Source organism: Camelus bactrianus, chromosome 28 (genome assembly GCF_048773025.1).
Source record: "Camelus bactrianus isolate YW-2024 breed Bactrian camel chromosome 28, ASM4877302v1, whole genome shotgun sequence".
Classification (NCBI taxonomy): Eukaryota; Metazoa; Chordata; class Mammalia; order Artiodactyla; family Camelidae; genus Camelus; species Camelus bactrianus.
This window is the reverse complement of record NC_133566.1, coordinates 401,624-462,571: the sequence shown is the minus strand read 5'-3', so window position 1 is coordinate 462,571 and position 60,948 is coordinate 401,624. Positions and strand designations below refer to the sequence as shown.

Below are 60,948 nucleotides of genomic sequence, written 5' to 3'. Positions count from 1 at the left end.
TAAAACAAAAACCTATCTGTTAATTTTCTTGAATAAATTTGCCTTACCAAAAACTTCTAAAAGTCCTTGAAAAGATATCAGTATGAAAATTTTAAATTGCAAATACGTGATCAAATTAAAATAGGCTGTGTTCACTGCTTTCCAATAGAAAATGAAATAGCATGTATTTTTTATCAGACTGTTAGGTCTGCTAAACCTAAATGTTAGTTTGAAGACACAGAAGCAACCAAACTGCAGTATAATTAGTTAACAATTCCAGTACCCTCCATGTGTTCAGATTCCACCTCCTGAGACCCCAAAATGCTCTTTGGTTTGTGAGTGCCAAGATAACTTTCTTTTGCCCCGGCTTTCTTAGTCAATAGCTTCACCCTTGAAGGAATACAAAATGGCAGACAACCGCACAAGTAACTGGGTCTGTGTGATTTAAGAATATAAGCCATGACATATCTGATGTTACTCTTAGTTCAAGTAGTGAAGGGGACACAGTTGTCACTGAGTGTACAGTTGAGTTATGGCACTTACACTTACTTACCCCTCTACTATATGTTAGAATTAAATTTACAATTCTTTGAAACTTGTTCTGTTTTTATTCATTTGGAAAGGTGTTCCAACATGTCCAGCCTAACATGAACATTCTTATTTTGAGAGTGATTTATTTCATTTTCAATGATTTAGATTTGCTGTTAAGATTTTTTTTTAAGACCATTCCTCTCCCCATTGCTGTTTCAGTCTTCTGAATCCTTAGAAGGAAGCACTAATATCAGTTAAAATGAAAAGTGCCCTAGTCAATATAACTGGAAAAAGATATCATGTCTTCCAAGGTTTTATTTTGTTTTTTAAAATTTATTTTTAGAGCAGTATTAGGCTCACAGCAAAATTGAGAGTAAGTGCCCAGTCTCCATATACCCCGTGCTCAACTCATGTACACTCTTCCCCATTATCAGCATCCCCCACCAGAGTAGTACATTTGATACAATCGATGAACATACATTGATGCATCATTCTCACCCACAGACCATAAGTAGCTTACATTAGGGTTCATTTGGTGTTTTTTACATTCTATGATACATCCACCATTATAGTATCATCAGAGTGTGATAATATATCATATTATCACTGACCTAAAAATCCTGTACTCCACCAAAATCCACTGTGCTCCACCTATTCATACCTCCTTCCCACCTTACCCTTGGCAACCACTCATATGTTTACAGTCTTCATAGTTTTGCCTTTTCCAAAATGTCATATCATTGGAATCAGTCTACAGCCTTTTTGTATTGGCTTCTTGCACTTAATATTATGCATTTAAGTTTCCCTCATGAATTTTTATGGCTTGACAGCTTATTTCTTTTCAGTGTTGAATAATATTCCATTATCCTTCCAAATTTTTTTAGACTGTGTGGGCATTTTCCTGCAGTGGCTTGAAATTAGTGATTTTTTTTTGTTTTGTTTTCTGGGGTCGAAGGGTGGAAATATTTTAATATGTAGAAGATTCTTGCTTAAGACAGTTTTTCAAATTTATAAACAAGGGGTTTTTTTATTTAAAAATTCTCTTGATGGTACTTGAGTATTTTTATATTCCTTTTTGATTTTTTACTGCTCATTCAAAAATAGCCTGTTTTGTCTAATCTCTGAAATTTATTTAGTGTCTCTCACATTGAAGTTCCAACTTTTTTTTTGTTTGTTTTTTCTCATTTCCAGCATCCATCTTGCATACACTGATAACATCAGGGAAAATATACACTTAAGATTGAACCCAAGACCTCATGCAAGCTAAGCACTCACTCTGCCACTGAGCTACCCTCTCCCCCAGCAGCATGAATTTCATTGTCTTCTATACAGCATATTCTTCTCTGCTTTCCTGACTTGGGGAGTACAGGATGCTCTGCAAACAATTCTGATCTGTGACCACTCAAAAGAAATTTGGTGGTCCAATTATAGCATAGAGTTTATTTAACTAGTTGTAGAATGCATTGTCATTTCTGTCATGTCTGCTTTCACCTTACTGCCTTTCCTTTTTTTGCTATTACCCACTTGTATTTTATTTCCCATCTATATTTTATAAATTTCCTGTATACATTTATTATGATTTAGTTGTGTTTTTTCCCCTTCTGCTGTTTAAAGTAGTGTCTTTGGCAGACATAACAACTTATCTTTCCCTTTCTGGACTATTAAGATTGATCTCAAATAAAATTAGGCCTGACTCCAATCACTGGATCTCTGCTAAGTTCTTATCAGTGCTATTCATTTAGAAACTGAACAAAGGGTAATAATAAACTCCCTGTTCTATGACTTCCCCTCATTTAGGATTCCACTCAATTGCAACACAATTTATATTCACTTCTTCAATGCTGTTGTGAATCTGTGTAAAGGAAATGAATAAAAATGAGTTGTCAGGGCTTAAACTTTAACCTTTCTTTCTGCCTTTTTGGGCTTTATGCTGTCTTTGATATGGGTCATGTGACGTGGCTTGTCTCTTTCCAGACTGTGCATCTTATCTCCTGCTTCTCTGATTTCAGGGTTCCTTGTAATTCTTCCTTATCTATTTCACCCTGTGGCCATTTCTAGGGCTCTGTTCCACACTGCCCCCTCCTCAGTCAGCAGTATCTTTCAGAGACATAGCATCTGATTCCTTTCTCTATCCAGATCCATGCAGGTGAAAGATCTTTCTCTGTCCATCTCTGATGGAGACTACATTCTTTACTGCCCAGTAGCATATTCCCTTTGATTGTCTCTTAGGTATGCAGAATTGTGAGCATATTCGAACATTCCTTCTTTTCTTCTGTCAAATTCTTGTCAGCAGTTTTACACACACACACCAATCTCTTGCCCCACCACCAATCTTTTGCAGATTATAAACAGGAGTTCTTCAGGCTTCTGCCTAAGAGTGTGGACTTTGCAGACTGCGGGCCTGGGTTTGAACCTTACATGATCACTTTGGATAAGTTTCTGGATTAGTTAAAATTAGTTGCCAGTTACAGAGACTGAAAAGAACTGTGTCATAAACAAAGTGATGTTTGTTTCTCTTTCACATTAAAAAAAGAAAAAAAGTTCTATAGAGACAATCCAGAACTGGTATTATGATTTCACAAGTCTCCTAAGACTTAGGCTGGTTCCACCTTTTAGGTTCAGTAAACATCAGATGAGGCCCTCAATCTCATGGTCCTAGATGGAGCTTTATCCATCACATGCAATGTAGAAAGGAGGAAGGAAGAAAGGGAAGGAGACAGAGGAAGGCAAGAATCTATGGTCTCTTAAGGAAATTTCCCAGAGGCTGTCATGCACTTCCTGTCACATCTCATTGAACAGAATTTAGTATTGTGACCTCACCTAGCTGGAATAGAGACTGGTGAATACTGTCCTTATTCCAGATAACCTTACGCTCAGCTGAAATGTGGGAGGTTCACAGCCTTAGAAAGAAAGGGGGAAAGGAACATTGGAGTAGCCAAATACCAGTTATTCTATATCTCTTTTTTCTTGACTGTTATTACCCATCTCACAGGAGTCTTAGGATTAAAAGAAATATTACTATGAAAGCATCTAATACAGTATCTAGCATAAAACAAGCTTTTGGTTAATGTTAGTTCATATCCCTCCTTATTCCTTTTTTGTGAATTTTCTCATTTCCCTGCTACCCCGTCATTGGCATCCAAACTCTAGTTTAAATACTTGCCCCAGTTGATGGTACTAAGCTGTGGTCTTGTACCTTTTCATGAGCGGGAGCAACAAACACATTATTATTCAATGTCAGCATTTATTTTTAGCTTAAAGTATGGCTTAGATTTAAGACATAGCTCTTGGAATCAAATAGACCTAGATGTGAATCCTGGCTCTGCCACTTAGTCAGTTTCTAACCCCAGTTTGTTGCTCCCTCCATTTCCTCATCTGTGACCCAGGGGTAAGATTCAGATATGAGGATTAAATGAAAATAATAGAGATAGAGTGCCTGACAAAGTAAGTGGTAGTTTTTTTCTTATCTTTTTAAATTTGGCCTAATCTGGCTGAACCATTTTGAAAATGAACTCTCATTCCATTAAAAAAAATTTTAAAATTGGTCATCTCCATACATATCCAAATGAGTGTTGTTAAATTGTTAGTCAAACCTTTTGATAATTGTCTCCAAAATCAGTTTAAACCCAAATAGCAGAAAAGTGTTTCTTGTATTTTTTTTAAGAAAAAAAAGCATAGCTGAGCCTTAACTTTATTTAGCCTTGATTTGAATGATTTTTGGTAGATCCACTCTTAGAAGCAGAATCATTTCCACTAATGAGTATATTTCATAGTATTTTTCCCCCAGTGGCTAGTTGTTAAGCACCTACTGTGTGCTAGAAGCTGTGCTAGTTTCTGGGGACATATTGGTAAGCAGAAATGCACATGGTCCCTGCTGTTGTGGAAGTTGCAGTTACTGAGGGAGACAGGTGAATCAATCACTGCAAATAAATGAAAAATTGCCATTATTAAAGTTGTTAGGAAGGAGATGTACAGGTGCTGTGAAAGTATGTGGAAACATCTTATGATCCAAAGTTGAATGGTGACTTTAGGAACAAAAAATTGGCCGGTGAGCTGAAGTAAAGAGATGTTATGAGCATATGGTTTGAAATGAGCTCAGACACAAGGTAAGGCTACACTCGGCATGGACCAGGACATGCCATAGTCTCCAGCACCACTCCAAAGAATGCATTCCATGGTTTGGGGCTGTCTTTAAAATAAATGCCCGTGATATATAAGTTCTCAATGTGATACTCTGAAAGGGGCTACATAATTTAGGAATAATTTAAATATTTCATAATTTATTCATGCTATATTGATAAATATTAAATTCACATATCTTTTTTTGTTTTCGATACACCAAGCAGAGGCATCTGAGAGAATTGGCTGTAAAGTAGGATTTTTTTCAGAGAGGGTCAGAGGGTTGATCTGCATTACCCATAGTGAGAATTTGAATTTGAAGCCATTTGGCCGAATAGGGTGGCATAAGAAACACTGCTGGCAGAAGAAGAGGTAGCCCACAAAGTAGCAGTGGAAAATGACCACAGGATGAGAGGTGTGAGCAGTGTGTTCCAGAGAGCAGGCAGGACTGTACTTGGGATGGCCCATCTCAGAGCCAGCAGGCAGCCTCAACGTCCCATCTCTCCAAGGCATTCCAGGTTCACATAGACAAGAGCCCAGCTTGGCACCTTGGCAGAGGGCACCATTTCTCCTTGTCCTGTCCAGCTGAGCTAATGGGGCATCTTTTGGGGGAAATGTTGCCTCTCTGGTCTTTTTTAGGGTTTTGGAAGTTGGCTGGGAGGCTCTGCTCCCATGTAACATGTTAGGGCATGACTGAGCCTCAGGGGCAGTACTGCCTGCCATTGGACTGTAGGTGGTTTCTTGTTCTGTGCTGATAAATTTAAGATGAATTCCATTCATCTAAATATTTTTAAGTTCATCTCTCTAGGCAAACCTAAATGAGTTTTAGTTAAATGAGTTATCAAAATAGACAACTGATAAAGGACTTGTCTTCCAAAAGCATTTGTGAGTCATGATGCAGTTTCTAGAGACAGTGTTGTGCATGGTGGGTAGGTTCCCAGCCCTTCCCAAGAGTATTTATGCTATGTATTTACCCTAAGGGGTCACAAGCCTTTCACCTTCACCTTCCCAGGAATGCCATTGGAACTAGGAATTTCCCCAGCTCTTCACTTGCTCTGTATTTGGAAGTCCTCCCTCAGGGTGCAGCAACCTTGTTTCAACCTCGGGGACTTCTCAATCGCTGTTCTCTGCCTGGAACATTCTTCCCTTAAGAATCTGAATGACTGCTTCCTTCTCAATGGAAGGTCAGCTCCAGTGTGACCTCAGGGATACTTTCCATAATATCTAGATAAATTACCATTGCCTGCCACCATCATAGTACTTCAGGCCTAGGTTCATTGTTTGCTGACTTGTTCATCTTCTGTCCCCCACAACACAGACACCAGAATTTAAGTTCTGTGAAAGCACGGATATTTTCTCCCTTGTTTACCTGTTCTTAAGCCTGGTAGAGAGTAAACTTCCCAACCTGCTGCATGTGATAGTGGGCAAAAGATTTACCCCTTTGACATAAAATGGGGATAACATCACATGTGCTACCTGTCTCATAGGAAAAATGAGGACCTGGAGTTAGGGTGCTGAAAATACTTTTTCTCCTTGAAATGTGATTAATTTTTTGATTATATATATATATATATATATATATATATATATACATATATATATATTTGCAAATATCAATACCACTTACTCAATTACATAACCCAAAAAAACTTAGAACAAATTTTGTGCTTCTCTTTGCTTTGCTCCCCACTAAACTACTCCTTAAACAATACTAATCAGTTTGTCCAGAGGCCATATCCTTAAGGTCCCTTCCTTCAGCACCCTTCCTTTACAGTATCTTGATTGCCTTGAGTCTTTCTAGGACCACTGCTAATTGTCTTCCAACCAGTAGTCCAGTTTGTATTCTTTCCCCTCTTCCACCTCCCAAATTTGTCACCCACACTGCAGGAAAATAATTGTTGTGAAAGGCAAATTCCACTCCACTACTGCTTAGTTTAATAATCATGTAATGACTTGCTTTCTCACAGGATCATGTCCAAATGCCTCGGAGAGCCATGTGAGACAGTCTTCCTCTGTGTGCTTCTGCAATTCTCCAGCTTCACCTATTTCCCCTCTGTCATTTCTAAATCATCAGTGCACACACCATGGACACATCGTGCACAGTCACATGCCATGCACCAGCCATCTCAAACTGTTTGCAATGCAGAGAGGAAGGTACTAGGTTGCCAGATGGCTTCACTCCCCTCTATTTGTGGTGTTCACCTTGCCTTGTCAAACACCTGCCCATCTTTCAAGAGTCAATTCAAGCATACCTATTCTGAAAGACCATTCCAAACTCTTGCCCTCTTCCCACCACTTCCAAGATCTCCTCATTTCTTTCTCTGCACTGCCTCTAAGCCTTGTACTACACCTATTATAATACCCATGCCAGAGATCATCTCTGCCTCCTCCTCAGTGTTATTTCATGATCAAGTAATTTTATTCATCTCCTGAGCTTCCTGGGCCAGGCATTATACTTGGCATGTAAATCAATATCTGGAAAAGAATGAAACAGTCAAATTCAGTGTACTTATTATCTAGTAGAGGGCTTCATTCAATAACATACTTTTGACTGATATTTGAAAAATTGAAAGATCTTCTTGAAGGCTAGAGGTAGGAAGGAGGGATATTGTATTTATGCTGTTAATAGATATCAGTTGAATGGCCAAAATATTTTGTCAATGACCTAGTGTTAACTGAACATTTACTGTGTTCAGAGTTCTGGATTTGGCCATTTGCAGGGGATGCTTGAAATAGCTTTTGGATATTTCTGAAATGACTCTGGCTTTATCTTTTTATTGGGTCAAAATGTTAAATGGTCAGCACAGGCTCTTGGCTTCCAGGCACTTTAGAATAAAGTGCCTGAATGTTTTTTCATCCACTACCCTCTAAAAGGATTTTGAAACACTGTGTCCTTTCCTCATCCATTTAAAAAGATAATATGTAAAAATTTTAACTTGACTTTAAATCATTATAAAAGAAGGTGCTTCTGACATTATAAATATTGATTTACAAAAACCACTCTTTTTAATGTACACAATGGAAGCTAAATTAAATACCAAAGTGATTTTGTATCTACCGTGTCATCCAAAAAAACAAACACATTATAAACAAACTCTTCTAGAAAAGCCAGGAATTTTACATAGTTGTTTCTCTTGTGGAACTCATTTCATTCCTCTTCTCCTATAAAACTTAATCCCTATATAACAGTCTCATGTTTGATATCTTTCATTGATTACAAGTGCATTCTTAGCTCACTCTCATCCATGTACACCCACCCCTTTTCTCAGGACACCTGCTGAACATTGGTTGAACATCTCTTACTTCAAGAGACAGAAAGGGTACTCACAAAATTGGGAAGGAGAAAAAAGAAAAGTAGAAAAGGAAATCAGTGCAGGACCTGACTTTTGGTGAAGGAGCCAAAAAGGGGAAAACACTCTTACCGGGACACACACAGAGAGGTCAGTTGGGATTGAAGTGGTTCCAATGAGGGTGAGAGGAGGGCACAGCAAGTTCTTGGCTGACAGAACTTAAAGAAACCAGCACAAAATATTTCTGTAATCAATCCTCAGACCTTAAGCTACTGATGCTGAGCTAGAAATGTCTGCTGAAGCTGAGGGAGAGGGTTGAGGCTGATGGCACAGACTGTGTCTCATGGGGTTGGAGTGTGTTGTTTGCTGTGATTGGTAGTGTCTACAGAACAGAACTTCCTGGGACCTGAATTCAAAAAGCAACATTGCTGATGCACATGGTGTGGATTATCTAGGTATCCCATGGACATAGTCACTATATCTGCAGATCCAGGGCACAATTTGGCATTTTCTCAATAGAGGAGAAGCAGGGCTCTATCAGAACCATCATAATTTTGGTTTGAGGGACCCAGGGGAAGTTGGGGTAGAAATCAGAATCCATGGCCAAAGGATCTGCACATTTTATAGGCCAAACTGTGATTTCTACTGGGTCCAAGGCAAAGGGTGTGGATATGCTCTGTGGTTGCCTTGGTGGTCCATGTCACAAGGAAGAGAGTGCCAAGAGCAGAGATCTGGGTGTACAGCTGGGGAATTTGAAACCTTTCCATCAGCCTTGTCTACCACATGCAAATGTGACAATAGGGATGGCACTGACCTGGTACTGCACTGAGGACCCAGCTGGGAGACTGAAGGATCATTGCAGCAGGCCCTAATGCATGACTTCTTTAGATTTGTTTCCACTGGTGTTTCTGTGTAGAATTTGGACATTCCCATGGCAATAGAAAGGACAAGGGAACTGTCATGAGTGTGTATTGGAAACATTCCAAAACCACATACCACAACCTGCACCCCAGAAATGGTTTGGAAGCTTCAATTCCAATAAAAGGAGGAGCCCTAGCCACTCTCCAATCTGTGATAAACACCTAATCAAAATGAGGCTCTGCTAAACAATGAGTAGGTTGTGTTCTCCACAACAAAATCCACATAAGCAATCACAGAAATAACAGGCAATGCACACACAAAAATGACGTGGCTTCACACCATACCAAAAACAGATCTCACAGCAATATCATGGAAATGTGCACAGCCAATATAAGAAACCTTCCACTTAAAAAAGTCCTTCAAGTCTACAATAGATAACTGATAATCTTTAACCCATAAAGATAGAGAGATATAATAAAATGAAAAAGAAGAACCATTCCCAGACCCAACCTCCATCACACTTGGAAACTGAACAAAAAATAATTAAAAAAGGAAGCATGTGAAACCCCTTATCTACAGATCAGACTGAAATAAAAATTAGATTATGACTTCTGTAAAAAAAATTGTTTTGCTTTTGTAAAAAGTCTGAATTTTCAAAGCCATATTTTATATTCTCCACCTTCTTTTTCTTGTTAGTGAGCCTGAAAAAGGTGTTTCCTCAATGACCAAGAAGATCTCAGGTGTTGTCAGCAGGACTTAAAGCAAGCTTCCTCTTACTTGCTTCACCAAAAGAATATCGACATACAGTTCCTGCCACTGAGCCTAGAAAGCAGGCAGTGAGACAACATTCAACATTGTTAATCATCAGAGAAATGCAAATTAAAACCACAGTGAGATATTTCCTCATACCTTTCAGGATGGCTATCATCAAAAAGACCACAATAACACAAACATTTGGCAACAATATGGAGAAAATGGAACCCATATATCCTGTTGATATACAGTTTATACAGAGACTAGTGTGTGAGAGCTGAGTCCTGGAGGCCTGTGACTTACCCAGGAGTTCAAGTCATTGCAGGCAGCAGGTGCTTCTTGAAATCAGTTTTCAGCCCTGGCTGTCCTTGGGCATCAGTCTCCCCAGGAGCTGAGTTCCCCAGCATCACACCCCCTCACCCAGAGATTCTGATACAATTGGCCCAGGCATCCAGATTTGAAAAGCTTCCCACTTAATTCAATGTGCAGTCACATTAAGAGACACTGTGAGCAACTAGTTCACTCTGTGTTTAGTCAGTATAGTTTATACACCAAAAGCAGGAACAGTAGGAACAATAGAAATGCAAACTATTACAACCACCATGGAAAACAGGATGGTGGCTTCTCAAAAAACTAAAAATAGAACTACTGTATGTTCTAGCAATTCCTCTTCTGGGTATTCATCCAAAGAAAATGAAAACATTAACCTAAAAAGATATATGCTCCCCAACGTTCATGGCACCCTTATTTACAATTGCCAAGATATGGAAGCAAACTAAGGGTCCATCAACAAACGACTGGATAAAGAAGTTGTGATATATATACAATGGAATATTACTGAGCCATAGAAAAGAATGAAATGTTGCCATCTGCAATAATATGGATGGACTTGGAGAGTATTATGCTGAGTGAAATAAGTCAGACAGGAAAAACAAATACTGTATAATATCACTTATATATGAACTCTAAAAAAGAAAACTAGTGAACATAACAACAACAACAACAATAACAACAACAACAAACAGACTCACAGGTACAGAGAACAAACTAATGGGTATCCATGGAGAGAGGGAAGAGGGGAGGGCAAGACTAGGGTAGGGGATTAAGACATACAAACTACTATGTATAAAATAAATAAGCTAAAAGATATATTGTACAGCACAGGGAATATAGTTGACATCTTATAATAACTATAAATGGAGTATAACCTTTAAAAACTGCAACCTGAAACATATAATATTGTACATCAACTCTACCTCAACTAGAAAAAAAGTCTAAGACCAGTTTGCCCCATGTGACCCAGGTCCCTCCAGTTTTGCCTTCTTTTCCTATCTGTAGGGCTCAGTGTCATCATCTGTTAAATAAGGTACTCAGGCTACAAGACCAGCCCGACTTCAAGAATTCCGTAAATCTACTGAACGTGAACTAAATGATCAAATGAGAAAACTCAACCCCAGCATGAGCAATCCTTACTGCTGGCAGAATTTTCATCTCCACCATGATGAAATGAGGACTAAATAGTGCACATTTGTTCCTTGCTTTCATGGACAGGAAGACACAGCTAATGTTATGTGAGATTAAAAAAGTAGGCAGAGCAAGACACATACTGCACTAAACTTTAATACTCCCATCTTCCTTTGCTTTCCCTTCCTTGCACATTTACTGGAGGAGAGAGGTGTTTAATTAAGATTATATATCAATAAAAACCAAATTATAATTTGTTTTTACCCATCATAGTTGTCTATATAGGAAAATGTTTTACAATAATAAAAATAACATTTGTTAACTATAAAATTTCAATTAATTTTAAAACACAAAGTGTAGAAAATAAGAGTTATCCATCTCTCATACCCAGAAATATTTTATTTCCTTTAAGGAGTTTAGCAAATATCATTCAAAACCTTTCCTTATATATATATGTATAAAGTATATTTTAACTAAAATGAAATAATACTATGTGTAAATTTTACAACTTGCTTTTCCATTTAACAATATATACTGTAGACATCTTTTCATTTGAATTTACATTGATTTATCTCATTATTTTTAAAGACTGAATAGTATTCTACTGTCCAGATGAAATAAACTATATTAAGCCCTCCCTACTTAGCCTGGCCCTCTCCTCCCTAAGGTTCAGGTCCCTGCATCTGAGAAGGGAAGACGTGGTCTGGGGGGAAGAGCAGGACATGCAGGCAGAGGTGAGCAGCCAGGGAAGCAGGGCTGGCTGACCACCACTTTCTGACCCTTCCCTCTGGCTGTCAGCAACTATCCCTTCATCTGACAGTTACATGAACTGCCTTTTTCTCCTTTCAAGTTTCAAAATTCCCTGCACTCAAAGAATTTTGGAGAAACATTACATGAGCATTTTCTGATTGTTCATTTCAGGTTCCTCCTTCTCTCTGACAACAACACATCTGGCACTAATCTAATACTCACGAAGCAAGACCAGCGAACTCACAGAAAGCATGAGGGGAAGGACCCCCTTGATCTTTCAGTCAACATGGAGGGTTAAAATTGTCCAGTTTAAAATACAGCTGGGCAGATAAGAATAAGAGATATTAGAATTTTTAAATCAAATACTTCTGGTTAACTGAGTCATATTGCCAAGTATTTAAGTCATCCAAACTCCAAGAAAAATATTTTACCAGGAATCTGGCCCTTAACAAATCCTATAAAACAGAAGTCAAATAGAACTGTCTGCAATCTGATGTTAAGAATCTATTTTTCTCAGAATGCTGGGCCTTTAATTCCAGAATGAAATCCAAGCACCTTACCCAAGCAGCTTACACCTTATACAGCAGATGGTGGACATCAATGGGACAGTTCTGTATTACTTTGTCAACAACATCTGAGATGGATTCCATAAAATCTGGGTTGGCAAACTGAATTTTATACAGATATAAAAGAAATATTACGCATTTCTCTCAACAACTTTTTTAAAAAGTAACTTTAACAAATACAGAATTCACTATGCCTTTAAAACCATCACATTGGAATGAATGTGTCAAATTAATCCAAGTGACTCTGTGCATGGAGTGATGATGACATGTCCCCTCAGGAGATGAAATGTGTGGCTTTAGTGAAGGAAAAACATCAAACAGTAACAAAGACAGACCAGCCCGGCGTTAGAATACACAGTGACTCACAATTTATGTGAGATTGTAAAAACAAGTGCACAGTATATGTGACGTGTAATGAAAAATATTGTGAGTAGATAATGAGCATATCATGTATAGACACTAATGTCATGAAAAAGTTAGCCAGGATATAAGAAAAAACCTAGTCAGTGACTCACACTGTAAATCTGAGCTAGAAGACTGGGAAGGGGGAATGGTGGTGGCTTCTAAGTGAAACAATCAATATGGTAACAATCATGTTATTGAGTAAAAAATCTTACATTCAATTCCATAAGTGAAATAAGCTAAAGTATAAGTAATTCAGCTACAAAATTCTGAAATATGCTTTAAAAATCATTGAAAGTGTTAATGTGCTCGAGGGAAGAAGGCACCATGTAGCTGTTCACTGGATGTTGTTGGTTTATGTGTATTTTAACTGAAGACTATCACAAACGATGAGTACAGTGATATTAGGTACAGTCAGACATACATTGTGTGCAATTTCCCTGAACAAATGATCATACACATCGAAGAACAGGCAGTGGTTTGTATTTACCTATTAAATGTAAACTGAATGAGGCAGAAAAATATACAAAATACAAATAAAGTCCATTTTACTTAAACCTTAAAATATTGCCTCTTAGTTACTGCTTTTGCAAAAGCAGTAATCATTCTTTGTGACTACTCATTAAACTGATAATATCTCTAATTCTTCTTTCCAAGGCTGTCCTCAGACAGAAGCTTTAACTTGCAGCAGGGAACACAGCAGGACCAGCTGTCCTGGGTTAAAAGTTGGAATGAGGACGGATCGTCATGAGTGATGGGAAGGTTATATGTACACTATCATACTCTTACACAAATTCCAATCAGTCCTTGAGATTAACTAGTTTTCATATTAGTATGAAATGAATTTCAAATCCATTATCTTATATTGCTCTTAAAGCTTCTTCCTAACCACAGTTGGTTTAACCAACCATTAACTGTTTAACAGATAGCCAGACCCAAAAAGGAGCACGCTGAAACACCCAGTCAAGTGGGTGGACCATGCAGGAGACAGAGCAGCCACTGAGGCTGCAGCCTACACTCCCAAGGTCCTCCCTGAAAGGTGGCCACCTCACTCAGGAGCCCCACGGAGAGCCACTCTTGCACAAACGAGGTGGCAGCATCTCTCCACACACATCATTCTCTGCACACTCAGAAAGCAAATGTCTTACCTCTGGATGAAAGAAAATTTCAGGGCCTGGGAACCTTTCGTAGCCAACATCCATAATGAACTTCTTCTGGCTGATGGTATTATTCCCTGTGTGCTGTTTGATCTACTTCCACGGATCCACGTCATACTTGGCAAACTCCTTGACTATATCGGGGCAAATGTGACAATACTTCTCCTGCAGACACACACACAAAGATGTCACCAGGCATTAGCAACCACCCAGTCTGCCCTCCAGCAAACACCCAGTAGCTCCAGCATCACATACCCCGACATCAGTCCTGCCCATGGCCACAGCTCCAAGGGACACTGGACACAGTGATGTCTAACAGCTATGCTCTGGCCATGTACATTTGCTTTCTTTCTAGCTCTGCTGTTAGTCCCAGCCTCACTCTGTCACATGTTGCTGCCTACTATCTGAGATGATGTCTGACGTTGCCTACCAAGTCCCTCGTCTCCATCTCCTCTCACCTTACTTCTTGTATGCCCCCACTTGGCACCTGCCCAGGCACTCACTGCCACCCACTGGGACCAGCAGACCCGCATCACAGCCCAACCCAGATCTGAAGGCAGCAGATCTGGCCCTGTGCTCACCAGAGCCGATCAGCAGGTGGTTAACCTGCTGTGCGGTCTGACACAGCACACTCAGTGACTCCACAACAGAGTGAGTGCCTAGGAACGTGGGATGCAAAAGTGACTAAAACACACACAGACCCCTGCCCACTGGCCCATACACTGGTTGAGAGTCAGAGTAACCAGTGATGGTGATAAATAAGTAAATGGCACAGCACTTTTTAAGGTTCTGGGACCATGAACCAAAGAAAAGTTCGACTTTGGCAGGATGGAGCTGTCACACATTGGGCATGAGAACATTCTCAGTGCCAGCCCCAGCCTGTGCTGTGCAAAGTGTTTCCTCAGCTGATGATGCCTGACTGGGGGTCTCTGGGTTGATCATCTGTCCTTAGAGCTAACCTCACAAGAACAGCAGGTGGCCCCTGGGTACCGGATTCTGAAAGTCAGCTTCCGGTGGGCCAGGTGGGCTTTGTTCAATGCCTGCACTGTGTCAGGCCCAAAGCTGGTGCTCAGGAGGACCTCTGAAGGCATTTTCATGATACTAAGTTCAAAATTTCTTAGAATCCCTGAAATGAAACCTAATACTATCCTTGGTATACTCTGCACAACTGTAAGACTGATGGGCCAGACGCTACACACCCCTGTGCTCACTGATAACTGAGTGAGTGGGTCAGTCCATACAACTTCAAATCTACCAGGCTGAGGGCAGAAACAGTAAGTTGTCCTAAAACACCAGGTCAATGACTTGTAGTATCTCAGAGGTTTAACTGAACGCAGGAAATACCTCCACAGAGTTGACGGTGTGCAGTGTGTCAGCTCCAAGACCTGGACCACCGCTGCCCCCACCAACAGAATCCACGCATCCACAGGCCCACTCCTGCCCACAGGGGCAACAAGACACAGGGTAACTCTGACCCACCCCCACAGAGAGAAGTGGGGCAAGAACTAACTGACAATGGGGTTGGGACAGCTGACCTGCAGGGAACACAAGGAGCTCTTTCACTCCCGACCTTCATGGCTGAGTGATACACTGTCACTGCCCAAATGGGCCAAACCTGGTTCAGGGTCAGAGATGGACCCCAGAGAGCCAGTGAGGAAGGTAGAGCCCACTACAAGGACTAGGAGAGCAGCCTCTGTCAGTCAGCACACTCAGGGCCCCGCTCACCTGCATGACCACCCCGATGGTCACGAGCCAGAGGCTGTGAGACATATTGGTAACAGGAGTGGGTTGGTGAGGGAACTTGGGTCAAATATCCAAATTTATTTCCTTGAAGAAACACAAGGAAAGGACTAGGGGAAGTTCTAGGAAATATTTTAACATGAAAAGAAAGTTTTATGCTACTTTTGTAAACCTTCCCCCAGAGGGAAAGTATTGACTCCCATGGGCTGCCCAGGACCACACACCCAAGCTCTGAGGTGCCCCAGCCCAGGAAACTCTAGTCCTGGGCACACCCAGTCACTTGGCCACCCTACTCACAGTAGCCCTGTCCCACACCAGTGCACCCTGTCCTAAAAATTCCTCTGCATCCACCAAGAGTGTCGTGCAAAATGTAGGACTCCCCCCAGACACTACATTTCCTTCAACAAGCCTGTTACTGGGTGCAAAGGGGGGAGGCTAACCTCCCTTAAACTCCCCTGCAGCTCAGAAACTGTGTGTTCAATGTCACATGTCACCTCCATGCTTAAATTCTTCTCCAAAAACAAAATCTTAGCTCTTTATATAATTATCCTTGTATTACTAAGAATCTCTTCATTTTGACTAAAACAAAACAAAAATGAAACAGTAATTTGTCCTGATTTTGCAACCTGAAAAGAAAATTGTTTCAAAAGGGGTCAGTCAACTGCTACCTACAGAGTGACACAAAGACCAAACTGATGGATCAGACAAGTGGGCATTTTAAATAAGGTCCAATGAGCCATTTTCCTCCGAATCTTACTGATTTAATTTTAGAGCATCCTGTAACTCCTCCAGCATGGTAACGGAGTCTAGAAAGCACAGGTGGACTCTGTTCAATGATTCACCCTCGAACAGCATCCCTCTGAATGGTAATTCTCAGGGTACAGAACCAAACATAGCAAGAGCTGGAAATGAGTTTGAATTCTGGCTGACTGCACAGGATTCCTCACAGTCACTGCTGCTGCTGTCTGCTCCTTACTTGGGAAATGAAGCCTGGAGGGAGAGGTGCAAGACACATTGGCTAATTGAAGGTTCTGTCTAATCAGGCTCCAATTATATGACATCGTACTACACAGGATGCTCAATACCAGTTATCAAGCTGCTCTCATTTACAGCTGGAACCTCCACAAGCATCCATGTTCAGAGAAGAGTCTGAGCTTTCAGCCCCTTAATTCAAGTGGTAAGCAGATGGATACCCACATTCATGGGGAGGGGAGGGAAGACATGATGGGAGCAGGGGTGGCAGCCACAAGGGGAAATGTGCAAACGCCATTTCTCTCTCACCCCCAAACTGGCCCATTTCCCATCTTTTTTTACATTAATGGCCTTTGTAGTCTCCAGTGGTTGCTCAGGAGGGATTCCCACCTCCCTGTCCCTTGGCAGCTGTTGAATGAAATACATAATATCTCTACCTGCAATAGGGATATGTTTGATGCAGCTTCCAATTACCTAACCTTCCAGAGACAGAGAGGCAAAACACCATGTGAGTAACCTCAGGAGGGAAGCCCTCCCTGGACTCTAAGTTAGACTCCTGCCCCCACCTGCCCTGGCAATGCAAGCATTTACTGAATCCCCACTCTGTGCAAAGCTCAGGACTGGGGGAGGGGGGATAAAATGACCATGCATGCAATTCCATTAGGAGAACCTGAGATGATCTGTAAGCAACCAAAGTGGCCTTTCCATTAGGAATGTGAAGAGAAAACCACAGAAGGTAGTTAATTTCCAAAATGCTGCTGTCTGTCTGAACAATGGATCATTTTATTTTGTTCCTCTAACAAAAAGGAAAAAGTTTTAACTATTAATTTTATAAATATTTTTTATTGATTTATAGGCATTTTACAATGTTGTGTCAAATTCCAGTGTAGAGCACAATTTTTTCAGTTATACATGAGCATATATATATTCATTGTCACATACATTTTTGCCATTTAACTATTAATTTTTAAACCAACTACAAATTGGCTTGCATTTAAAAGTCAACAATCTGGTTAGCATGCAGGACTTAAAGTGTAACAACCTGGACTCAGATCCTGGTTCCATATCTGTGGGCAGAGTAACCATGGCCACACCTGTTAACACATATGTTTCAGTCTTGGCACCTTCACCCATCATATGGGGCGAGTGGGTGCACAGAAGGGACCTAGTGACACGCAGTGGGTCAAGCACACAGCATGGTTTAGGCATGCATTAAGGACTCAATAACCGATCTGCTCACTCTAGTAAGAGCTGCACTTGGTAGAAAGGAACAGTCTGGCAGGTTCCCCTCAACCCTATGCTATGTGAGATCCATGCTGGGGGGAGTTTGGATCTGCTCACCCAGCTGCCCTCCCGGGCCAGTGACCAGGCTGTCAGCCATCACCAGCAGGACAGGGCCAGGAGCTGCTGTGTGACCCCAGGGCCTCACCAGCCCACCAGGGTGCCACTCAACATTCAGGCCACAGGTTGGGAAGATCCAGCTCATGCTGGTGGGAGCAGCTGGGCAGAGTGGACAATGTCCCCAACTGCACCAGGTAGAGGAGGCACTCTGAGCTCCCTGATGGCACTGGCTGCTTGTCACACACTCATGGAGACAGAAGGCTGGAGCAAATCCTCATCCATCTGACAGATGTATCAGTTCCACTGAGTACAAGCACAGACAGTTACCAGTGAAGTTGCAAGAACAGGTGACTGAATTCCTCTTATGCCTTCTGAGGTGCCCAACTTCTAGAAGTGAGAGAGTGTGTAGCCTTTCTCAGGTGTCCAAGCCAATTGTAAAATATTTAAGATCAAGATAAAAGATATGTACATATTATTAAAATCAAAAACTTAAATTCATAAGAACAGTAGCTCTCACAAACAGAAACTATTCACGATTTCTATACTCAATACATTACATATAAATTTTTCTAAAATTAATTCAATCCATATTAAGTAAGTATCAGCTTCATCACAGATTAAATATATTAAAATAACCCACAGCCAACAATAGGAAAACAAGTAAGTGAATTGTGCTATACCCACATGATGGGCTGTTAGGTTGTTACTAAATATTTTTCCACAGAGTATTTAACCATAAAAACACATCAGGGATAAATCAATATGCAAAACACAACTTCAGGAGCACATTGTACAATTAGAACATTAAATCAGATGGAGGGTATCCCAATTGTGTTTAAAATATGATCATGTGTCTAAGAAAAATAGCTCAGAAGGCTATACCAAAAAATTGTGGCACAGTCCTCTGGGCAGGTTTGTGGGTCACTCTATTTTCTTCTTTACATTTCTCCATTTTATCTAAATTTCGTACAATAAATAATTTTTATAATTGGGGGAAAAAACTGCACTAAGAAACAGAGAAAAATTTGAACAACAACTTTCTCTGTAGGCCTGCGTGCAGTGTGAAACTTGTTTTAGATGCACAGGGGAGGACAGGAAGCAGGCCCACAGGCACTGGCCCTGACCTTGGCCTGCACTGACCTCTGAGGATATGACCTCAGAGAGGAGCCAGGTAGGACCACACAGCAGGTGGCACCAACACACCTCACACCCAAGAGGGGGAAGTTTTCTGAGACTGGCTGAAGGGGCTGTGAGCACAGAGCACGCTCTGCAGGCTTCCTGCCTCTCCTCACCCCAGGGCAAAGGGAACACTGGCAGGGTGTGAGGACAGAGGGGAAGGATTTAGTTTTTTCCTCCTGACCACAGACATGTCAGCCTCCCCCTGCAGTGATTTCTGAACTTTGAGGAATTAAAGCACCATCATATTAGTACATCATCCCTGCAACGTCCTGAAATAAAACAGTGATTATTTTTTAATTGAAGTAAATGAATTGTTTTTAAAAACCCTAGTTTACATTTTTAAATTTAAGTCTTAGTTGATTTACAAAGTTGTGTTAGTTTCCAGTGTATAGCATAGTGATTTATTTATTGCACTTTTAAAAGGAGCTTAACACATACACACATAAACCTATATTCACTCAAAAGATACTTGTAATACACAAAATAACAAACATCAGTATCAGTGGTTGCCTCCAAGAAGGGACCTGTTGGAGGAACGGCAGGTCTGACTTCACACTGTAACTGCCTCCAGATGGCTTCAATTAATTTTCAAAAAAACAAACAAACAAACAAAAAACAAACTTTAAATAATTCATTTAACTAGTCCATTGGACAAATATATATAGTCTCTTGAAGCCTGAATTAGGAACCACTTCTGTAATATTTTGAAAGTTAGAACCGAAAAGTGGCATTGCAAAGCATCCTGCAAGTCAAGGTGAACAATCTCTCCTTCTTGGCTCTTAAATAATTTTTAAAAAACAAGAAGCAATCCTCTCCAGCCCGATCTTGTCACAGAACACAGATTCACCCTCCAAATGGCCATGCAACACACCCACTGATATCCAGATAACAGTTCAGAATGAAAGCCAGGAAGACCTTCCTGGCAAAGTGACACCAGGGCCAAGCAGAGTGCGGGGACATCAGACTGCACCTGACTGCAATAACTGCTACCACAAATTTCCAACTGCCAGTGCCAAAGACACTGGGCATCTTCCACTTTCTCACATATCTGGATTTAAAGACTCTTGTTACCTTTGCTAAATACAGGTATGTCTTCAAAAGTGGTGCTTTAATTAACAGAAAGGTTTTTTCCTTTCACTGCTTCCTTCACCTCAAATCAGGTTAGGCCCACAGAAAGAGCAGAACTGGGTGCCCTGTTGACCACTGGGATAGCATGAGTGACCCCGTCCCTACTGTCAATGATGATTCCTGTTAATGTGTATTCACCAACTTGTCATGATGTCCAGTACACACCTAAGGCCAGGCCTGCCTGCACAAAAGCCACAGAGACCATCAGCATGGGGACTTTCTCAAGTGTTCCACCAGCCTGTCCTCAGGTTTGAGCAATAAGCCCTTTCTTTCTTACTGAGTCTGAATGAACTTTCCCTTCCCTACCTTCAATCTTCCTCCCAAATCCAAATTCCAAAGTGGACAACTAACATGTAAATTTGGTGCACTCAATCTGGAGGAATCAACTTCTCAGTAAGATAAATCAATGCTTTGCAAAGAAAAGCCAGTGAGAAAGGAATTTTATTGTGGAATCAGGAGGTTTTAATTTCTAATTTTCTGGTTTCCAGTGTGGGTCCACAGATGGGTTGCAATAAGACTACTTGTGGAGACTTTAGAAAGACAAAGTACTGGGCCTGTCACCCAGAAACTCTCATCTGGCAGGACCAGGATGGTGGTTCTCAACCAGGGGCAATTTTGCCCCCAAGGAGCACCTGGCAACATATGGTACCATTTCTTGCTGTCACATTTGGGGGAGAGGAGGCTGGTGGTGGTGCTTCCCCTGGTGGGTCAAAACCAGAGATGCTGCTAGACATCCCATAACACACAGCTCAGTACCCACCTCTCCCCCAATGACTGTCTGATCCAAAGTGCTGAGGCTGGAAACCCATGGTCTGATATAAATTCTGAGAATGTGTACTTTGAAAAACCCTTTTGAGGAGACCTTGCTGCACAGACCACTTTGAGAACCACTGGTCCAGTGTTTCCTAAAGTGTCTCCTAGTCCATGGAACAGAAACAGCTTAGGGGAGAGGAAATATTTCTGGTTAAATTTGGAAGTGGTGGAGTAAACAGAGTTCTCTAATGCAGGCATTCTCAAAGCCTTTACAATGCTGCTGTGTACTGAGAATCAGCACACAGTGGACACAGCATGTGGAATTTTCCAAGTTAATCATCTATGCAACTCCTCCTCTTTTTTCCTACATTAAGGAAATGGAAAATGCAGGAAACATTTTGGAAACAATTTTATCATTTATTCCCCCAAATTTCAGTCAATCCCCTTATATAGAGTGACAGATACATTACACCTAAAACCAACAACCCCCCCCCCAAAAAAAAACCAAGCAGCTCCAGGGGAAGTTCTGCAAACTCATGGAACCACAGGAGCTCAGATCCACAAGGGGCAACCCTTGAAAGGCATTTGTTTTCTTTTCTTTTTTTTAAAAAACAGAGTCTATAGTATGTTTTCTTTTTTATGTTCAGAAGTAAAAGAAGCCAAAGAACCACACCTACATCTTTATCTTGTCTCCCTGATGATACCTTAGATTTGAATGCATGCAAACAGACATAAGCTGGACAAATTACACCAGCAGTAAAAACAAAAATCACAGAACTTACTCTGTACAGTGTTTGAGTTTGGACCTGAATGGGACGTGTTCGTGTGCACTTGAGTGAATGGGAAAGGAAACCACACAACACAATCTTACCGAGGCCTCTAGAATCAAGATTTCTTCCACATTAGACAACTAAGGTCACTTGGGAATCATGAAAGTCACTTGTCCTTACCTGAACTGAAATGTAGAGTCCTAGTACGTTATATAATTCAAACATAATTTCTGCAAGATATTCTCTATTTTCTGGTGTATTCAGGGGAGGTTCTGTCTGTAAGAAAACATTCACTATATTTAGTGTTCACCCAAATTTCATGTAATTACATCAGAACCACAAAAAGTTAATCTAAAAGCATGTTCATTAAGATGCTGTACAACTCCCTAATTTGACAGACAGTGTACACCTAGAGTGATTGATTAAAGATATTTTGGCTGTGGGGTTTATAATCTTTGAGAGAGCAAAGCCTCTCTAAACACTTCTGCTCTTACTAATCCCCCCCAAAACAAGAACAAGTTACAGAAAAGGAAACTCCACCTCGGATAACAGAACACCCAAACACCGTGAATCTGAAGAGATGTGCATTGAGCTGCCAAGGGCAATAACAACCCCATCGAGACCAGATGAGTGAGGACATGGAAAGTGAAGACCAGTGACTCCAGACACCAAGCAATAGCCAGTTCTCCAGAGAAGAGCAAAAGCAGAGAGCCCTTGCTTGGAACCAGAGCAGTCTGAGCTGCACAGCTGCAGGACCCTTGCTCCCCAGGCCCCTGCCCTCAGACCACAGGCAGAAAGGTGGGATTGAACACCTCCACCATCAGCTGTGAGAAAGACAAGCCCAGGGCAGAAGCTGTTTCACCCAGATGCTGCCCGCCACCCAGCCTAAACTCGCACACACAGCCAGTTCAGGAAGAGCTCCCCTCACTCAAAGATGAGGAAAGAACATAAAAAGATCAGCCAAACACCATATAAAAACACTCATAGAAAAAGAGATGGGAGGGAGAAAATAGGAAAAATAAGTGGAAGATAAAAAACATGTATCCAGGAAAATATAAAAATAAAGCAGATGAAAATCATGACATAGATATCTGAATTTTTTGAAATGTCTATTTAAAATAATAACTTATCTTATAGGAAATTAACAGGATTACAGAAAGATAAAAATTAATAAACCTGCTTTTTGTCATTTAGCAATATGTTGTGAACATTTGTCCATGTCAATAAATATGGATTTACATCACATATTTAATCTGTAAAAAAAAAAAAAAAAAAAGAAAGAAAAAAAAATATCTGGGCTTTTTGACAAAAAAATAAATAAATAAATCCACATTACCCTTTGTTATATACTGGGCTGTGTGTCCCAAAACCCTTATGCTGAAGCTGCAACCCTCAGGTGACTGTGTTTGGAGATGAAGCCCCTTGGGGGGTAATCCAGGGTCAGTGAGGTCACAGGACAGCACTAACATCTCTGCAGGAAAAGGCAGAGGCACCAGAGAGCTCTCTCTCACTCACACACAGAGGAAGAGCCACACAATGACCCGATGAGAAGGAGACCATCTGCAAGCCAGGAAGGGAGATATCACCATAAATCAACCATGATGGCACCTTGATCTCAGACCTAAAGCCCCCAGAACTGTGAGACAACAAATGTCTGTTATTGAAGCCACTCAGCCTGTGATGTTTTGTTAGGCTTATTGAGCAGAGCAACATATACTTAAAGCAGGAAATAGGCAGCCTGTCTCAGCCATTGGCACAGCTACATGTAGGACACTGGGACACACAGGGTCACACTTACAGACTCTTCCAGCAGGAAAATACGACCCCAGAATTCTACACCTGGCCACATGCCAATCAAGACTGTTGCAAAAACAAAATGCCTTTAAACATACAACAACTTGAGAGAATTTGGTTTCTATGAACCCTTCATGAATTAACCATCAGACAATAAGCTTTAGCCAAATAATAAGAATGCCTAAAGTACAGCCAAAGACTTACAGTGAGCAAGTAGTCCATTTAAGATGTAGGGATAAATACTTTTCTTTTCTAGGAGAATCTATAGCTATAGCTAACAGAAGGTAAATATTATAAATTAAAACAGCAGAAATAGTATCAAGTTGGCAGGCACAGATGGAAAGGAGAAAAATATAAAGACACTGATACCCTTGTGTAATGAAATCAAAAGATATTGTTTTATTGGTAGAGCAGCAGAGACATCAGTAAACATAAAGTTATAAACATAAATATCAGAGTAAGTTCACTAACATAAACAATCAAAAGCAGGTGATAGAAGAAAGGATGAGGAGGTAAGAAATGTGGAAATGTACCAACTTGGTCACTAAGCACAGTAGGAAGCAATCATCCCTAAACAAATACAGGTAAATATATTATACAAAAGTACAGTTATGTTAAAATATGTTTTAAAAGATACCAATTATCAGAACGAATATGCACCCAATAGAAACCAAAGAGAAAACCAAGCCTGGGTTTTAAAATATCCATACATAAATAAAACACATTAAAACCAAAAAGCACAGCTCCCAGTAAAGCAGCTGGGTCCACAGACACCTGCCACACAGCCCAGGCCATTTCAGCACGGTCAATGGGAGAGCTCCAAGTCCAGTCAGCCCAGCCACACCCCACCTTCAATTTTACCAAGCTTGGAAAGTGATTTCCTCTCTCCACACATAATTAGTACTGACCTCACAGGAGTCTAAACAAAGTGCTCATGGCAGCACCTGGCATGGGGAATGTACTCAGTGAAAGTGCATTATTATTACTAAAATCATCAGTGTGTACCAGTGAGAAACTCACCTACTGAAGAGAAAGTCTCTGGGCTAAGACTATGAGACAAAATCAAATCCCACTGTCCAGCCAAGGGACATCTAAAATAAGGTGCCTCAGAGAGGTTCACATTCAACACAGCTTCCAAGATCAGAAACAGCATAACTGCACATCACTAGGAACTGATTACACAGATTAGGCCACATCCATAAAATGCAACATTTTGCAGCAATTAAAAAGGATGGGCAGTGTGTCTGCAGATATGAAACAATCTCTACTATAAACTTGCCACATGAAAAGAGGTCTCTCCATACATGCACATTCTTAAATACACTTCTGTACCTACAACATTTTTTAAAAAAACAAGGTGTATGAGGGAAAGAAATGAGGAGCTGTTTATGGGCACAAAGTTTCAATCTTGCAAGATGGAAAAGTTCTAGAGGCCTGTTACACCACAATGTGAATGTGGGTAACATTACCAAGTGATACATTTAAAAATGTGTTAAGGGGGTAAATTTCATATATTTTAAATTATAATTTCTAAAATGTTTAAAGTAAAAATCAAAATATACAATAGTATGTGTAATTTGTTACCATTTTGTGAAAAAAGTTTATGTATAATCCATGTGCCTGCACAAAATTATTGCTGGTTAAGCACCAGTAAAGGTGGTTTCCTCCAGGAAGGGGATATGGAAGGCAACACAGAGGTGGGAAGGAGACACTCTTGCACTGGAAATCCTTCTGCATTCTTTGAATTCTGTGCTGTGTGTATGCTATCTCTTCAAGCAAATAATCAAATCTGGTTATCAACTAGCTGGGGGCTTTTGTTTATACCCCTGTCTTATACAAAGCTCAAACATCATGCCCCAAGTAAGTTTCAATTACTCGAATTAGAATCAATACACTCCCTGAATGGGAGAGAGAAAGCAATCTTAAGACATAGACAAGAAGTAATAAAGTCATCAAAATTAGATTGTAAGTAAAAGATCTAAAAGTCACTCAATAACACACTACTTATTTTAATGTGCCTACCTCAAGGGGCTGAGATCAAATTAGTTAATACCTTAAAGTTCCCAGTACACATTTAGCACTGTGTTAGTGAATACTATTCAGATTTTTTTTTTTTTAGTTTTCTTTCATTTAAAGCACATGAAGAATAGCTACAGATTCCAATATTTAGGTTACAATATGTCTCCTTTTGGCACCTCATATCAACCTGAAAAATAGGCCTAATAACTATCTACCTCACAATTGTCTGTGGGATTAAATAAGTGAGTGAATTCATGCAAATACTTGGAGGGGAGAGGGCTGGGCACTTAGCAAGTGCTGAATATATCAACAATCAACTGTAATATCAACAATATATCTTAGACCAGAAGAAATTGCATGTATTAACTCCAGAGACTTACAGTCATCTCTTACCTTGAAGAGGAATCCAAGCATCTTAATAAGTTAACTTTATAAATATAACATTTAAACTTATTAGAGGGGGGATTAGGATGAAGAGAGGAAGGCTAGAAAGTTATGCAAAGTGGGAGCATAGTCAGGGAATATTTCCTGCCTGCCTGGTTTAAAACAAAAGTGAGACTATAGAAGACAATCCAACAAGAAGTAGATTAACCCTGGCTCTGTATTCTCCCTGGGTTTAAATTCAGTGTCAAGTGATGTTCCAAATAAATCCCAGATGATTGAAAAATATATATAAACATCAAAGGAAAATAGGTTTACTTACATAAAAATTTACAATTACAGATGTTCAAAAATATAACCTACAAAAAAATCAAGTGAGAAAAAAGTATCTGCTTATGACAAAAACTTCTTATCTGTTATATGAAAGAGTTCACACCATAAACAGATTGTGGTCATACATACAACAGAATATTATTCAGCCTTAAAAAAGGAAGGAAATTCTGACTTGTGCTACAATGTGGCTGAACTCTGAAGGCCTTATACCAAGTGAAATAAGCCAGTCATGAAAGGACTAATACTGGATGATTCCACTTATATGAGGACCCAGAATAGTTACAGTCATAAAGACAGAGGGGTGATGGTGGGGGCTAGGGCCGGGAGAGGGGGAAAGTGAGTTATTCTTTAATGGGGACAGTTTCAGTCTGGAAGATGAAGAAGATCCTGAGATGGATGCTGGTGATGGCTGCACAACAATGTCAATGTACTCAACTCACCAAAGTGTACATTCAGAAATGGTTAAAATGGTATATTTTATGGTATGTACATTTTATCACAAAAGAAAAATTTAAGTAAAAAAAAGTTCAAAGAAATCATAGCAACAATAAAAGCAATAAAACACTGATATATACAAAACCCAGGACATGAATAGGCAATTCACAAAGGAGAAAATACAACTAATAAATACATGAAAAAAAGTTTAAAGTCAAAGTTATTCAAAATGCAAATTAAAAAGTCAAATAATCAAAAATGATATTAATCAATCCTAAGAGTTCAAATAATGTGGCTTCTTGTAGATTGAAGATTTCAGTGTGAAATGGTATATCAGAGATTCAAAATTATTAACACATCTGGACCCCCAAATGATATATATATATATATAATTTTTATATTCTTAATATAAAAATGCTCTAAATACAGAAAAAAAACTGTGCAAAGATTACTTTATATTATTTCTTACAAAACCAAGAAATTGGAAACAAAAGTAAACATCTAAAAATAGTTGGGCTGCTAAACAGATAGGAAACATCCACTGAATACATGATTGTATGGCCATTTAAATGAGGATTATGAAAACCACACAAGAAAATGGGGGGAGAGGGATGGAGGACACAATATTGAATTCAAAATCATATAAAAACATGAGTGAAAAGATTAAATGTAGCTATACTAAATGTTAATATTTATGTTAATGGGACAGGAGTGTGAAAAGTCCCACGAGCATCTTCCAAATTTTCTAAATCACTCTTATAGTTCTATGATAAGAAAAAAAAAAACAAAACTTTACAAGAGTTGTGAAACCCTGGATTACAGCCTGTGTATGAAGGCCACAGAAACTCCCAGTACAACTTCCTGGTTTATTTCTCCACAGGCAGAGAAGCTAACAGAAAAAAGACATCAGCCCAGGGCAGAAGCTGCAGCACATCCTGGTGTGGATTTTCCCTAGCCTGTTGGCTCTGTAATGTGGACAACACTTTCCATATCCAACCACAGTTGTGAAGACAGCTGAATTCTTGTTCTGTCACTGTTTTCATACCTGTAGTCACATCATTATGGCAGGCACTGCAATTTCTGTATCCAGTATCTATTCTGCTTTCTGCCTTAATGACATACGACTGATAAATCACAGGCCCAGAAAACAGCATTTCCCAGACTTCCTGATGGACAGGGATGGCTAAATTCTGGCCAACAAAAAGCAAAGGTTTTTGGATGTGTCTTCTTAGAAAGCTCCTTACAAGGTTGAAGGTAGACTCATATAGTAGGCCCACTTCTGCTCTTAGCCCCTTCTTTCCTAAAATATGGAGGTGATGACTGGAGGTGCAGTAGCTAACTTGTGATCTAAGGCAATCTTAGAATGGAAGCCATATTCTAAATATACTAGAGCACATAGATTCCCTAATGACACCAGGAAGCTGACATACCAGCACTGCCCTCCCTACTACAAATGTCTTTTAGAAAAATAAAAACTTTAACTTTATTAAATCACTGATTTTTACACTTTAGTACTTGCTGCCAAGCAATTCACTATCTGTGAAGAATTTACATTAAAATTTACACTTCCATTAAGAGAAAGTTTACAATAAAATTAGGTTCTCCTGGTTCCTGAATCAAATTCAGCATTATTAAAGGCACATTCTTCTGGGTTCTCAGAACCATAATCATAAGTCTATGTTTTCCTCAATCCTCCTTTTCTCCTGTTTACCACCAGTAATTGTTCCTTTAGATGACTAATTTAAATAAAACCTTCCAAAAACCATTATTTATATATAACAAGATCTAAATTGGAGATATCAAGTTTTTTCTTATTTTTTAAATGCTGAAGCATATGATTAAAACTTCACATGAATGCAAGTTACATAAGCATTTTTATTCATAATAATGGTAAAATATCATCAAGTATTAATTCAAAAATGAATAATTAGTCAGTACTATAAAAATCAATCCATATTTCTGGATAAAGAAAGCAAACTGAACACATGCAACTAATATTGCTCCAGTCCCAAACCTCTCCATAACTGCAGTAAAGAAACATTTTTAAAAACATAAATCCTCAAGGAAGGGCAAGTAGAAACCAAGATGACAATATACTGAAAATGGGAAGCACACGGGCCAGCAGTAACAGACTCAGCAATGCCAAGTAAGTCCAGTTCCACACTGGCCAGTTCTAGTGTACTGGACAGAGCAGGTCTGAGCCACCATCATGAACCAGGAAGGGAGTTACTGTGGTAAGCCAGGACAAATCACATGTCATGGTGAATTTCATGTGTCAGCTTGACTTGGCTAAGTGATACCCCGAGAGCTGGTATACCATTCTTTCTGGGGTGTGTCTGAGAGGGTGTCTCTGGTAGAACTTAGCATGCAGTAGACTGAGTAAGGAGACCTGCCCTTGCCAATGTGGGTGGGCAGCTCACAGGCTACTTGAGTGGAACAAAAGGATGAAGGAAGGGTGATTCTCCATCCCTGATCTGGGACACCCATCTTTCCTGCTTTCGGGTGGATGGCAGAGCTCCTGGTTCCCAGCATCCTTGGGCAGCACTGCTGCTTGCTCTTCCTCCCCTGATTCATATTCAAAAAAGTTTGCAAATCTCCTCTACAGTTACAATTCAATTTCCCCTCCAGAGCACTGCAGTTCTTTAAAATATATGATTCTGTTTTGAACTCTGGGCAATTCAGTATTAGAGAAAGAAGTGTGGTTCCCATTTGCTCTCTGCTCAGTCCACAAGACCAACATGAGTTGCGTCTCTGAAACTTCTTGAAAATCATGAGCCGTACTGAGCTCATTCCCACCATGGATGTGCAGACGTCTGTCATGGCAGTCAGAAGGGACAATTTCATAGGCTACTGAGGCAACTTTAATTTAAAACTTTTAGACTATTTTACACCAAGAAGCCATTAGCTGATGTAGTGGCTCAGTAAATGTCTTCAATGAATTTCTGGATGTGGCCACAAATCCCTTTACCTGCTTCACTCCCCTTTAATTATCCCATTAACTGATGACAAAGGACATAAGCCTGAGAGACACCCACCCTTCTCATAACTTCGTCTGTCACATCATGCAGCAAGCCCACCTGCTAACTTCAAAGTAAAATACAGGTAACACAATATTTTCTTGTGTTTAATGTAATAAACTTGATTATTTTTGAACATTCACTTCAGATACTCATTTTTGGCAAAGGACTTATGCCTTTCCATATTCATACCAAACACCTCCAATTCCTTCCCAGCAATTGGTTTTATTGTACTGCGCTGTATATGCCAGCTAGAGCAGAAAAATTTCTGGTAGGAAAAATTTCCTGTGGGCTGTGTCCTGGTGGTTGCCTTTGCTCCACAGGCCTAAGACTCTGACTCCCTTTGAGCAGAGCAGGATGGGGCAGGCAGAGAGAGGCAGCTGGGCCCCAGGCCCATGCCTGGAGTCCTACCACAATGTAGTTATGTAAAGTACTAGAGAAGGGAACAAGCCAATCATGACAGGTGGGAGTGTGTAATTTGTTTTGGCTGTAAAGACAAAGCCACTCAGACATACTGTCAGTTTCCTGGCTCCATGTATTTTACAAAAACCATCGTAGATACACAGGAGAGAAAATACACAGTGGCCTGTAAAACACAGTACTTGGACGTGGCAATTCCTAGTTGTGAAGACACAGCCAAAAAAAAAGATCAGAGCACTTTCAAGGACTTGATTTAATAGACACTAAATATATAGATTCCACTAACTACTTTAACAGCCTTGTACTTCATATACTTTAAGCCAGATAATTCCAAAGAATATTCCATATTTAACATTAGAAAGAGTTATATAATTGGATCAGGGACCATTTGACAATGCACTAGCATGGAAAAAATCCAAAGCTAAATTATGTAGGTTTTAATATGCAGCTTATGTTACATCCAATTGCTCCCTTTAAAGTAAGTGTTTTATACATGTAATTAATTTTAACTTAAAAAGAAGATAGAACAATGAAAACAGACTCCACAACCAAGAGATACTTCTCTTCATTTCTCTGTATTGTTTTATTTCACCTGAACAAGGTCAATTACATCCACAATATCAGGGCCCATAACTCAGCTCAGTGTTAGAGTGAGATTTAAACCTTGGCAAAACAGCACCTTGACTCAGCTCCCTCTGCTGTAAGAAGCAAAAGTCAGAGCCATCCAGTTATTTCATGAGGACACCTAACTACACACGTGGTTTCCTACCCAAACCCCTTCCTGCCTCCTCATTCCTTGCTGCTGGAGGCCGGTTTAGGTGCTTACCTCTTGGGGCCAGGTAATGAGACGTGGTCCCCTCACCAGCAACAGGAGAGAATCTTGACTCATCAAAATGTACCGAAGTAATTTTGTTCCCCTCTAGGGCCCACACTGGGCACAGACAGACAGGGCAAATCTGCCAGGAAGGTTTCTGAGGAAGGGAGTCTTAATTCTAAAACTCTGAAAGTAAATACACCAAGAGTCAGTACAGGATCTCGGGCAGCCACTCTGGGGCCTGAGGGGAACCAGCACAAGAGGCCAAACAGGTGAATTAGGCTGGGTTCTCACCTCCATCTCTGAGCTGCTCAAGTAACCAGCCCTGAGTGGCCTGACTCTGGCATCCTGTTTTCTGGGATAATAAGCCCTATTTGGTTTTGGACATTTTGGTTGAGCCTTCTTGTTATTTGCCCCAAAAGCACTCCAACTCATACAAAGAGCTTTAGTCAGAATTAAAAACTCCCCAGGGAAGAATATCCTGGGTTTCAAATCTAAGCAACCCACAATCCACATGGCTCTTCTCTCAGTCCCAGTTACTCACCATCAAAAAGTGATGGCACTCTGGTTCAGCTCAGGGAAAATTAAAAATCACTTGTTCCATGAACCTCGCCATTAGATCTCAGTCTTCAATTATACCATGTCTTATTGGCCACTACAGTAAGAGAAATCAAACTATGTCAAGCTTCAGTCCATGTCAGTAAGAGCAACAGTTTAAAAGCACTGGCCCAGAAGAGACTGAGTTATTAGAGAAAACAGGTCCTTTGCACTGGGTGAATGTTAATTTATGTAAAGAAATAACAGGCACTTTACCAGAAATATTAAGTTATATTATTGTTTATATTCTACTTCATATCTCTAAGTACAAAGTATCATCTTAACAGTGGAGTAACAGATGGAAAAGTACAGCTAATCCACCATACCATTCCATTTGGAGTTTGGAGGTTTTTAGAACAAATACCTAGTTAAACAATTTTAGTGCTTCTTTTTAATTAATCAAGCACTTTTACATCTGACAGGTTAATGAGTCAACCTGCAATTTTCCACAGAAGCCGGTCTTGCTCTCACATGAAGCCCAGCATTCCCAGAGTCAATCCTGCATTTTGGGTTTTGTAAATTCACTTGATTCCCCACATGAAAAATGCCTTGTTCAACTAGCACAACACTGTAAATCAACTATACTTCAATTTTGAAAAATATCCCATTCAAAACCAACAACAACAAAACCTCTTTTCCAACACAAGAATAAAATACACAGCTCACAAATACAATTGCTATAAAATCTACCATTTTGCATTATTCATCCTACTGCTCTGGTCTTGGTGATACACTTACAGAAGCGAAAATCCCGTTGGGAAGTTTACCTTTGTGGCATATGTGGGTTTATCTATGGCTTCATCCCCTATGAAAAAGTCCAGGTCATCAACTCCCCTTAGCACCCTCCTCTGGGCTTGGTCAACCACATTTGCTGACTCTCTGATGGCAATACCTTAGGGAGAACAGCACAAAGATTTCTGTCAGCATCCATACTCATTTCAAGGATCAAGGAAGCATAATATAGCCCCTGTGTATGTACAAGTAAATATTCAATGTCAGGGTCTTATTTGGAGTTGAATGTGCTCTCAGAAGAGATGCTATCACAGAGCACATAAAGTAATACAGAAACCTTTCTTATGTTCTGGTATTATTTTTAGAGCTGCACAAAGGAACTTATCTGGTCTGCTTTTAATACTGACAAAAGATGAATTACTAAATTTTTCAGTTTCATCTGAAAAAACATCCCTCATGATAGTGAAGTGAAAAGCACATATCAATCGGTTCCAAATTTTAAAATACAATGTAGAAGGAGACAAAATTAAAAATATAATGTGAAAGAAGAAATTAAACTGAAAAATGCTCATACAATTTCAAGTCATTTTAATAAAACTCTGTGTCACATAGATTTAAAATATATTTTTATTCTTGTTACAAAACCACTAAAAGAAAAAACTGAGAGGTTGCTGACTAATAGATGACAAAAAGAAAAATTCAATAATCAAACAACTGTATTATGTAAAAATATTAATGGCTTTATGGTACATTATTTTAATAACAGTTTAACCATGATATTTAGGAATATACTTATAGTTAATAATCATATGAAACTTCACTGTAGAATTTAACATCTAGTGAAATGTGGAAAGCTTCATGAAGATTCAATTTTCCATTTAAATTCCTAATCCCTGGTCACACTTTGCTTTCCCATAAACTCATCTTCATCAAATTTATTCCAAAACAAATGAGTAAACATATACAACTATTTTTAAAAGTAGATTATTTGTAGTTCCCAATGTATTAGAAATGAAGTATAGCAACAAAGCTAAGGGAGTGAATTTTAATCCTTGTCCTCAGAAAGGCATCTTGAAGCAATAGCTTGAAAAGGTGAAAAAAAAAAAGAGGTACAGGACAGAAATCACTTTGCTCACCTCCTCTTCTGACTCCAACTCACTGCCGCACTTAGTCCAGAAGATTTCAACTTACAGAAGGTGGCACAAATCCAAAGGACAGGATTTCTTCAGGACTAAGACAGCAGGCGTGATGTGGAAATGCTGGGGGCGGAGCCCAGAGAAAGCACCCAGGGCAGAAGCAGTGGGCATGTCAGGACCACGAGGCTGAGAATGGGGCTGGGGAGGGCTGGAGGGCCGGAACCAACTGTGGCAATTGCAGACACAAACACACCCGTCCCCGAACACAGACCCCGCCACGAACGGCACACTGACAGACACCGCACAGAGTCACCTGTGCACACTCAGCAGGTCAGAGGCCCCGCAGCCGACCTCAGAACACCTCGCGCGGCCGCGGCGCTGCTGCCGGGCCTGCGGGAGCTCCTGCAGCCGTCTCCTCACGCCTCGCACCTCGCTCCTCGCGCCCGGCTATGCCCTGGGCGGCAGCGGCGGGAGGGAGCCGGGGCGAGCGGGCGGTGGGCTCCGGGGAGAGCGGCAGACTCCCGGGCGGAGGCCGCGCTCCCTCCGCGGCGCCCGGCCTGCTGGGACTGGCGCTCGCGCCCCGCCCTGTGTTGGAGGGGCCGCCGGCTCCGGGACTGACCGGCCTCGCCGCCGTGCGTCCCTACTCGTCCTCGCCCCTACTCCCTGGAGGGGTGGCGGCCTCTGGACGAGCGGAGGCAGCGAGAGCCCGCCTCTGTGATGAGGTCCAAGCCCCACCGGCCATGGACCTAGGACCGCGAGGGCTTCAAGAAGCGGGCGGCGTCCCTGTGCTTCTGGAGCGAGCAGGAGGATGAGGTGCTGCTGGTGGGCAGCCATCGGTCCCAGACCAGTGGACTGGCCCAGGAGGAGGACCGGACCCCCAGGAGGAGCCTGCTGGTGCTGCCGTGAGGGAGGTTTACCAAGAGGCTGGAGTCAAAGGAAACTCAGGCAGACTCCTGGGCAAATTTGAGAACCAAGATAGAAAGCACAGGACATATGTCTATGTCCTTACTGTCACTGAAATATTAGAAGACTGGGAAGATTCTGTTAATAAAGGAAGGAAGACAGAGTGGTTCAAAGTAAAGGATAACATCAAAGTCCTCCAGTGTCATAAGCCTGTACATGCAGAATGTCTGGAAAAATTAAAGCTGGGTTGATGGCCAATCAGTGGAAATTCCACAGTCCCTTCCCTTCCAGATAGTAACACCTTGTTTGTAGCTGCTGCACAGAGAACCTCTGGGCTGCCATCTAGCATAAGATAGACAGGGTTGGAAGGTCCTCTTCCACCATGTGCAATCTCATGGGCAGAGGCTTCTTTATTTTCTTTGGCAAACATCCAAATGATGTTTACAAACTGTCTGAATTTGCCATGTGGGATTTTTTTTTAACAATTTGCATGTTTTTTAGGTGCTTTCAAATCTTCTTTTTTTAAAAAACCAAAAAAGATAGTGTAAAATATTTTAATAAGCCAAAGCCATGTGAAATTTTTTAAGTTCCTTTAATGTGCTCTCCCACCCAGCCCACCCACCTTGTTATCTTGGTGGCATTTTCACTTTTTCCCAGTATTTTTAATCCATTTGATGTCTGTCTGTGCTTTTTGTCAGATCAACTTACTTGTGGGTATATTATCCCCATGAATTGTTTTCTCATTCACAGCATTAACATATTCAATTAATCCATTTGTCAACACATTTATTTCAATTTTCACAACTGGTACTATGCCACTAGCTACCTGATATGGCCAATTCCCCTGTAACTCAATAGTCCTTTAACACAAAGTTTAACTCTGTGGAACTGGTGATTTTTAGGCAGTTAACTGTAAGCAAAATGCATGTAGTAGATATCTTATCATAAAACCTGTATTCATGGAATTTGAACTATGATACTCAGTTGCCAGTTCCCTTTATTCATAATCTCTCTTTACACAGAACAAACAAGAACCATATTTCCCTCTATGTAAATTGCCTCTTTTAAAAATACATTTTCAGTTTGAATTTAGTGACATCTATTCAGTTAAACTTGCTGGTTACCAGTGAACACCTTAAATGCCAGTCAGTGGTGACTGAATCACAATTGAGTAAAATGACCTTCTTGTTCAGCTGTTACAGACCTAGATTTTTAGGGTGCCTTAGAATGTCTCATATTTTATAGGTGGTGAGCAGGTAGGTACTATTTATCATGTAACTAACTACTGGGGCATTGGAACATACTTGAAGTAAGAATTATTTTGTCTTATCTTTATATTCACATAAATCCAAGAATCCCATCTAAAACACACAAATACCTAGTCCGAAATGCCTGTACTTCCCCAATCAAGTCAGAGATGAGATGGGGCAAGTAAAAGATGCTTCTCTATGTAGATGTTAGCTTTCTGTAAACATCATAGCTGGTGAGTATAAGGTAGGAATAAGCATAGTTAGACATTTGTTCTACAAATTGTTAACCTTTAAAAATATAATTGCTCCTAAAAATAGTGCTGTTATAAGGGAAATCAGTGCCACTATTTTGAAACTGAGCTCTTGTGCCATAAAAGCAGCTGAGCTAAATACAAGTATTAGTCCCCAAATTAATGCTGTCAAAAGAATGAGTAAGACAGAAAAAACTTTAAACCAGTGACATTTCATTCTAAATTATGTAGTGTGATCAGACATGATCATCCAGAATTTTTATATTTTTCTTTGTACAGACATTATGTTTTCTGGGTGTTTTTTTAAAAAAGGAAATATTTTAAAATCCCACATATTGACACTTTGTATCAATCTTCAATGAACTAAGTTTTTTTCCTCAGCAAGCTCTGAAGTTTCTTTAAATTATATACTTAACAGAGCAGAGAAACTGGATTGTTTTTGTACATAACACTGTGTCCACCTGAAATGTCACAAGTGCTGGGGGGGGACTGGGTATCTTGTACATTGATATTCTTAGAGGTAATTATGCATGAATTTCTTTTATAAACTCCTGGACTATGTATTTGACATGTAAAATATGTACAGTATTAATGTCAACCATTTCTTAAAGGTGAGCCTATAAATATTGCTGTGTAATTTTCTTTGGTCAGTAACATTTGGACTTAGTAGTGACACTTGGGTCAGGATTTTCTTCAGTGCCATTTAGCAAACAACCTGTCTTTGGCCTATGCAACTAGCAAAATTTTGCATAATGCATCAGAATACTTCAGAGTTGTTACAATTTAAATTTCACATCAGGGGTTCTTCACTATTCTTAAACTCAGTCCATCAAAACTAGAGGAAAGACCCTGAGGAGATTTATTTCTGTTAAGAGAAAAAAGCCTACATTTGTAGTCTCAACAATTGAACCTACTACAGATAACAAATAGTGTCTAATCTCTCAGTCCATCAAAGTTTACAGAGTGTTCAGACTGTCATTTGTGCTGCTTTCTGTGAGGCAGTTGGATAAAACTGGGCAGCTAAAATTTTCAGTCCCATGTGCCTCCTAAATTAAAAAAATATTTGTAAGTGGACTTGCAGACACAAAGTAGCAGGTATCCTACATGTTTGATTTTGAGTTTTCTTCTTCTTCCTTTTTTTTTTTTTTTTTTTGTAAACAGGTGAAATTTTCCAACTAGGCACATGCCATTCAATTTTCTGTCGATCACATAGTTGTATAAAGTAGCAAAACTGAAGGGGGGAATGATTGTTGTATACACTTTAAAATTGCTTTGTATGGTCTCATTTGAGATAATTGGTGTAAGAATCTTGATGTTTTATATATTTGGAAATATCAAATAAAAAATTGAAATTAAAAAAAAAAATCCTCACACAGTCTATCAATGCAAGGTCCAGTCTATCAGTGCAAGTTCCAGACTCCATCCTCTGTACAAGATTAAACTTAATTATGCGTGGACTTAGAATTAAACTGCCAAGTAAACATGAAAGACTATAATGAGAAAAAGGCAAAAAGGTTCTTCAATTCATGACTTTACTCAAGTCCACCAAGAATTTGTGGGCAATATTTCTACTCAAAAGCAAAAATCACCACCCTAAAGAAAAAGTGCTAATTTAGTGAGAATGAAACTACTGCGCTCAAAAATTTAAATAATAAGAAAGTAAATTTTATCTTTCCCAAAATGTAGATACAAGTACTCTGACCCCAAATCATAGTAGACCTGTGTTTTAGTGCCCCTTAGAAATAACAACAACAAAGCACATAAATTCTGTTAACTATTATGTGGAAGCACCTAAACACATGAAAGTGAATAATGGTGTATAGAGCTTATACTCAAAGCTTTTGTTGACACCTATGAAAAGCAAGCTGTGGACCAAAGAGCTCTTGTGAACTTGATGAAGAACCAAGTCTAGGAGAGCAGCTGTAATGAGTATCTCCAAATACTTATGGAGTATACATATGACTTATCATAGAATGAAATTAAGTCACCAGCAGCTGTCTCCAACACACTTCAGCTTACACAGGACCCTGACTCAGGTGTACACAGAAAACACAAGAAATGTGCAGAAGACACTAAGATGGAAGGGAAAATAAATATATCAGGTAACAGGACAAACACCTAAATAGTGCAAGTGGTTACATACACATGGCATCTCCATGCACTGAAACAGCATGAGGCCATGAAAAATGGTGAAGCAGTCTTCTTGTATGAATCCAGAAGATTCACTAAAATGGAGAGTTATGAGAAAAAAACAAAACAGGATGTGATACGGTGTATGCAGTATGCCACCACCTGGGTAACAATGCATCTGTGTACCTCTGCTGGTGTCTGTAAAGTTACCTCAGAAGGAAGCACAAGTAACCAGAAGCACTGTTGCCATCTAAGAGGGGAAGTGGGTGGGAGAAAGTTAATTTCACTGTAACCTCTTTTTATACCATTCAAGTTGTGTGTCACATGAATGTATTACCCATTCAAAGTTAATTAAATCTGGACTTCTGCTTCTGGAAAGATGGATAAACATACTTTTCCCTGCTCCTCCCACTAAGTATGGCTAGACTCCCTAGACTTTATATTTGAAAGAAACATAAGAAATGCTGAAAGGTGAAGAGAATGTGGCAGACTGGCCATGGATCTGGACCTGAGGAAGTACACAGTGGTGACTTCCTGAGTTTTCTTTTTGTCTAGTGTATCCCACACTACGTGCCAGGGAAGCCAACAACCCAGAAACACCAAAGGGAGCAAACTAAAAAGGTCCCCAGAAAGCCTGATTTCTCCAGCCAAAGGAGATGAAGGGGCAGTGGAAACACAGAAAACTTACACAGTAACTGCCTGACTCCAGCCAAACATTACAGGAAAACAAGCCCCCACCTACAGTGTAGACACCACATGGGGAAACAGGACCTCCATTCCCCTCCACTGCCTCCATGTTGGGGTTATGACAGGAGGCCCAAGTGGAACATCAGGAATTCCACCAATGACAGCAGGGCACCCCTTGCCATCCCAGCCAGATGGTACCTGCAGAGGCCTTGGGGGGAAGCCCAAACTCTGGTCCACAATCAGCAGTAACATGGAGCTCCTCCCCAAATGAGTGTCAACAAAGGCTGAGAGTAAAATCTGAACTTCAATTCCTAACTGGCATTATCCCCTTCTCCCTGCTGAAGCAATAACAGAAATGACTTACTAAAACATAATATTTAAATAAGATCTGGAATCTCATAATATAATACCCAAAATGTCCAGCATTGAATAACAAAAATTCTCTCACCATAGCAAGAACCAGGAACATCTCAACTGAAATAAGAAAAGATGATCGAGAGATGTTACCTGGCATGACACAGGTTAACAATTACCAAACAAGAAATTAGAAGCCATCACAGAATGCTTCAGTGAGCAACTACAAACACACCTGAAACAAATGAAAAGCAAACAAACAAAAAGTCAGGAAAGAAACACAAAGTCACAGCAAAGGTAAAAGGCCACATGGAAAATTTAGAACCAAAAAACATAATACCTGAAATAAAAATCTCAATACATGGGCTCAACAGCAAAAAAGGACAGAGAAATCACTAAATTTGAAGACAGGACAATAGAAATTACCCAATCTGAAAAACAAAGAGATAACAGACTGAAAAACAAATGAACAGATCCTCAGGGACATATGGGCTCAATATCAATGGATGTGACATTCACACATTCTGAATCCCAGAGAGGATAAAGAGGTAGGGCTTGAAAAGTAGTCAAAGAAATAATGACTAAAATTTTGCCAAATTTGGCATAAATAAATAAATATAAACAAACCTAAATATTTAAGACTGAACAAACTCCAAACAGGATCTTAACACAAAGAAATCCACTCTGACATATTATAGTCAAATACCTAAAACTAAAGACCAAAGAAAAAATTCTGAATGCCTCCAGCAAATTTCTCATCAGAAATCAGGGAGCCCAAAAGGAAGTTAAGTATTTTTCAAATGTTCAGAGAACTGCCCACTTGGAATTCTGTATTAAGCAAAAATGAAGAACAAATCAACTAACAATTATCTATAAAATAGATAAGCAACAAGGTCCTCCTATACAGCGTGGAAATTCAGTATCTCATAATGGCCTAAATATATATAAAGTTGAATCACTCTGTGGTACACCAGAAAGTAACACAACATTGTAAATAGACTGTACTTCAATAAAAGAAAATGTTTTTACTTTAAGTATATATTTTTAACTGAAGTGTAGACAGTTTACAATGTTGTGTCAATAATTTTTTTTAATAGCAAAGTAAGTCAAACTCAGATGAACAAAAGTAACAGAATTTGTTAACCAACATATCTACTCTAAAAGAATGGATAAAACAAGGAGGAAATTATAAAAGAAGGAATCCTGGAACATCAGGAAGGAAGGAAGAACAATAAAAAGAGTACAAATATGGACAGTTACAGTTTCCTACTCCAACTGTGTTTGCTAAATTTTGTTTGGTACTTGAAGCAAAAATTATAATGCCTATGTGTTTCTCAGTGTGTGAAGAGGAAACATACAAGACTATTATAACAAACTGGTAAGTGTTGACAAAAGCAGACTAAGAAAAGTTATGTGTATATAATGTAATATTTACAGTAACCACTTAAAAAGATACACAAAGAGGTGTAACACAGGGAACTATATTCAATATCTTGTAGTAACCTATAATGAAAATAATATATCTGTATGACTAAACTACTATGCTGTACACCAGAAACTGACACAACATTGTAAACTGACTCAACTTCAATTAAAAAAGAAATGATACACAAAGAGAAGCAGTCAAAAACACCACAGATAAGTCAAAATGAAGTTCTAAAACATGCTCAAGTAATCCACAGGAAGTCAGGTAAAACAAAATAGAGAAATGAAAAACAGAACAAACAGAAAAAGCACTAATCAATAACCACGATAAATCTAAGTGGTCTAAACACACCAATTAAAAGACAGTCAATTAAAAAAAAAAAACAGAATGACTGAGCTCTATGTTGTCTATAAGAAACTCTCTTCAAATTTAACAATATACAAGCACACTTGTTTTACTACACCACTTTTTTTTTTTTTTTTTTACAAATTGAAGGTTTGTGGCAATTCAGCATCAAGCAAGAATATCAGCACCACTTTTCCAACAGCATTTACTCACTTTGTGTCTCTGTGTCACCATTTGGTAATTCTCACACCATTTCAAACTGTTTCATTATTATTATATTTTTTATGGAGATCTGTGATCAAAGATCTTTGATGTAACTACCATGACTCACTGAAGGCTCAGGTGATGGTTAGCATTTTTTAGCAATAAAATAGTTTCAAATTGAGGTACATACATTGTTGTTTTAGACATAGTGCTATTGCACACTTAACAGACTACAGCACAGTGTAAACATAACTTTAAAATGGACTAGGAAACCAAAATTTCATATGACTGGCTTTCTTGTGATATTTGCTTTATTGCAGTGGTCTGGAACCAAAACCGCCACATCTACAAGTTATGCCTATATGTAAGTTAAAACTAGAAAGATGAAAAAAGATATTCCACATAAACATTTATCAAAGAAAGTATGAGTGGACACATTGCTATCAGAAAAAGTAAACTTTATGGCAAAGAAAATTACCACTAACAGAGAGGGATATTAAATAATGAGCAAAAGTCAGTCCCTCAAGAAGACATAGCAATTCTAAATGTGTATGTACCAAAGAAGAGTGCTGCACAATACATGAAACAAAAACCAAAAGGAGAAGTAGAAGAGTGCACAGTTACAGCTGCAGACTTCAATCCCTTCTCTCAGTAACTGACTGCACAAGTAGAGGGGAACTCAGCAATGATACAGAACTCAACAATACTATCAACCTGCAGGGTCTAACCAACATGAAGAGAGCACTCCGCCCAACAGAAGCAGAATGCACATTGTTTACAAGTGCACAGGGGACCAAAATAAACCTAATACTAACCATAATACAAATCTCAACAACTTTAAAAGAACTGAAACCATACAGACAATGCTTTCTGACTACAATGGAATTAACCCAAAAATCAGCAAATGATGAGTAATGAGAAAATTCCCCCAAAACACTTGGAAACTAAACAACATGTTTCTGAATAATCTGTGGATCAAAGAGGAAGGTTCAGGGAAACTGAAAACTACACGAACAGGATGAAAATAGAAAATACAAAATATTAAAATGTGTGGAACATAACTAAAGCAGTGCCAAAATGAAAATATTTTGAAAAGAGAAAAAGTCTCAAATCAATAATCTAAGTTCTCACCTTAAGAACCTAGAAGAAGATAAAAATATACTCAAAGCAAGCAAATGAAAGGAAATAAAGAGTGGAAATTAATGAAATGTAAAACAAAAAAATAGAGAAAAATCAATGAATCAAGAAGACAATTCAAAAAAGTTAAAACTTTTGCTCAGTAAATGACCCTGGGAAGAAGACGAGAAGACAAGCTATGTGATGGGAGAAATTACACACAACTGACAAATAACTCATATCTAGTATATACCAAGAATCCTCAAAATAACAAAATTATAGAGATGGAAACAGATGAGTGGTTGTCAGAGGTCAGGAATAATGGAGGGGGGGAGTGTGTAATTATAAAGAAATAGCATGTGAAAGATCTTTGCGATTGAGACAGTTCTGTATCTTGACTGTAATGGTGATTACAGGAATCCGTACACGGGATGAAATAACAGTGAAGTGCACTTACATTGTACCAATGTCAAACCTCTGGTTATGATGTTGTACTATAATTGTGTAAGATGTAACCTTTGGAGGAAACAGGAAGAAGGGTAAATAGAACTTTCTAAACTCTCTTTACAACTTCTTATGGCTCTAAATTTGTTTCAAAATAAAATATTTTAAAGACAAAAAATAGTTTTAAATGATTTAAACAAATTAAAAATTAAAACACCTCAGTTATCTGTAATGATGAATCAAAACTAATGAGATTAAACTCAATAAAGAACAATGTAAAAATTTTTAAGATTTTTTTTTTAAATAGAATGTGTGTAACCAGAAGAGACATGCTACTCTCCAAGTGCTAAAAAGTCATCTGAGGGCAATCTAAGGAAGATGCTTAGGGACCATATATCTAGGGAAGGTTTCATCTAAAGATTTAGATATAAATTCTGGATCTTAAGAACACCTGCTACAGCAGTTGACAATAGTAATTTTTAAAATAAAAATATCCAATATGTTTCCCAAAAGAATGTCATATATTTTACTAAACCTTTACAGAATAAATATTCCTAACTTATATAAACTGTTTCAAAGAATAGAAAAAGAAAGCTAACAAATTCATTTTACAAAGCCAGTAAAATTCTGACACAAAAACTGGATTAAACTAGTACAAGAAAGGAAAATTATCTCACTTTTGAATATTGATAAAAAAAATCCCAAAAATATGCAAATACAATTTAGCACGTACTCGATATTTCATAACCAAGTAGGGTTTACCTCAAGAATAAAATAAAAGACTGTTCAATATTTGAAAATGTATCAATTTAATTCATCATGTTAGGAGCTTAATTATAAAAGCTATATAATCGTCTTAGCAGATATACAAAAAGCCTTAAATGTCAACATCTATTCATAATAATTTTTAAAAAAATAAAACCTCTTGGTAAACTAGGAATGCAAAGGCATTGTATTGACCTGAAAAAGCATTTCTACAAAAACCTATAGTAATCACCAGTGAAACACTAAAATCATTATTTTTTAAGTCAGAAATAAAAAAGTGCCTGCTATTCCCAAGTTGTAGCCAGTGCCGCCAGGCAAAAAAAAAAAAAAAAAAAAAAAAGTATTGGCATGAAAAGTGACACAATAACCATCATCTGCAGTACATATTGAAGGGTTTTAATAGATATTGTTCAAAAAATATTTACACACAGCACATAAAAAATAAGTACATTAAAAAATGTCAAGCCTCATTAGTCATTAGGGAAATGAAACTAAAAATCAGTATGAGATACAACTTCACACCTTCTAGGATGGCTAAAATTTAAAAAAAAAAGGACAATAACAACTTCTGGAAGGATGTGGAAAAGTTGGAACCTTCAGCTTTGCTGGTGTGAATATTAAACGGTGTACCCACTCTAAATAACAGCTTCACAGTTCCTCAAAATTTAAACAAAGAGTTATTATGTGTGTAACAATTGCATTCCTAGGCATGTATCTAAAAGAATAAAAACATATGTCTACACACAAACTATACACGAATGTTTATAGTAACCAAAAGTGAAAACAACTCGAAAAGCTATCAATTGATGAATGGACAAAAGCAAAATTGAATACCTATATACAATAGAATATTTTTTTTTACCAATTAAAAGGAATATAGTACTGATATATACTACAATATAAATTAATCTTGAAAATATTATGGTAATGAAAAAAGCCTCCAATTGTATGGGTTAATTTATATGAAAATATCCAGAATGGCCTAAACTATTGGGACAGAAAATAGGTTTGTCTTACCAGAAGCTGAGGGGGTTGGGTGCTAGAAATAACCACTAATAGCTATGGAATCCTATTATTCTAAATTTTAATAGCTTTCATGACTGAATAATGTTGGTACTATACTAGGAACCACTAAATTGCACATTTAAAGGGGTTAATTTTATCATATGAGAATTATATTTCAATAAAGTTGTTATTAAAAATAAATTATGTATGAAGTACATAAAAATGAAAAATTAAATATATTAAAATAAAGCCATATATCACTTTGGCTAATGGAATCTTTATGAATATTAAAAAAATTAGAAATCTAGAAAGAATGATCAATATGTTTCTCTAAAGAAGAAACACTGCATTACAAAACATTGTAAGCTTGAAAGATAATAACCCACAGACTATGTATGCAAAATGAAAAAGCAAATCATCAGTGCATTTGAATCCTACTTACATAGAAGCTATTATATGCCAGATACTTAATCTAAGTGATTCATACATATTGACATATTTGATCTTATAACAAACCAATGACAAGAGACTACTACAATCCTCCCATTTTAGAGCGGGGGATACTGAGAAGTCAAGTCATCTCCTTAGTTTCACTTGGTCCCTAGTTAGCAGAGCTAGGCTCAGACACCAGGTAGGTTTCCTCCAGATTCTGGGCTTTTAAGCCCCTACACACACTGCTGACTTTGTCAATCATGAACTGAAATCAGAATAAAGACAGGAAAGAAGAACAAAGAAGACAGCAGAGAGAAAAATGCCCAAGTCAAAAGAGGTCAAATATCCTGGTAGGTCTGAAGACGAGAGGCTAGAAATAGAGTGGAAATGCATTGGTAAAGGGGAGAAAAGTGGACAGTTCTCCTGAGATCAGAAAACAACAGCCTGTAAACTAGAGTCAAAAGTGGTGTCTTCACTGTCACAGCAGCAGAGAATGAGGATGACAAGGAGGGTGCTGGTACACCTGACTTCTTAAGCTGTGATTTGCACATTTTCAGTATCTCTTACTGTAGGTGGTATTTAAAGGTGTTTGTTCATATATTTGGTAATGATTAGGATGTACCCTCTAAGAATTGATTGTTTATTATCTTTTCCAACTTTTAAGTTTTGAGTTTACTATTTTTCATGTTGATTCCCCAATTTTACTTTTAATGTATTTCTCATCTTTTAATTTTGTGTAGAACATTTTTGATTGGGATTCTTTTTTTCATTCCTTATGTCAACTTTATGATTAGGAAACCCTTTTTCATTCTAATTTAATACATTTCCCAATATATATTTCCCTCATTCCCTTACTGTTGTAACAATTCCATCAAATCCTTTAACATTTCCTTTCAAATTGTTTTTAAGGAAGTGAGTATCCATCTTTACTTCTTTTTCTAAACTGTAACTAATTGTGTCAACATCATTTGTTTAAGAAAACTTTCCCCCATCTGTTATTTTTTATCCCTGTATCTTTAAAATATGGTAGCACCCAGAGGATTAGCAATATTCACAAAGCATTGCTCTAAAAATCTACTGTACAAGTTTCTGAATTTACCTGTATTCACAACATATGCATTTCATATGCTTCCCTCCAACTGATAGACACAGATTGATAATAATCAAGAAAAAATTATTATGTGGCTGTTGAATCTAGGTCTTGAGTGATGAAAATATTCTCTCCATCAAGAAAGTAAAGAAGATGGTAAAGAGGAGGAGGGGCTGAAGAGAAAGGGAAACATCCTGTGTGTTCTGGCTGCCATATTATTTAGCTCAAGAAGAATATATTCTTAATAACTATCAAATAAAATTCCTCAACGTCATATTATAGAAGATTATGCATACCATGTTTATGCAGACCCCAGGGGGAGCTTTTGTGGACTTACAGGAAAAGCCTCATGACCTGGACAATGGGAGAGGATTTGGGGCTTAGACCCTAACAAAGACATCGCCATGTAGCACTAATGTGTGATAACACCCCCAACACCACAGCAGGCTATCATGAAAAACAGGGTTCCTGGTTGAGCCCTTAGGCAGTAGAACAGAGATTCCAAACAGAAAGGCCAGAGCCATCCCTCCAGTTAACACCAAGGCAGGTAGTGGACACATGGCCAGGTATCATAGGGAAGAGGTCAAACTTCTGCAGATATCAATTCAGGATGATTCAAGTCAAAAATGTTTTGAAAAATCTCATGAGCTAAAAAGAATTCTTGATGACCTGAAGTGTAACAGTAAGATATCCAGTGTGTGTAAGATAGACAAGCACACAGGGATGCAAGTATGAGAAAGATTTGTCACAAACAGAACAGCTCAGGGGGATACATCAGAACAAAGATGAGCCCCTTTGCTGGATAAGAATAACTGGAAATAATCATCAAAACACAAAGTATATCTGATATTTGTAATTACATATATATTCTTTTATGCCAAACTGCATAACGTGTTTTTAAAGTCTATTTTCAAATAATCTTTTAAAAATAACCCTTAAGATCTGAAATCACAAGTTTTCCACCATTTTCCTGTATGGCTACCTAGAAAGCACAGCCCTTTTCTATCTGCTATAATCAAGATCCCTTCACCCAGTGAAGTGAAAATTATCCAAGAATGTAACCTTGAGAATGTTTATTAAAGTATCTTATTTTGCTATCTTTGTCATTCTGCAATAGGAAATCCCTTTAATTTAGATATTTTCCCAATCAGAATATTGTGTGATCACCTCTAACTTACATATCTTTTCATGTTTTTTCCTCTTTCTTCTAAGTGGAAGCAGAATCTTCCAGACTCAACTTCTTTCAATATACAACTTTACAATCACCATTCCAGACAGCATTTATGAATAAGTCATATTTTAATATTGCCTCCCAACTTTGAATAAATCGTGGATTTTTTCACTACACTTAAAGTAAAACTCGATAAATATTTATTGATCACTTAAATATGTCAGGCAATGTGATTAAGAATTTAAATAAATAATTATATTTCATCCTTTAAACTATCTTTTTTAAATGCACTACTACTAGCCCCATGGTATATACAAGAAAACTGAAATATACTGATGTTAAATTAAGTTTGGGGGTCATCGAACGCTATGGGCTGAATGTGTGCCCCACCACACAGTTCATCTGTTGAAATCCTCATGCCTGTGGGAGGTGATTAGGTTGTGAGGGTGAAGCCCCCAAGAATGGGTCAGTGCCCTTAGAAAAGAGACTCCACAGAGATCTCTCACCCATTCCATCATTTGAGAACACAGAAGACTGGCTATGAGCCATAAGATGGGGCCCTCACTCAGGACATTAACATGCTCATACCTTGATGTTGAACTTAGCCTCAGAACTGTGAGGAAGACATTTTTGTTGTTTATGTCACTAATGTGGTAGGATTTTGTCACAGCAGCCCAGCAGAATAAGACATCTGTCAAAGCAATGGTCTAAGATTGGTATCCAACCAGTCAGACTCTAGAACTGACCTGCTCTTATCATTTTACAATTACTAACCCACCTTCCTCTTTCCCAATTCTCCACTACTTTAACCAAACATCAAAATCACTTGTTGAGTTTTTTTTAACACAGATACATCAGTTCTACTCTTTACCTCCATCCTGATTCAACATTTCTGATCTTTTACTCTTTGATTTTCTCAGCATTCTCCCAATCTTAAATAGATGAAATCAAATGTCTGATTGTGATGCTCAGTCACCAGTGAGAGCTACGGCCTTAGAGCCGACACTTCTTATATTCAGGGACAAAATCTTGACTTATTCAGAACCCCTATTACACCTCTATAGTCTTGCTGCTAATAGACACTCCATAAATATTTCCTCAGTGATTAAATCTTTATAGGCCTCAACACCATTAAACAGTTGCCTCAGGGCCCTAATATCTGGAAAGTCAATAGGAAAAACCTAAAATAATGTATTATATTTAGTTGATTGCTAATTTTATTTTCAAGACAGTACAGAAGGGAACTGTGGATGGGGGAAGAAAATTTGTAGCACATTTCTAAAATTTTGAAAATTTTATGGCTAGTGCTAATTGACTGTAATATATTGTGTGAGAATAATAATCACAAGGTTTGACAACCTGTAGATGATGAGAACTTTTCAGTCAGAATGTACAAGGCAGTGAATATCAGGTGTGATTACACCAGACTCCAACAGCTGAATTTCAGACCTGTATTTAACCACAGGTGTTTGTCACAATCTAAAAGATAAATTCTGTCTGTTACAATGTGGTCAATTTTAAATTTAAGTTTGTTTTCCCATTTCATATTATGTTTGTACTCACGGTTCTAAATTACATGGTCTCCACATATTAGTACAGTTTAAATGTGGTTTTCTATGTACTATACATTGCTTTGATATACAGTGACATTAAAGTCATTTCCTTTCTAAGTTTGATTATGTCATTATGCTTTTTACTTTGTAATATTGTGAAAACTGTTTTCCTAGCTTTTTATGTGCACACAATATATGTTTATAAAATAGCAATAAAAGTAATTTAGGCTAGCTTCTAATTATTGAAGGTCACAGAAATACTATTATCTAAAAATGTATGTGATTTTCTAAAAATTATGTTAATTTTTTACTGGCCTATTTACTTAGATATTTAATCTTTCATCAATAAATAACACAGTGAAATATAAATTAAATATATAAATTGAATTTGATAGATACATTACTCTTAACACTTTCCTTTCCTAAAGTAAAAAATTTCATGTATCAATTCAAAGAAACACAGCAAAAAACGAAATGTACAGGAATTAAAATTCTTATTTCAAATTGGTAGCAAACAAAAAGTGAAGCAACTGCGTTATTTGCTAGAAAAACTACCACCAGGCGACGCAGCTGAGCCCCGAGCCAGGAGTGGCCGCGCGCTCCCGCTCGCGCGCGCCGCGCTGGGTAATTGGGAGCCGGATCGCTGCCCTTTGAGCCTGGGGTGGCTGCCGTGGGGCGCCAGCTACCAGCTGGGGTGGGGGCTGGTTTTCTCGCCGGCCATCGCGGAAGGCCGCTGGAGAGAGGGGAGGGAGGACAGGGGGTGGGAGGGGCGGGAGGGCAGCTGGAGAGCAGGGCGAGGAGGCGGTAAGGGGAGGGGAGGGCCGCGCGAAGCTGGGGCCAGGACGGGAGGAGTGCGGGGAGGCTTGGGACCTAGAGAGAAATTAACTCCAGGACGAGACCGGAGCGCCCCGAGCCGCGGGCAAGGGCGGCGTGCCTGCCCCCGAGCCCGCGCCGCCGCTCCCGCTCCAACGTAAGGCCGGAGCGGGCGCCACCATTCAGCGATGCGCACCCCTGTCCCTAACGTGGCTGCGATGCCCAGAAAGTCGCCCATCCGGGATTCGGACCTGGGCAGGGGCGGCGGGACCCTTGGCGCGGGGACATCCAGCATCAAGGCCTGGCGTGGAATGGGGAACTGCCCACGTGGCCGGCCCTGGCCCCGGGTAGAACTTGCAAGGCAGGTTGGGGGCTCAGGTCCTGGCACACGGGCCTCAGTGCAGGGCCGGCGAGTATCCGGGGTCAGAGCCCGGCTCCCGGAGCTGGGGCTTTGGGCTGAATGGGCCCAGCTTGGTGTCCAAATCAGAGAGAGAAAAGGTCTCCAAGCGGGATAGATGTGCGTCCTCTGACGCCCACCCGCGAGTCCGAATTGGAGTGGGAGTGGCTGGCGCGCTGCTGGTCGTGCCAAGCACGCGGAGTCTAGAGCCCCAGGCGGGGAGCTAGGAGACGTGATCGCCCCGCGGGAACCCCGCTGCCCGCGGGCATCCCGGGATCTGAACCGTGCACCGCATGCACTCGCAAACAGCCCCCTCCCCCGGAACTGGAGCTTATTTCCCTTCCTCGTCCCCCACCCGTGACTGCAGAAAGATAAGCTTCAAATTTTCACTCCGTGTCTCAAATGTGCCTGAAGGAATTTAACTGCATGAGTGAATAACAGCATTAGGTTCAATTTCTTTTTAATCCCTGCAACAATCAACTTTGAGAACAACAAAAAAAGAAAACTAAAACCAAAACTATGAAAATTCTATGTGACAATATTATTCGATGGTACATGTGCTTAGTTAGATTAATTATATTTTATTTCACTTAAGAAAACAATAATATAAATTTCTATTAACAAGCGTAATAAAAATATCACTTACTTTTACAGAACTATTATTCAAAGTGTTTTACATATGTGGAGTCAGAATTGCCATGAAGCTGATGGAATTTGTTTCCGAGCCCCTCATTTGTACAAGCCTTTCCAGGGACCTGAAAACAGTCCTAGAATGTGTTTATATGGTCAGTTATTTTTGTTAAATTTAGAAATATATTTATAATTGTGATTTTTTTCTTATTCTAATTAATATTTTATTTTGTCACTGATAGTTTTTTATAATTTGTCTTCTATTTCTTAAGTACAGCCGCTTCAAAATGGACAGGCTTTAAAACTTAAAGGGTTAAATAGCGTTGAGCTGTATTAGTTAGCTATAAGAATCGACTGCATTAATTTGTTTAATTAATATGACAATATGTTTTACACACAAAGAAACAGGACAGGAAAGTTAACTAACTTCTCGATGAAGGCTGTTAAGTTACTGATATAATATTTAAAACAAGGCCGTCTGGCTCTTAAGTTCATGTTCTGAAAGTCCACACTATAGACACAGATATTAAAACAGATAGAACTCCAGACTCTGTAATATATGTACAGAATGCAGTATGGCTCAATTTATGTAAAATCCCAAACAGGCAAAAATAAATGGCATGTTTTACAGATACATACATTTACAGTAAAAATACAAAGACTAGCAAAGAACTGGTTAGCATAGGACTCATGGTAGGTGTTACCTCTAGAGAAAAAGGAGAATATAGTGGGGAAGAGCCTCCAAAGGCTTCAAGTATCTTTGGCATCATATATTTTTAAATTATTATTAATTATATAGTTATCAGAGTATTATTTCACTTTAAGTCGTATGTAACTTATAGATACCCTCATGTGTGTAATACATATAAAAATATTCAATAAAAAATTCACATATTTCAAAGTATATAGGTTCCATTAAGTATGTGTAGAAAATCCCAAATCTGTTTCTTATTACTTTAAATAGACAGGAACTGTATTTTTTAATTTAATGGAATAAAAATAAAACATGAAATTTTAAGCTATATTTTGGCATATTTCAAAGGAGAACACATCTTTGTTTTGGTTTCATCAAGAAATATTAATAACATAGTAACCAAAAGCACCTGGAATCTTGGTAACCATGAATAATTAGTGATTTAATCACATGTATTACAGAGACCTGGTTCCATCTAAGGATAGATACATGGAAAGAGTGTCATACTTATCAAACCATAAGAAGAAGCTGGGAAATCTGCAAAATCACACTGATGCTGAACCCATCAGAGTGCTGACTTTGAAGGGCTATCAGGAGGGTAAAATTTGAGGAACGCTGGCATGATCCTCCAGATAGATAAGACACTGGCAATACCTCACCTGTCCCAGAGCACTGGAAGTGGTAGGCAGTTAGATAAGTAGGGGCACCAGGCAGACAGGTGGAGGAGAGGGAGGATGTTCTGGAAGATGGTGGCATGGCTGCCTCCAGCATAAAGGGGCTTTACTTCTAAGTGAGTGCCAGCAAGAAACCAGTTAGAACTAAAAGGCTGGAACTGCATGGTAGTGACAAGGAGCTAACTGGACATGACCCAGTGCTCATTGTGATATAATTAACATTGCAGTTCAGGCCCCTTCATGGGTTTTTCTGTGTTCATCATGGATAAAGGCATTCACAAAAGGGGACAAACATGACTGAGCACTCCAGGGTCAAGAGCCATCAATCAATCAAAAGACCACCTCTAATTGAGGGTACAAGAAGAGGGAGCAAAGACCATTGCTGTCTGCACTTGGATCAGCCTGACTCCTGTTCTTGGAGGGGTACTTCAGCTTTCCTAATAAAATCTTTCACTGCACAATGCTTGCATCTCCCATGTGAATTCTTATCTTTTGGGTAAGTCAAGAACTCGGGTCTTTTCCTTCCCCCTTTTAGGGTAACAGAAGGAGACAAGTGGCCATGCAAACAGATACAAAAAATATCAACTAACTCCTTAATGAACTGCTCAAAGCTGAGCACTCCCAGTTGGGAGTGTATGGAGTCCTGGGAGCACAGATGGTCACAGCCCCTTCTCCATGGACCTCACTGTTTGCTTGTGAAAAGGCCTGGGGGTAGGAAAGAGTGGAGAAAGGCCCCCTCACAGTTGGTGTGTTCCTGTTGCCCTGGGATGGCACTGCTGAGGGAGAAAACAATTCTTAACTGGTTGCTTTCCCCAGTGGAATAATGTCTTAAGATGCTGAAAATAAAGGGCAGTAAATCCTGTCACTTTCAGCCAGTGAAAACTCAGAGTTTGGTTAATGGAGACAGGCAGACATCCTCTTAATTTCAGAAAATTAAAGTTTTTTTTTTTTACCATGGATGGCAGGGCAGGATCACCAAGGAAACTTGGCTCCAAAGACTCAGAGACACGTGAGCTACCTAAGACTGATGCTAAATGAAGAAAATGTGGAAAGCCTCTTTGTTCCTCACCACCTGGAGTAACCAGGACCAAGAAAAAGCAACAGCAGACCAACCCCCAGCAGAGGGATAAGAGCACACAGGGACAAAGATGCAGGGTCACAGGGAACATCTACAACTGAAGGTGGACCGAGCACATTCCAGAATAAAACTCAGTCTATCAGTGTAGCTTCTGCCCTAACCACAAGTTGACACTGAAGGAACCTGAGGTTGGCCATGCATGGCAGGTAATTGAAACAACCAACAAAACAGAAACACAGCTCAGCTCCTCAATGAAAACCTAGCAGGAAAAGAGGCATGCCTATTTCCAGACTTAAACATTATTTACTTAGGTTTCTGATCCCCTACATGGAATATGTAGATTTCAACTAAAAGTTATGAGACCAATGAAATGGAAAGAAAAAAAAGAAAAATCCACTATTGAAAGATAAAACAAATAATAGAATTGAAAATCAGACAGGGGATATAAAATCACTATGATTAATACATCACAAGCTCCAATGGAAAGACTTGAAGACATTCATGAATAGATGGGTCATTTCAGCAGAGAAATGGAAACAATAAGAAAATGTCAAAGAGCAGGCTAGGAATAAATTTAAACACATGCCCAGCAAAGGAGATGAAGAACATCTTTGACAGGCTCATCAGTAGAGCTGACACATTCAAGGAAAGCCTTGGTGGACTTGAAGATAGGTCAACAGACATTACTCAAATGAAAACAAAAGAGGAAATTCTTGGAAAAATTTAATAATTTAAATTTAAAAGAACAGAGTATCCAAGAGATGTAGGCCAATCAGTCTGAAATATATTTAATTGAAGTCCCAGAAGGAAAAAAAAAAATAAAAGAATGAGGAAAAAAATATTGCAAAATGAATGGTCAAGAATTTTCAATAAATAATTAATTAAAAAACAACCTAGAAAGAAATTCATACTGCTAAAAGCCAAAGATGAAGGGACGCATTAAACTCTGTCAGAGAAAAGTACATGATCATCTTTAGGAAATGGGGTGTCTCCCAGGTGTTTGAGACCAGGTGGAACCAGAATAAAGTTATTCATGAGCCTAAAAACATTATGTATAATTTAGAGGAGTGAATGATCTGCCAAAGGGGTGAAGAGAAATCAGAGAAGAGAGGTAACAAGGTCAGTTAAAATAAATTATGCTTTTCCTGGCAAGAAGTTGGATCACCCAGTCATATATAATCTACAAATCAATCAATCAATCAATTAATTAACTGTATGAATGCATATAAATAACAAATAAATACAATTTAAAATTATCAGATTCTGATGCTATTATATATTCAAATGATAAAACAAAATATGTCTTGGTATTTGTACTCAAATAATATTCATTTCTGATGTTTTTTTTAATGGAAGTATAGTCAGCTTACAATGTATCAATTTCTGGTGTACAGCATAATATTTCAATCAGACATATACATACATATATCCCTTTTCATATTCTTTATTATAGGTCACTGAAAAATATTGAACATAGTTCCCTGTGCTAAAGAGTATAAGCTTGTTGTTCATCTATCTTATACATAGTAGTGTCTGCAAATCTCAAACTCCCAATTTATCCCTTCCCACTCCCTTTTGATTTGCTTTTCAATAGCATTTGCTTCTTTCTTTCAATGTAATTTCAATAATTACCTTTCCAATATCTTAGGTTGATTTTAATATTCTACTAAGTTGAGCTTAATATTCATTGACAGATATTTAAAATTTCATAGATTAAACTGACAAATAATACTATGCAAAATGCACTCAACTTTACTACTGTGAATCATGTCTTGAATCAGAAGAGCTCTGGGACCCTGAAGGAAGCAACACATCAGTCAAGAACTAATCCAGAGGCAGGAACCATGTGGTACCTTGAATGTGGACATTTTAATTAAAAGTATTAACTATAACAGGGACTCTTCTACTAAAGTGTAAAGGGTCCTATAAAAAATCTAGGAATAACAGATAAAATAACAACCAGATCTCCTAGAGATGAGATCATGAACCACAGGGAGAGACTCATTTCCTGAAGTGTGGAGAACACCCAGAACTCTTTTTAGAGGGTGGGCATATGGATCATGAGAGAGTGGAGAAGTTCACTGAGGCCACAAGCCTCCCAGGGAGTACAGGAAGAAAATTTTAATAGGAGGTACCTGCTGAAAAATTCCCACTAAGAAGCCACTGTGGAGTTGCTGGAGAAATCTACCCCCCAGGACTATAATGAGCTGCTTATAAGTCAGGTACTTCTAGAGTCAAGGGACTGGAGGAGCTGTGTCTTCTGCTGAGCTTGGAAGTTGACATGGTGCAGGAGCCTGCCTAGGAAAACACAGCAGACTTGGAACAGAAACCCCTTTCTTACTCTAGTGTCTCTCTGGTACTCTCTACTAACAAAGCATGCCATCTGCCACAGGAGAAACACCTACAGGGTCCAGGTATATTATTTCAGAGCAGCCATTTAAGGGTGGTTTTCAGCAGAGAGGCAATGCACTGATAACAAGTATATTGCATTTTAATGTCTCTCAAGAAAAATGCATCTGGAAAAAAAACATGGTCAGCTATCTGGTCTAGTGTGAGCCACATATTTTGCACTACACACACTTGCTATTCTAAGTATTTGCCAATAATATTGGGAAAGAAAGAGACAACACAGAGAAAACATTCAAAAGCATCCCAGAGCTGGTTATGTCAGTGTTTTCAATTTGTGAAATCTCATCAAGCTGTAAAGTTAAGTTTTATGCACTTGTCTTATCATTTTTATATTTCAATAAAGACTTTTAAAGTAAAGCATATATGTGGCAAAGTTTAATTTCTGATTATGTAGCACTCCATAGAACTCATGTATTTAGCTCTATTGGTACATGGATTTCTTTATATTTCAATTGCCAATTCAATTGCAAGGACTTTGAATTGAACATAATTGTATTTCCAGGCTCTCAATAAAGATGTTTTTTAAATGGAAGTATGAGTGTATTTTGGAAGGAAAGACTTGTCAATCATACAAAATATGTGTTTTCTTTGACTTCTTAGAAGTTCCTAGTTTACCTCTAACTGAAAGTTATAGCCATTATAAATGCCATCAGGAAACTAGTAATTATTGTATGGTAATTATTTTATGGTAAAAAACCAAATGACCCTCATTTCATTCACTAAGTACTTTTATTTTATACTGAAGTGTTTTTGACTTACAATATATTAGTTCAGGTGTACAGTATGGAAATTCTATATTTTTATAGATTATACTGCATACAAAGCTATTATAAAATAGTGACTATTTGCCTTGTGCTATCCATTAGGTCTTTTTGTATCTTGTTTTATGCATAGTAGCTTGTATTCCATAATCCTCTATTATAGCTTTGCCCCACCCCACACCCCTCTCTCCTGACAACCAACAGTCCATTCTCTGTATCTGTGAGTCTGTTTCTGCTTTTTATATCTGTTTCTTCATTATTATTATTATTATTATTATTATTATTATTATTATTATTATTATTATTATTATTATCATTATCATTATCATTATCATTATTATTATTATCTGTCTTTGCCCTTCAATGGAGAATCAGTCCCTGTCTTAGAAGACAGGTCTTCAACAGTATTATTAATAAGTGAATCACCTTTTGTAGTAGGCCAATTTCATTCATGGTCTCATAAATTCTTCTCTAAATCCTGTCATTTACTTCGTAATTTTCTGCTCTTCCCTTTTACAATGGACTTTTCTACGTTGCAAGCTCTGGTCAAAGCAATGTTAGCAAGTGTGATACAAGCTGAAAATTAATTGAAGATAGAAGAGTGCACTTTTGCTTGTCCTGTTGATGACATGACCTACTCTCTTTTGAATCCTCACCATCAACCTGAGAATGAGCTGAGACTAGCTTCCTGGCAGCTAAGAGACCCCATCAAGCAGGGTTAAGTCACCCCAGCTGAAGCCAGCCAAGTCTGGTCAGCTCACTACTGACACATAGCTTATTATACAGGAGAGAGAACCTTCAGCGATGTCAGTCCAACTCAATTCTGATTAGCAAGACCTCCAAACTGAGGCAAAACCTTGCAAAAAATAACAGGTAGATGTGATTTTAAGTCACTGTATTTTGATATGTCATGGGAAAATATCTACATAGCATAATTTTTCACTTCTGGCAGAAGTTTTCTCTCTCACTCAATATTTTAAAATTAAAAAAATGTTTTTTGTTTCCTTAGGAAATATTATTCATAGCACTCCTCTTGAGTTTTATGCATTGACAAAGAATGAAGAACCAGAAAAATCACTGATATTCTTACACGAGATGGTCATGTGAATTTATTATAGTTAGAAAACATTTTTCTTCATACCAGCAAGAGAAATTGTGAATCTAAATTTCAATATAACTAAGATACAGGATATTATGTACTATGAACTTGTAGGGTTCCTCGGGAAGAGTTAAAAGTGTAAAGTTAAAATCTACAAGTGTTGAGTCCACCAAATGAGAGAATTGATTAGATTACTATATTTTATGAAGATGTGTGTGTGTGTTGCTCAGTGATGCCATGTGTTGGGCTCAACTGTGTTTAATGAATCAAGAGAGAATGAGGAGCATTGTTCTGCTAATTGCACACACCACAGCTAAAACATACATCATACTGCAAAACAATGACCTTTTTTGTTATATTTATGCCGTCTGTCTGTTTTGGAGATAAGAATAAACAAGAATTTTAAAAATGAAGAGCACTAAAAACATTCTCTAAGACAATTGTTTTGAGAAATGTTTATTGAGCACCTCTTCTCTACCAGCCTCTGTGAGTCACAGGCAAAGACTGCCTAACTCTTCTTTCAGAAGTTGGATTTGGAAGAAATAATTTCCTTTTAACTAATCACAAAGTAAAAGATATAATTGATGTTGAGGACCTGAAAAAAGCCATCTGATTCTTATTCTACTTCTAATCATAAATAATTTCAACTCTCCAATTTGATGTTTGCTTATATAGCAAAGAAGATATTTACAGTATTCTTGGATGATGATTATTTCTCATCTCTAAATGTTTTTCTTTTGACCTATTCTTTCTACTTCTTTGAGCTACGATGATATTATCTATCCACATGTGCACAATAATTTTCCCATGAAAATTATGCTTCTTAGACAAAACCTATTGTTGCTTGGGGTAACTTTACAGTACTTCAGATCCAATTATTTATTTAGGCCATCAAGTGTTTGAAAAATAAAGACTTAGATTTGAAACACAATTTGGTCACTGACTGGTTTCAAGAAATTGGAGAAAATTATTTCCTTTCTCTCTCAGCTTTGATTTCCGTATGTACAAAATTGGAATTAAAACATTTGCTCACTTTATCTCACAGATAGGTGTAAGGAGAACATAAAATGTAGTTTCAGAAAGAACTTAGTAAATTACAATGAAACATGAAGCATATTCTCTTAATGATAAGGAATTAAAAGTTCATACATTGACATATCTGATTTCTCATGCACTTTAGATTTCTAAAATGGGGGTAAACCTGTTAGGGTTGTAAGGATGAAAGTTTTATAATTACTTCTAGCCATTCATTCCAATATCATATCCCTGTATACTTTGTGAGGTTGGTAAATTTAAGATGTTCTGGGTTCCCTTATAAGTGAAGCTGCATATTCTTGCTTTCTCAGGGAAGGACTACTTTTCTAAGGGTCTCTTTCATTTTGTCTGTGAGGGATCAGACAGCTTCATTGTTTAGATGATAGCTTCACTTTCAGAGAAAAATAAGAATGAAAAGAATAACTGGAAATCAAGCTATTTTCACAATTTGGAAAATTTATACACATTTCTAAAATCATGAAAAATCATACAGTAAAAAGTCATGACTCTAAATCTTAAAAGAGTAATCTAATGGGTTTCTAGACTGAATATATTATAATGCCTCTCTAGGAAATCATTAGTACATATCACTAAAAAATATTTCATATCTTAGGTTAACAGTTATAAGGGGGAGACATATGGTACAATAAAAGAAAATGTCAAGAGTGTTTTTTTTTTAGAGTTTTAAATTTTATATCAAAAAGAATATCTGATTGCCTCTCCACTTTTATCTCCTGCCATCAGGCTTGGCCCAAAGAGGCCTCATCCAGACCCTCCAGCAGCCCAGGATCCTTGGTATCTTGTGGTCCTCATATATGTCACCTAGGATACACTTTCTGGAATATCTCCTACATATCCTTGAGACATTAATTCTCTTCTGGGATAACATATATTAGTTCCCCTTTGTAAAATCTATCACTTGACATGTTGTTAAATAATAATTAAAAAAAAGTCCTATGTTTGTGGTGAATATTAGGTTGTAACATTCTGCTGAATACAATCCTCACTGGTATATTTTTATAATTGTATAATGGGTATATTTTTGCTGAATATCTTTCAGGTTAAGAAATATTATGTTGCTTTAATTTCCTTAAATCAAGTCACTTGTATATTAATACCTCTTCCTTATGTGGTGAGAAATATTTATTCTATTCAGCCCAGTTACTCAATGGGGAGCAGTTTCCTCCTCACTGGCATTTTTACATTTGACCCTTAGGGACTTTCACTGGCTGGTATGTTAGACAATGCACTCCCCTATGCACAGACTCGCTCCCAGATACATGATCTATTCAACACATCAACCTTAGGTCTCTGCTCATTTTGAAAGCATCCAAACTAGTTGGCTTATGTCCTATTACTACTATCATTCACATAGACAGAATTGAGTTTGTCAGGCTCCAGGACAAAACCCTATGTCTAATTTGAGTCCAGCCATAGGCAATTGCAAAGGATTTACTTGAGGAAACTCACAGGGGAAAGCGGCTCAGCCCAACCAAACTCAGTGCCCAGCCAATGGATTGCAGTCTCACAACCCAGGGCCCCTTGTCATGCATGCCTTTACACTTACCTCAATTCCTGGCCCAGGCCCTCCTCTTGGAGGCTTCATCATCAGGATCTCACTGCAGAGGAGGCTCTCAGGCACCTCTGCCCAGATAATCTTATCAGAGACCCTTGAAAATATTTTTCCCTGTGCTATCCTAGCCCTTACCCTTTGGCTTCCCACAGACCTCAGGTCCAAAGTGACAGGAGCATTTGGTTTGGGGGCTCCCTGGAAAGTAAGACAAATATTTTCACTGATCCACCTGACCATTGCCTTGGGCAATATCCTGGGGGAATGTGAACCACCATGGGAGATGTCATTTTCTCCTGTTTAACCTCTAACTGTGTCATCTCAGCAAGTGACTGTTACATTCATCTGGCCTTTTGTCTTGATCAACTACTTCAACATCTGACAGCTTACCTCTATTTAACTCAGTGAGCTCTGGGCAAGACCCAGAGGTGGTGCACAGCAACAAATTCTGTGTGTAGTAATAGGGCCAGAGCTTAGAAAAATACTCTATGAAAATCATCATTTCGGGCCATACAGCTGTCTTTCATTTATACCCTTTTGCCTTTACACATTTTGGAATACTCTAATTCTAAAATTTGAATATTAAAATTAGTTTCTCACTATTGTCCGTTTAAGTCCAGAATAGCCATAATTCCCAGGACACAATGCTTCTCTGACTTTGAGGAGGAGGGTTACCATGGTCTCTCACTCTTTGCTGTGTAGGATACAGTTGTAAGAATAAAACAGAAATTAACATTTATTAAACAATCCTGTCAAATGTGTGATAGGAAATCCTTCTTTCTGTGTTATCCTTCCAAGCCTTAATCTCTCCTGTATCTTAAGTCAATTGCTCTCTTTCTGGGTCACACCTGCTACATTGCTTCTGTTTCCTGTTTGTTCAATATTTATGCTAGTGGGTTTTTGACAGCATTCTCTCTTATGATCTTCCCCTCCCCACTACTCCTCTTCTCTTTCCTTATTTTTTTGGGTTTGTGTTTTGCAATTGTATTGATTTGTTTGTTTATGCATGTATGCTTTTTGATGGAAAGGATAGTTCACCAACTTCTGGCCACTCTGCACTGTTACATAGTGTGAGAAGTTAATGATAATACAATGGGGAAATGGAGAATGTGCACACAATCAGAAAAGTGAATCTTGTGTCACTCATGTTGTCATGCTTTATTCCTTTTGACACTATATTTTTTATACTCTGGAATTTGCCATGCATTAGTGTTTCATGCAGATTGATT

The 60,948-nt window shown here is 38.7% G+C and overlaps 1 long non-coding RNA gene across 2 annotated transcripts; it reads right to left on the bottom strand.

The window, feature by feature from the left end:
• Positions 1-17,443: 17,443 nt before the first annotated feature.
• LOC141575428 (uncharacterized) lies at positions 17,444-33,983 on the bottom strand. 2 transcript variants are annotated; one of them, XR_012503010.1, is made up of 4 exons: positions 33,434-33,983; positions 32,333-32,457; positions 31,513-31,623; positions 17,444-22,031 (listed from the first exon to the last, which is right to left on the bottom strand). It is a non-coding gene; the product is annotated as an uncharacterized LOC141575428 (long non-coding RNA). The 2 variants fall into 2 exon arrangements; XR_012503011.1 differs by lacking the exon at positions 31,513-31,623.
• Between the last annotated feature and the right edge of the window lie 26,965 nt (positions 33,984-60,948).